This window comes from Phoca vitulina, unplaced genomic scaffold (assembly GCF_004348235.1).
Source record: "Phoca vitulina isolate PV1807 unplaced genomic scaffold, GSC_HSeal_1.0 scaffold8, whole genome shotgun sequence".
In the NCBI taxonomy this organism is placed as follows: Eukaryota; Metazoa; Chordata; class Mammalia; order Carnivora; family Phocidae; genus Phoca; species Phoca vitulina.
This window is the reverse complement of record NW_022589711.1, coordinates 72,124,997-72,197,085: the sequence shown is the minus strand read 5'-3', so window position 1 is coordinate 72,197,085 and position 72,089 is coordinate 72,124,997. Positions and strand designations below refer to the sequence as shown.

General features: G+C 38.4%; 1 protein-coding gene and 1 pseudogene across 3 annotated transcripts in view; one reads left to right on the top strand and one right to left on the bottom strand.

The window, feature by feature from the left end:
• Window positions 1-29,256: 29,256 nt before the first annotated feature.
• LOC116634129 lies at window positions 29,257-40,651 on the top strand (annotated as a pseudogene).
• Window positions 40,652-67,007: 26,356 nt separating this feature from the next.
• The window catches only part of MECOM (MDS1 and EVI1 complex locus), a 534,952-nt gene continuing 529,870 nt past the window's right edge, over window positions 67,008-72,089 (bottom strand). For all 3 annotated transcript variants that reach the window (XM_032407252.1, XM_032407251.1, XM_032407254.1), the window contains one exon: window positions 67,008-68,580. In XM_032407252.1, the coding sequence (XP_032263143.1) occupies window positions 68,446-68,580 (135 nt within the window). In that variant the 3' untranslated portion in view covers window positions 67,008-68,445. The remainder of the gene's footprint in view (window positions 68,581-72,089) is intronic.

Genomic DNA, 72,089 nt, shown 5'->3' with positions numbered 1-72,089 from the left:
TCTCTCCAACCTAGATCCCTCTTCCAATGGCTGTGTTGTTTCTCAAACCACCTCTTTCTAACAGCAGGAAATGAGAGCCAACAATAAGTCAGTGAAGGAATGACAGAGACTTTCTGTAAATCAGATTTAATACCTTACAAAGCACAGCTGTCTGGGGCCATTTAGTGTGCATATAAACAATCTCTCCTATTTCAAAAAGCTCTTGAATGTGTCACTGAATTATAAGAGTACACTAACTAAAGTTCATTTTAGTATACAAGCTCCACATCATCAAGAAAATATGGAGGTGTAGGGGCACCTGGGTGGCTCAGTCGGTTAAGTATATGACTCTTTTTTCCTTATTTTATTTTATTTTTTTTAAACTTTCCCTGTTTATTTTTATTTTTTTCATTAACATAAAATGTATTATTTGTTTCAGGGGTACAGGTCTGTGATTTATCAGTCTTACACAATTCACAGCACTCACCGTAGTACATAGCCTCCCCAATGTCTATCACCCTGCCACCCCATCCCTCCCACCCCCCACCACTCCAGCAACCCTCAGTTTGTTCCCTGAGATCAAGAGTCTCTTATGGTTTGTCTCCCTCTCTGGTTTCGTCTTGTTTCATTTTTCCCCTCCCTTCTCCTATGATCCTCGTCTTGTTTCTCAAATTCCTCATATCAGTGAGATCATATGATACTTGTCTTTCTCTGATTGACTTATTTCGCTTAGCATAATACCCTCTAGTTCCATCCACGTTGTTGCAAACGGCAAGATTTCATTTTTTTGATGGCTGCATAATATTCCATTGTATATATACCATATCTTCTTTATCCATTCATCTGTCAATGGACATCTGGGCTCTTTCCATAGTTTGGCTATTGTGGACATTGCTGCTATAAACATTGGGGTGCATGTGCCCCTTCAGATCACTACATTTATCTTTGGGGTAAATACCCAGTAGTGCAATTGCTGGGTCATTTGGTAGCACTATTTTCAACTTTTTGAAGAACCTCCATACTGTTTTCCAGAGTGGCTGCACCAGCTTGCATTCCCACCAACAGTGTAGGAGTGTTCCCCTTTCTCTGCATCCTTGCCAACATCTGTTGTTTCCTGACTTATTAATTTTAGCCATTCTGACTGGTGTGAGGTGGTATCTCATTGAGGTTTTGATTTGGATTTCCCTGATGCCGAGTGATGTTGAGCACTTTTTCATGTGTCTGTTGGCCATTTGGATGTCTTCTTTGGAAAAATATCTGTTCACGTCTTCTGCCCATTTCTTGATTGGATTATTTGTTCTTTGGGTGTTGAGTTTGATAAGTTCTTTATAGATTTTGGATACTAGCCCTTTATCTGATATGTTATTTGCAAATATCTTCTCCCATTCTGTCAGTTGTCTCTTGGCTTTGTTGACTGTTTCCTTTGCTGTGCAAAAGCTTTTTATCCTGATTAAGTCCCAATGGTTCATTTTTGCCCTTGCTTCCCTTGCCTTTGGGATTGTTTCTAGGAAGAAGTTGCTGCAGCTGAGGTCAAAGAGGTTGCTGCCTATGTTCTCCTCTAGGATTTTGAGGGACTCCTGTCTCACATTTAGGTCTTTCATCCATTTTGAGTCTATTTTTGTATGTAGGGTAAGGAAATGGTCCAGTTTCATTCTTCTGCATGTGGCTGTCCAATTTTCCCAGCACCATTTGTTGAAGAGACTGTCTTTTTTCCACTGGACATTCTTTCCTGTTTTGTCCAAGATTAGTGGACCATAGAGTTGAGGGTCCATTTCTGCGTTCTCTTTTCTGTTCCATTGATCTATATGTCTGTTTTTGTGCCAGTACTATACTGTCTTGATGATTACAGCTTTGTAATAGAGCTTGAGGTCCAGAATTGTGATGCCACCAGCTTTGCTTTTCTTTTTCAACATTCCTCTGGCTATTCGGGGTCTTTTCTGGTTCCATACAAATTTTAGGATTATTTGTTCCATTTCTTTGAAAAAAATTGATGTTATTTTTTTAGGGATTGCATTAAATGTGTAGATTGCTCTAGGTAACATAGACATTTTCACAATAGTTGTTCTTCCAATCCATGAGCATGGAACATTTTTCCATTTCTTTGTGTCTTCCTCAATTTCTTTCATGAGTATTCTATAGTTTTCTGAGAACAGATTCTTTGCCTCTTTGGTTAGATTTATTCCTAGGTAGCTTATGGTTTTGGGTGTAATTGTAAATGGGATTGACTCCTTAACTTCTCTTTCTTCTGTCTTGTTGTTGGTGTATAGAAATGCAACTGATTTTTGTGCATTGATTTTATATCCTGTCACTTTACTGAACTCCTGTATGAGTTCTAGGAGTTTTGGCGTGGGGCCTTTTGGGTTTTCCACATAAAGTATCATATCATCTGCAAGGAGTGAGAGTTTGACTTCTTCTTTGCCGATTCAGATGCCTTTTACTTCTTTTTGTTGTCTGATTGCTGAGGCTAGGACTTTTAGTACTATGCCGAATAGCAGTGGTGATAGTGGACATCCCTGCCGTGTTCTCGACCTTAGGGGAAAAGTTCTGTTTTTCCCCATTGAGAATGATACTCGCTGTGGGTTTTTCATAGATGGCTTTTATGATATTGAGGTATGTACCCTCTATCCCTACTCTCTGAAGAATTTTAATCAAGAAAGGAAAGCATATGACTCTTGATTTCAGTTCAGGTCATGATCTCAGGGTCTTGGGATAGAGCCCCGTGTGGGGCTCCACGATCACTGAGGAGTCTGCTTGAGATTCTCTCTCACCCGCTCCCACTGCCCCTCCCCCTCCCTGTGCACATGCTTTCTCTCAAATAAATAAATCTTTAAAAAAAAAAGAAAGAAAGAAAATATGGAGGTGTGTTCAGTATACTATGCCTAGGAAGATCAATGCCATTGCCATTGTTCAGGAAAAATTTCCTTTGTTCCCATTGCTTCAGAAAATTACATTGATTGAGGTTCGCATAAAAGTCCTTCAGTGTGTTCTGTGATGGAGTTCAGAGGTTTGCCTGAATCATCTGTGGACAATATAGATATGTGATAATGGCATCAGGACTGTTTGGTTTCAAGTGACAGAAATTCAAATGGAACCAGCTTAGACAATAAAGGAAACATCCAAGTCTGTTTTTCCAACCTCACGAAGGACAGAGGTATAGCTAAGCCTCAGACAAAAGTGGACAAAATGACTGGTCTTGCCCAGGAATCTTTCTTTCCATCTTCTTTTTACTGTGGCTTCTCTCAGCGTTATCTTCTCTTGCTGAAGACTGGCTTTCTCCATGTTGTGGATAACATGGCTGCCAGCAGTATTTTGGCATTACTTCTTGCAGCTACTACCATCACTCTAAATTACAGAGACTACACCTTGTCTTAGTCCTATTTGAAAATCATGCATAAGGACTCGAATTACTTAATTTACTTTAAGTGTTGAACAGTGAGCCAGTCAGTTTGCAAAGAATCAAAATGGTCTCCGAGGGACCAACCTGTACATTAAGGCCATGCCCAGATTTAGAAATTATAGGCCAGGGAGACACTACAATGAGCACCTATTACATTTGGCCTCCATTGAATTAGAAATTTTTAGGGAAAATTCTACCAAAACATGAACAAATTTTTAACATAAAAAATTAAGCCCACTTAATGGAATAAGCTTCAATGATCTAGAAGATATACTTATTTCAGACATTTCATTGTTTAATGATATGGGACAAAACATATATTATTTAGTCAAGGCCTTTTTCCAATAGTGTCTTAGCATTATTAGAGAATTAAATTGCTAAACTGGGAAAACAAAACTTAGAAAAAACAAAGTCTTTTCATGTTCATAGTGAAAAACTGAGTCCTTGATAAAACGAGTTTGTCTAAGAGATTTCTGTAAAATATTCCAAGATCTGTTTCATCTTCTTCTAGCTCAGTTGTTGTAAAGCATTACTATATGAGTTGAGGTGAAAGTGGGTAATATTATTCCCTTTTACTGAGGCACAAGCCAAAATTCAGTGAAAGCAATGCATGGAAATGTATGTTAATCATTAGAAGAGGCTTAAAAATGTATGTTCCAATGACATGGCTATATAGATATAGTTCTTAACTGGAATACTATTTATTCATGTGAAAATTCAAGTTGCTGCCACTGAAAGTTTATGCCGAAGGCAAATTGTCAAATATGAAATGTAAGGCCTAAAAGCTGGTCTTGGATAGATTAAAAAAACACACAGCAAATAGACTGCATTGTTGTAGGCTAAAGCTCATTTTCAGAAATACATTGCTCAGCACTAAAGTGGACAGTCTAATCAGGTCCTCTGCAGAAACAGCAAGATTTTTACAAATGAAAGAAAATCTACAGAGATGAAGCTGTGACTGGAAAATTTGATCCACATGGTTGTATTTTTAGATCTGTCAAAGATTGACCTCTGTTTGCAGTTTTCCTAGCAATAGTTTAATGTAAAATTAGCCTATATGTAGCATTTCTATATTTCATGGAATTGTGCTATAAATTATACCTTATCTATTATTTCTAGAAAGGTCAAATATTCTCTTTGTTAGTTGCAAATATTTCTTCTTTTTAAGCTATGCAAATGGTAGTTAGCCTATTCTGTATACATTTTGTGTAGGATTCTGGTTAATTAACCTAAAATCCTTATCTGTGATGAGAAAGCTTGGTGGAAATTTACAGAGGATAGAATGTACTATTTTGTTGCCTTCAGAATATCTAAAGGGTAAAGAGATGGTGAACATATGGGGAAATTCTCACCACTGGAATCCAAACAGGAAGATTTCTTATTTTTTCATCAGTATGTGGGAAAATCTTGGATGTGGAAAAATAGCGACTTCTCCATATTTAAAACAGACACAACCTGGTTGTTTTCACAGGCATATCATTATTATTTCATAGATAAGTGAGTATATAAGTGTGTCAACACATACATATGTGTGTGGGTACGTAACATGGTGACCAGGAGAAAAAAGCTCTAGAGTAAAACCATTATCCTATTTTAAAGTATGCTTTTACTAAACCTATTATTGGCAATTCAGTTGACAATCATATTACTGTGTGACATTCAAATGTCAAATGCATATCTCATTTTCAACTAAGACCATTACATCATTCCTTGTCAAATGCACTGAAATATGGCTAGGTCTAGCTCTGATTAGATAAGGGACCTCATGCTGGTGTTAGCAAATCCAACCCCAGGGATTGATTCCCAAGCTGAAGGAAATGGCAAAGTTATTATTGATGATGGTGCCAAAGCTAACAGGTTTCACATGTCCTTCATGAACATATGGCTACAACCCCAACAGCGACACCATTAAGAGCCATTTGTTCAAGTGTCCTAGAATCATTGCTGAAGAAAGGTGAAAAATTTATAAATTTTAAATACCCATCAGTACGGAAGTTTGTCCAACTCACTGTAGGTTGCCTGGTTCACTGCACTTACTGGAATCGTATGAAAAATAATCCTTCATGTTTGTGCAGGAGTTTGTCTCATTATAGAGACCATATAACAAGTACATTAGAATCCAAGTCTGGGGTTTGAGTCTGAGCTCTGTGCAGTCCTGGCTGCATGACTTTGGTAAAGTTCTTAATTTCTTTAAACATCAGTTCTTCTGCACAATTGTGATTATTATGAAAATAAAATGAAATCATGTATAACCAATAAATGGTAGTTCTTCCTATTATGTTATTTAGCCTTTTCGCAACTTCATGAAATATGTAAGGTACACAGTATAGTCTTGTTCTAGATCAAGAAACAAACCCAATGAGGGAAAGTGGCTTGTCCAAGGTCACCAGGCTAATAAGAGTGAAAGAGAATAGAGCCCAGGTCTCTTGTTTTGAAATCCAGTATTCTTAAAGTATCTGTGGAAGAACAGAAATCCTGTAAATTAGACTATAATTAAGGTACTACTACACTTACAGAGGCCAAGTGAAATAGTGAATTGGTTCAATTACCTCAATGATTCAAGCCCAAAAGTACCAAAACACTTTTATGTAATATGTCTGAATGTATCAGACCAAATATCTGAATAATTGCTCAATTACTCATATCATTTTGAATGTATGTATAAATCTGCTCTTTTTTGTGGGGGAGGGGATGAGGGTAGGCTCTGAATCATGTCTCCAATCTTTCTAACATAAATAGAGAGTATTATTTTTCATTTTCCCCTTCTAATTTGTTCAAAATCCAGTGGCTTTTTTTTATTATTAAATTGAAGTTTGTGGATAAATCGTAAAATCTTTACTGAAATATGGTACTTCCAACTGTAATTTTGGTTTGAATTAGACTGCTTACAAGGAACACAACTTCATACAAGAGTGACAAGCCATGACCTTCTTTGTAGGTGTGTGTTGGGGGTAGGGCATAGTTAGAAATTCTTTCAGCTTTTACTGTTAGTGCAGAATCAAATTCTGATCCTGGAGAAAATGTTTCAACCCTGTTAAAAGGGGTTATATTCAAATTAGCCCAAGACAATTCTCATATCAGGAATGAGCCAAAATTACAGTTATTTGAAACTAAAAGAAACCTACCCCCTCTTTTTTTTCCCTTCTGATCTTTACAAACCACATACCTATTTCAAGATAGAATTAAATTCTTCTGATTATATTTCCTTAGCTACAGCCCTGAATGGAACATAATATCAGCATTGAAATAGAAAGTAGTGACATTTGGAAAACAACCAACAAAAGTTTTTCAAACTATAGAAATACACATCAATTAAAACAAATCAGGCATAGTTAAAAATCTCATGTCTGTACTAAAAACACATCTGTCAGCCTACCATCATTTATGTTTTATAATAAATATAGTGCTTAGCAAGATATGGGAATAACATTACCCTGGATTGACAAGCCCATTATACTTTGAATAGGTACTACACAGAAAGTGGGGGAGCAAGTGCCTTCGTTCCCTGTGAAGTCTGTTTAGTAGAATGATCCCTAGAGATGAGGAAGGAAGAGGTTCAGACATAATTAGGGCCCATGTGAAAGGCTATGTTCAGTATAATGGTGTGGGTGTAAGTCTCTCCGCGAGAGTGTACCGATCCTCACTTAGGGTTGCTAATAAGTTCTCTGTCCCTCTCATCAAGTTCCTGGCCTTTGCTATAAAACCTGCCCAAACTGAAAGGTCCTTTCAAACTAGACAACAGCATTGTGCCCACAAAGCAGGTAAGCTGGCCACTCTCCTGGCTGTAACGAGTTCTATCTTCGGAATTTTCAACCTCTGTATTTAAGTCTCTGCGCTCTGCTTCGCCATGTATTTGCTTGGGGACGAACTGAGCCAGGGAGCAGCATCTTTGAAGAAGAGATTGGCGGGTGAAGCGCCTCACACGTAATAGAAACTTCATAGACCTTTACTGACCAGACATGAAAGGAAGCCTCAAAAGCAGAAAAGAGAAAATGATTAAATACAGGAAGTGGTTACAGTTTTGGGTTTTTTTTTTAAGGGGAAACCATGCCCATTTATAAACTTGCCTTGCACCAAGCACAATCCAAAACCGCTTTTTTCTTCACCTTCATCTAGAAAGGCCACATGATGAATCAAATAAGTTAGATGAAAAAGGCGGGGGGGGCGGGAAGCTTTTGCCAAATTATGATTGCTAAAATGCTGATAAAAAAAAAAGGTTTTGTTTAAACAGCTGTCCTTTCTATATATTTGGTCCCCAAATTCTGCCTCTAAGAATTTTTCCTAAGAAAATAAACACAAATGTGCTGTAAACTCTAAGTCTGTAAAAGAATTTTAACAAAAATTAAAATAGAGGACTGGTTGGAAATATCATGATATATGCATATATACAATGGAATAAAATGCAGCCATTAAAATGATGATATTAAACATTTTAATTTAGTCTCTGCATATTTGTTCAGTTCTTAACTGTGGGCCAGATCCTGGCCGGTCACTGGCAGCAGCAGTATCTGCATTCGGAAACCTCGCATATACCTGAGATAAGGGTGGACATATATTAACTGGAAAAAAAAAAAAAAAGATTACAGGACATTATGCTTTTGATTTTGTTAAATATGTTATTTAAATACACACACACACACACACACACATATATATATATATATATATACTCATACACATTTATATATGCTTATTGCACCTTTAGTTATTGCTGCATAACAAATCACCCAAAACAACAGTCATTAATTATCACTCATGCATTTGTGCATCACTGTAGGCTTGTGGATTGGCTGGGACAGTTCTGCTCCACATGTTTCTCATCCTCTTTAGAACAGCGGGCTAGCCCGAGCATGTTCTTTTTATGGTAGTGACAGAGGTACACGAGAGAGAATAGAAACAAAGACAACCTCTTTGGGTCCAGGCATAAGAATATACAACGAAAAATGTAGAAAAACCCCAAGATGCTTAGGCAGTAACATTAGTTATTTGAATAATAGGATTAGGTATGAATTTTAATTTCTTCTGTTTATTTTTTCTGAAGTTACAACAAAAACATACTTTTTATAATCAAATCCCAACAAACACTTAGTTTAACTATTTCATCAAACTGAATTTTCAGAGTTTCCTATTTTTTTGTCCCTTTTCATAATAATTCATTGAGAAAGGAGAACGACTGGAGAAAGAAGACCTAATATTTCATGATGTCCATCCATATGTCAATAGATCATAATTATAATTACCTAACCATTGCCTGGCCTGATTTTGAATGTGAACCCTGAACCACTGATAAACTTAGAGTGGTAGAGAATTGCGAATGTAGTATCATCCCCGTTTATTTATTTACTTTCTTCATTTAAGAAAAACCAAGCACTTGCATTTCAGTTGGCTTACAAAGAGAATAGTCTCCTTAGATTTACTATATTTGCATGTATACAACTGTTTTGATACGGAAGGAAACTAGATGGCACCTTGCATGCTGTTAACTGCCTCTCAAAGGATGTGTGGTCCTTGGCTTCACAGCCCTCCCGTGATGGCACACGGCAGGGATGCTTTAGGTCCCATCTGCCTTTTTTTGCTTTCTGTGCTCATTTAAGTGGGTGTTTTTTTCTTGTCCTATTGACTGGTTTAGAAAGCCTTTTTTTCCCTCCTTTTTTGGTGCCATGATTACATTGAATGCTTGATGTTTCTAGTGAATCATTCCACCAATTAGGCTAAAATATTAAAAGACAAGTAACTTGAGAAGGAAACTCGCATTTCTATAGCACTTTGCAGCAGATGTATCCTATTTACTGCTTTATTTTATTGCTTAATGACTGGATCTGAAGTAATTGCACCATTTGACAGATATTTATTTGTAAAATGTGATTCATTCAGTCAGACACTTTTAGAATGATTTTCATGCCAAGTGTTAAAATTGTGTAGGCTTGAGTAGCTCTTTCAAAAGATGCAAACACGCATGTAAATTCCATGCATCAAGCACATCTACTTTCGGCCCTTTTTATTATAGAAATATTCCAGTTGACAAAGAGTGCTAGTGAATAGACGGCAAGGACTTCTGGACTTTAATCAACCGCAATCACTGGCAGAGTTCAGAATTAATTTCCTAACCATGAATCACCTGCAGACAATGAATCACGTTCTAGAGAGTTTTGCCAAGCAAAACAAGCCATCATGCCCTATACAACTTTTGAGGACAGGGCCATGGAAACTCATTCGACTAGCATAGTTGAAACAATGAAAAGAAAAGAACATAGAGAATAGTGGAACAAGCTATCAGAGAGTTTCTGGTGACTTTCAGCTTCACAACAACAGGGGAATCGAGAGTTCAGCAGGAAAACACTCTCCAAAATGGTCTACTCACTGGTTGGATTCTGTTCTTAAATTCTCGCTACTGAGAATCAAGGTAAAGAATTCTCTGTTAATACTTTCTTGGCTCTGAAACATTCTACACATCACAGCACAAACGTTAGAACATTTCCACCCATTCTTCAACCAAAGTAATAGAAACTTTTTCTTTAACTTCTGGTTCATACACTGTCTCTCTGTGAAAGGAGAGGAATGGGGAGAATTAACTATACAGATAACTCAGGTGGAAAAAAAAAAACACTTTTGAATGAAATAGCCAAGTGATTTACATACCTAAATTATTGGTGTGATTGCCTCAATTTTCCATTTTCTCTTCCAGATAGGCAAGCAAAGGAACTTATGATCTTTATCAGTTTCTGGACATTATTTAAAAAAACTGAGATAAATTTGAGTTGCGAGACATGCAACAAAATATTTAGCATCTTACATAATATCATCAAAATAGAATTGATCATTTAAAAAGGAAATATTTTTATTGTCAAATTTAAACCAAGTTAATTTTAAACTACATCAAGTAAAAATATACAACAATAAAAAATAAAATGACCAACACAAGATATTTGACATGAATGCCACTGCAGAGAAATCATGCATGCCATTGCAAAGAAAATAAAGAATAAATAGAAAATTCCCATCTAGAAAGAATAGTGAATAAGATTTGTGAACACATTAGCCAAATATCAAAAACTCAAAGACTAGACAATATCCATGTTCATAAACTGGTTTGAAGTTTTTTTTTTTTTTAATTGATTGATAGGTCATTAGCATCAAATAAGTTTGCCTTTATAGATTCATCCAATTTTGGCATATGAGGGGAAAAAAAAGCAAGATTCATGTCATATGGCACAGAATGAAATAATTTTCCAGATGGGCAATCAATATTTCATTTTAGACCATGAAAACAGGTAAATCGAACTATAAAGTATCCATTGTCAGCCACTTTAGCCAGGTGAATGGAACACATTAACCATTATTATTATTAAGTGAAGCTAGCTGGAATTTTCATCTGTGACTTGTATACCATTCTGTTTTTTACAGTGCGTTGCCTTCAGACCTTCTAATCTTTCCCTCTCACTTACTGATTGCCTTGGCACCTGGGCTTGCAATTCTCTTCCCTTCCAAGGGTTCTGTTATCATTCTGAGGGCCTGGAAAGACGTGTGTTCAACCCAAAGAAAGCCTGAGCTCTCTGCATGTTGGCCTCACCTCCAGTTACTTACCTTCCCGTGCAGAGCCCTCTGGGGCCCACCACCAAGTTGTAAAGCTGGAACCTTGATCTTTACCTGAAGCTACTCTAGCTCTTACATTGTAAATTCGGACTATATAATTATTTGACCCAGAACTCTTATTTTCTGACTGTTGCTTAATTATTTCTGATACTTTAATCTTCAGTCTCATTGGTTAGCCACTTAACAAATAGTGATGAGAGGCCTCTTGGTACCTTATATTGTTCGAGACACTGGATTTGCTGGAGTAAAGCAAGAAGTCAAAGATGCCTGCTGTCATGAAGCTTACATTCAAAACCCTTAACCCTGCTTCATTCTCTTGATCAGCTCTCCCATATCCTTTCTTACACAGCTTAAGTCCCGTGACCCATCATTTCAACTACTCTGTTTTTAATATCTTAACTTCTTTGCTCATTGTTTTCCCATCATCTACTGGCAGAAGCCCAAGCCTAGAAGACTCTAGCCACCACCCTTCCCAGCATATTCACCTCAGTGGCTGATCATAAGGTGGAGGAAATCACATAACTCTGCAGATAAATGCCACAGTAAATTCATGGTCTCTCCAACAGCATGGAGGCCCTCACCGCTTCCAAGAACTCCCTTTTCTCTGTTTTTCTAGCTCCTTGGTACTTACTTCAAACAAACAAGCAAGCTTACTAATGTTGGCATCCAGGGGGGAGCGGTTTCAAATGAACCCCCAAACCAACTCTAAATTCGTGTTGTGATTCACAAATGATGGTGATTATTATCAATGCAGGACATCTGAAAACATCCTCTTTAACCAGCCAGCACTCAGAGACTGAGGCAAGTAGAAATGTTCTGGGCTTTCATTGAGGGGGAACAACTGATTTGTTTTGCCTTGATGTTAGCCATTTTGTTGGGCCTAATTTTAAAATTCAGCTTACCATCAGCAAGAATACTTAAGGCAGGAAGCATCCAAGTGTTAGGCACAGAAAAAAAGAAACATATAAGATTCCTGGGCTGCTTGACCAGCAGTTGTAGCAGAGGACGATGAAGGGTGCTCCAAAACTTAGTGGGGCCTCGGGCAGTTATTTGACATTTTTTGGCCTTGGTTTTCTGTAAATAGTAGACTGATTTAGTAAGGTAATTGTGAGAATTGAATGGGAAAGTATGTGTAAAGAGTGAGGATATTACCTGGCCCCCCCTAAGCGCTCAGAAAATATTAGCAATTAGCTGCTGATCCCATTTCCATCTCAAATTGTGGCTCCATCTCTCTCTTTCCTGCCACACCAACTTTCTTTAAAATCCTGCCAGAGTTTGTAGTATCCATTTCTTCATCTCTGTGCCATTTCTTCACACCACCACTCCTCTGAACCTATTCTCATTGAGGTCATCAGTAGCCTCCTTGACGCTAAGTCCCCAGAGTTCTACCCCCTGGTTTTTATGTTGTTGATCTGTTGGTATCACTTGACACCAGTGACTGCTCTCTTCTTCCTGAAACACTCTTTCCCAAGCTTTTATGATGTCCTTGATGTCCTCCTATATCTTAAGTTAAACTTGATCACCCTCCTTTTCAGGATTCTAGTCTGTCCACTTTTCAATGTTGGTGTTCTGTAAGGTTCGATCATAGAGTGTTTCTTTTCTTACTCTACATACTTTTCCCTGGTATATCTAATATACTCTCACAGAATTCCCATTTCTATTCTTTAGGGTGAAGGCTAAGCTACTGCGGGAAAAAAGGAGTAACCTAAAGAATGAGGTTTGTCTCTCTCTCACCGAAGAGCCAAGATGTGCATGGTCCAGGAGGGCAGCTTTGCTCTATGTGGTCACTTAGAGACCCAGCTTCTCTTATTCTGCTGCTCTGCATCCCTGCACCATCTGGACAGTCATTGCCTGCTGCTTGAAGCTAGGTTCCTACTAAGTTTAGGGTCTTCAGCTGGGGGAAAGGAAACAAGGAAGGTCAGGGGCAGGGACTACCTTTAAACAAATGGCCTGATGTTGCATACATTACATCTATTCATACTCCGCTGGTAAGAATGTGGTCAAATGACCACACAGCTCCATGGTGACAGCTGGAAAATGCGGACTTAAAGTGGGCATAATATCAGGGAAAACAGGGGGTGGGAGGATGGATTTTAGTAGACAACTAGAAGTCTCCACCACACTGTCTATAAGCCAATAAACTAGGAATTCTGTGTCTTCAGATGCCTTTCCTTAGCTTCAGACTCAAACATCTAACTGCTTCCTGGACAGTTCCACTTCAATTTCCCTCTTACACCTTAAATTCAGTAGGTTCCAAACAGAATTTATAATCTTCTACATCTCACAATCTCCAAACTCCATTTCAGTGAAAACCACTCCAACTCTTTTGTTTCCTATCATAGCTGTAGAAACCCCATGGTGTTTATCACCATAGTCATGACTGTGCATCATCCTTCATTCTGCCTCTGTCCCCTGGACCTCCCCCCCTACATCAAATCTATCCCAATGGCTTAGTAATGATTTTTAAATATCTCTCAGTTCCTCGAGTTACTACCCTTTTACTACCTTTATTATGTTTCCAGTCTCCATTATCGCCCCACTTAACTTTACAAATATTCTTTATTTTCTGAATAGATTTGATTCTTCAGTTTAGACAGCAAGAGGTCAGATAGAGAAAGACATTAGGTTATCTGAATCTGTCTGGTTTCAGTGATTAGCAAAAGTTTGGAGAGTGGAGATTTATCTAAAAATTTATCTGAGTCTCACACCCAAGAGCTCCACTCTTGAGAATGTGGAAGGTGAGGAATCCCTGCATTCTCCACGTGAAGTCCAACAGATCTTTCTAAAATATAAATCTAATCTTACCACATGTATAAGTTTTCACTTGCTTCCCATTGACATCAGGATAAAATCCAAATTCTTAGCATGGCTTAGAAGTCTTACATCTCGGATTGTTACTTAATCTTGCCACTCCCCGTGTTGAACTTTTGACTCCAGGCACACATCCTCTCTTCTGGTTCCTTGCACGTAACATCTCTCCCTTGTCTTGAGGCTTTGCATATGGCATTCCATTTGACTGGAACTCTCTATCTTACCCTCTGACCCTTTACTTGCTTAATTCCTAGTCATCTCTCAGATGGCAGCTTGGTTATCACATCTTCCAGGTAGTCATGGGACTCTCTCTTGCTGATAGGATTTGGTGCCTTCCGCTATTTGCCCCTTTTGCCTAATATTTACCCTCTATTACCCTTACAAAACTTTGTTATAATTGCTTTTTATATTATCTATTTCCCCATTAAAAAATGTAAACTCTGTGATGACAGAGACCAGTTCTCTTCACTGTTGCATCTGTAGAACTTGGGTACAGTTTAGAATGTACTAGATGCTCATAAATATTTATTAAATAGTCATTTAATATTTGGATATATGTATAGTTTGAAATGAGAGTAAAAATACTACAAAAGTATTTAGTGGCAATTCAGAGTTCTTGGCACAATTATAATTAGGATGAATAGATTAATGTTATTCACTAGAGCACATTTTTATTTAGGAAAATAATTTAATAACAGTTTGAGAGCAATGAGCTAAAATAAATGACCCCAGGCCAGGCATGGAAATGTCAGAGTCTGCCTGAATTCTTGTTTCCCTGCCTTGCCTGATTCTTCTTGTACAGCCCATACATATAGAGCTCTTGCTTTTGCCCCTCAGTCTGGCTCCTTGAGGCTTCCTAGGTGAGAATCACAAGGAGGTGGTGAGCACAGAGACACTAACCTATCAGCTGGTCTGACTTCTCATTCTGATTCAAACCTCCCTCTCCAGCACCTGTCTTAGGAAACTACTCAGCCACAGAGGCAAACAGTTATGAAGTGTGTCACCAGTGATTACTGATACTAAAATACCAATGCTTACTAGTGTTTTTGTTTCTTTGTTAATTAAAGCAGTTTCAATGCCTTCTGGATTATAAGATCACTCATGCTATTTTCTTACTATTTTTCATTCAGGTGATTTTTTTTTAATTATATTTTTTAAAGATTTTATTTATTCATTTGAAAGAGGGAGAGAGAGAGAGAGAGAGAACAAGCAGGAGGTAAGGGCAGAGGGAGAATCAGACTCCCCGCTGAGCTGGGAGCCCGATGAGGGGCTCAATCCCAGGACCTGGTGATCATGCCATGAGTCAAAGGCAGATACTTAACCATCTGGTGCCCCATTTTTTTTGTTTTTTTGAGAGGAAAAGAAATGACACAGTTTATGCCAGAGCTGACATTAACAGTTGGATATGCATGTGATCGATCATCTAGTTATCTGGTTTTAAAAATGGAAGTAGGGGTGGTTTTCTCTTTCCTGTAAAGAAGCGCACATTTATACGGAGAAAGTGGAATTATCAGGTGGGAGTTAAATAAGAGCAAACTAAATTTAATACTGCCAAGCTAGATGGGGGCAAACGGGAGACTGTAGCCAAAGAGAAAAATTCAGGACTGAGCAAAGCAAAGGGCGGTGTTGTTAGAAGAGGATGGAGCTGTCCTTCTGAAAGCTTGTGGGTCCTAAGGAGCTGGATTTAACAGCTCCAGTTAAGAAGAAGCAGCGATTCCACCAGTAACTTGCAGCACATGGAAGTCCCAGGTCAGTGTCTGTTACCTGCAAGAAGAGATATGGATGTTGCCTTTATGGGGCTCGCTGGGTATAGTCAAGGATTTTTTGCAAAGGCATTTAGGGGCTTGACTACCCACGTATCAGTAGCATACTTGTCCTTTAAGATTTTCTCTCTAAAACTCATCACAGTTATATTTCAAACAATATTTAGTCCTACATTCAACTGGTGCTATGTGACTATATCCAGCTCTTCATTTCAGGCCTCCAGACTTAAATTAATTTAGTGGACTACTTATGTGCTGTCCCATTGCAAAGTGGTATTTGCACATAGTGAGACACTGGGCTCCAAAAAGCAGTATCTCAAAGGCCCCTACCAACACAGCATGTGTGTATCTAAGAGAAGGGGGAAAAACAAACAGCTCTCCTTTATGTTACCTCTACCAGCAACTGCACAGAAGCCCCACGGTTTACTCTGACCTGTTCTAGAGCCTGATCCTAACAGGCATCCTTGTGGTTTCACACTTGGAGACATTGGAAACACGGTCAGGGAGATCTGGTCATGTTCTAGGGTGCAAAAGCATGTGCAATGATGACTCCTCTAAAGATCTAATGAGGAAAATTCTCAATAGTTATGCATGAACACAGTCAGGTCCTGAAGACCTAAACACAGACACAGACTCTTTCCTAATTGCATTTTTCTTCCCTTTGGTTCATTTGCTATGTTTGTTCTTGTTCTTGTTGCTCTTATTTGTTTGTTTTGTTCATTTGAGAAATTAATACTTTAAAAAATAGGTTAACGAGTTGTGTGCACTTGAAGAAAAACTTCAGAGGACCTTGCGTAATGTCTAAAGAGCTATGAGTCTCATTGTTTCTAAAAACTTAAACCTCAGACTTGCTCTTGATGAAGCATCTCTCGTCTGTGAAGACATCAATCAACTTTTTCTCATGTTCCTTCACCTTTTGCTCAAATTATGTATGAAACGATAGCATTGTAGAACTGGCTACTCCCCAGTGAATCCTAAGCTGTCCTAAAGATCATTTTCTACCACCCTGAAGGTTTAACTACAACTCCATTTAATTGGCACTGGTGGGCAATTCACTGAGGGGGTTGTGGCGTGACAGTTCAGGAAATGTCTGCCTGCCGTAATGCTGGCAAGCTTATTCCTATAAAATCTCACAAGATCTCTTGTCGAAACATTTTGTGCTGCAATGTTGATGATATGCCCAGTTCAATCAATCAATCAACAAATATTTATGTTAAATGCCTGTTCTATCACCACCGCTAGACTGACATTCCTCCCCCTCCCGCCCTGTTGGCCGTTGTGCCCATGTGAATGGTATTCAGGCAAAGGTCAGGGTGATCTCTCTCTGACCCCAGTGGATGCATGCTGTTGTTTCTAGCCCTCCCCAAATGGAAAAATCAGTTAATTCACCAAGTAGTTATTGACATCTACTGTGTGCCCACATTCTTTGTAGGCTTAGATTTCTTCTAGTATGGTGAAACTCTTAAACCAGGGTCACTCCTTTCTTTTCTCCTTCCTCACCTCTTTCAGTAACAGTTTATTATAGTAGCATCTAACATTTGTATAGAATTGTGTCATTAGCAAAGTATTTTTGTTCTTAACCTTACTGACTATACTGAGAGGAGGCTGTTTTTTCCTCTTTTACAACTGAAGAACCAAGAGATTTAGATTTGTCTAAAGTCATAGCCAATAGAGAACAAGGGAGCATTCCTTAACTCCAAAGTGACTTTCCCCAGACTTTCCCCATTTCTCTCTGTTACATATAAAGCACTGTAATAAGTGTGGGAGTTTGGGAATAGGAGTAATAATAAGATGAATAAAATAGTTTTTTTTAAAATTTTATTTATTTATTTATTCAAGAGAGCACGAGCAAGAGGGGCAGAGGGAGAGGGAGAGAGAATCTGAAGCAGACTCCACAGAGCATGGAGCCCATCATGAGGCTCGATCCCACAACCCTGAGATCGCAACCTGAGCTGAAACGAAGAGTCAGATGCTGAACCGACTGCGTCACCCAGGCATCCCGCAAAAAAATAGTTTTTAACCTCAGAAATGTAATATCAGAGGTAACCCAGTGATTTTTGTCTCACTCTAAAATAGAACTAAGAGACTGTGCATTTCAGAACACCTGTTTCATGCCTAGAAAGAGATGACCCCTAGTCTCTGGAGTCTTCCAACGTTGCTTGGCCTCACAAGCGTCCCACTCGCATGCTTCTATCTGGGGACTGATTCAAACTCTATTTCTCAGAGCCATGCTTCTCAACAGCTGCTTATCTAGCTGTATCTAAATGCAGCGTCCATTTCTTCACCTCTCCCCTGGCCCAGCTCTACAATCCACTGCAGTGTGACTGTTGGCCTGGACCTATCATTCCAGTCAAACATTTTGTGCTAAGGTCATGACTGACCTCCCCATCATTCAAGTTAAAGACACCTTTTCTCTATCTTTGATTTGTGGAGAGGCAGAATAGCATAATGGCAAACAAAGTAGGGAACCCTGAGGTCAGACTGCCCTGGATTGACTACTGACTCCTTTATTTACTAGTGTGGTCTCAAGCAAGGGACTTCGCCTCTCTGTGCTTCAAGTTCTTCATCCATAAAATGAGGATGATAATAGCATCTCTGTCATAGTACAGGTGTTAAGTATTCAAGGAGTTAATATATGTAAAACCCGGAGAAAATGTCTGACACATATTAAATGCTACAGATGTTAGCTGTTACTATTTATTGTTACCTAAGCTGCTTGATATGTTAACCATTTTTTTTTTGTTAGCCCTAATCTTCCATGTGGCACCCCCGTTCTCATTATTTTACTCTATCCTCTCCAATAATTTTTCTCACTCGCCTATGTAGACTCTCTCTCTCTCCTTTATTTTTTACTTAACAAATAGATGTTTAAGTTCTTCAAGTTTCACTTACCATTTCCATTCTTTTTATTAGTTTTCTATCCTCAGAAATCTCATCAAATTCACACATTAGAATACCAAGTTCACTCAAATATATATTTTCACGACAGATTCCCCACCCCTGGATTCTCCATTGGCATATCCACCTATCTTCCTGCCATCTCTACTTGTATATTTCACATACAACTTAAATTCAGTATTTCTCCCCTAATTGGTCACCTTCTGGTATTCTGATATTAATAAATATAACCAGAAGTCAATGTATTATTGAAGTTAGATGCCAAGGAATCATCCAGAAGACTTCTGTCACCCTCACCTCCAATAGCCAATCTATTACTAAGTCCTGAAGATTATACCTCCCATATCTTTTGATGTATTCCTTATAGCCCATCAATGCCACTGTTATCTCCCACCTGGACTATTGCAATAGCTTTCAAAGTGCTCTGTTCTGATCTTGTCTCTCCACTCTGGGCACATCAAGTAGAACAATCTATTCAAACACAAGGACATGCTAACATTATCTGCTTGGAGCTTCTTGATGTCTTTCTTACACTTTTGTAATAAAGACAAACTTACCCCTTCACTGAGCCCACCAAACAATACCTCAGCAGCTTTAAATCATCTTACCCTTCCTCTTGCTTTCTTACTGCCAAGTCACTGACTATTGTTTCATTTCATTAAGAGTTTCCTGATCCCCTCCCCCCACTGTAGGGCCTTTGCACACGCCGGTCCTTCTGCATTTTCTCTCTTCTTTGCCTCATTAGTTCCTATTCATCTCGACATCTTGGTTGTATCATCACATCCTCAAGAAAACCTCATCTAACTGTCCTGACCGGATAAACTCTTCATATTTCTTTGCTATGTAGAATTTATCGTGCTTGTAGCTTTACATTCCTTCATGGATTCTGTCTGTTTCATACAGTAGACTGTAAACTCTATGAGACTATGTCTTTGGGGAAGGTGATTACTGTTTGTATTCCTAGGACCTGTCATAGAGATGCTGCTCCAATATATTTTGGTTGAAGTCACATAACCCTGGACACTCTGAGTTCAGCTCTAAAACAATGGACATACCTTAATTTAAAAATACTTTATTGCTAAAAAATTCTAACTATCATCTACGCTTTCAGTGAGTCATAATCTTTTTTGCTGGTGGAGGGTCTTGCTTTGTTCTTTGGAGATGACTGGTCAGGGTGACGGTTGCTGAAGGCTGCTGGTGCCTGTGGCAATTTCTTAAGATAAAACAACAACAAAGTTTGCCACATCAATTGATTCTTCCTCTCATGAACAATTTTTCCGTAGCATGTGATGCTGTTTGATAGCACTTTACCCATAGTAGAACTTCCAAAATTAAAGTCAATCCTCTCAAACCCTGCCACTCCTTTATCAACTAAATTTGGACAATATTCTAAATAATTTGCTGTGCATTTCTACAATCTTCATAGCCTCTTCACCAGGAGTAACTTCTGTCTCAAGAAACCATTTTCTTTGCTCATCCATAAGAAACAATTCCTCATCCATTCAGGTTTTATCATGAGATTGCAGTAATTCAGTCCCATCTTCAGGCTCCACTTCTAACTCTACCTGGCTATTTTCAGCACATCTGCAGTTACTTCCTCCACAGAAGTCTTGAACCCCTCCAAGTCATCCATGAGGGTTAGAATCAACTTCTTCCATGGGTCGCCTGGGTGGCTCAGTTGGTTAAACGTCTGACTCTTGATTTTGGCTCAAGTCATAATCTCAGGGTCGTGAGCTTGAGCCCCACATTGGGCTCTGCTCTCAGTGGGGAGACTGCTTGAAGATTTTCTCCCTCTGCCCCTCCCCTGACTCATGCTCACATTCTCTCTCTCTCCAAAAAAATAAATAAATAAATAAATAAATCTTAAAAAAAAAAAAAAAAAGAATCAACTTCTCCCAAACTCCTGTTTGTGTTGATAATCTGACCTCTTTCCATAAAGCACAAAAGTTCTTAATAGCATCTAGAATGGTGAATCCCTTCTAGAAGGTCTTCAATTTACTTTGCCCAGATCCATCAGAGGCATCACTATCTATGACAGCTATAGCCTTATGAAATGTATTTCTTAAATAATAAGTGTTGGAAGTCAAAATGAATCCTTGATACTTGGGCTATAGAATGGATATTGTATTAGCAGTCATGAAAACAAGATTAATCTCATTGTACATCTCTATCAGAGCTCTCAGATGACCAGGCGCTTTATCAACGAGTGGTAATATTTTGAAAGGAACCTTTTTTTCTGTACAGTGGGCTTAAAGTATTCAGTAAATCATGTTGTGGGCTTAAAGTATTCAGTAAATCATGTTGTAAAGAGAAGTGCTGTCATCCAGGCTTTGAGGTTCCATTTATAGAACATAGGCAGAGAAGATTTAGCATGATTCTTAAGGGCCCTAGGATTTTCAGAATGGGAAAGGACCATTAGCTTCAGCAGCATTAGCCCTTAGCAAGAGAGTCAGCCTTTCCTTTGAAGCTTTGAAGCCAGGCACTGACTTCCCCTGACTAGCTATGAAAGTCCTAGATGGTATCTTCTTCCAGTATAAGGCTGTTTCATCTACACTGAAAGTCTGTTGTTTAGTGTGGCCACCTTCATGAATTATCTTAGCTAGATCTTCTGGATAATTTGCTGCAGCCTCTACATCAACACCTGCTGCTTCCCCTGCACTTTTATGTTATAGAGATGGCTTCTTTCCTCCAACCTCATGAACCAACCTCTGCTATCTTCTGCCTTTCCTTCTGAAGCTTCCTCACCTCTCTCAGCCTTCACAGAATTGAAGAGAGTTAAGGCCTTGCTCTGGATCAGGCTTTGACTTAAAGGAATGTTGTGGCTGGTTGGATCTTCTGTCCAGACCACTCAAACTTTCTCCATCTCAGCAATAAGGCTGTTTTGTTTTCTCATCTTTTGTGTGTCCACTGCACAATTTCCTTAAGGAACTTTTCCTTTGTCCTCACAACTTGGCTGTTTGATGCAAGGGCTTAGCTTTTAGGCTGTCTTGGCTTTCGACATGCCTTCCTCACTAGCTCAGTCATTTGTAGCTTTTGACTTAAAGTGAGAGACATGTGACTTTTCCTTTCACTTGAACACTTAGAGGCCATTGTGGGCTTATTAACTGATTTCAATATTGTTGTGTCTCAGGGAATAGTGAGGTCTGAGCAGAAGGAGATAGGGAAATGGCCAGTTGGTGGAGCAGTCGAAACACACACAGTATTTATGGATTAAGTTTGCTATTTTGTATGGGTGCAGTTCATGGCACCCCAAAACAATTCCAATAGTAACATTAAAGATCACTGATCACATATCACCATAACAAATATAATAATAATGGAAAAGTTGGAAACATTGGAAGATAACCAAAATGTGACAGACGCATGAAGTAAGCAAATGCTTTGGGGAAAAATGCCACCCAAAGACTGACTGGATGCAGGGTTGCCACAAACCTTCAATTTGTAAAAAACATGGTATCTGTGAAGCGCAATAAAATGAGGTATGCATATATATATATATATATGCTAATTATGGCAGAGTAGCAACTAATCTCACTTAGAACCTGCCATGTTTGAATAGATGTGGTCACAGGACTCGAAGACAAACGAAGTAGAGGTTTGTCAGGCAACATCGTAACTTGCTGACTGATGCTCCAGCCCGGACGAATAAAGCATTTCAATTCATCTTGTCTTCTTAAGATTGCTGACATGGCCATTCCTGGGTCCTGTCTACTCGTGGGCAGTATTACATGGCCAAAATGTAACAGAATAATTGTAGTGCTTAGCTATATCTTATTTGTGCCCTAATGTTTAGCCAACCGTGAGTTATTTGTTCCTAAAAAAAAAAGACTGTTTCGTATTATAATGGCTGAACCTAGACCCTCCTAATATTCCCAAGCCACGGGAAGGGAAGGAGCTGGGAATTGCATTATTTTACCTTCCGGTAAAATAACTATTTTAGTTATAGCCAGAACTATTTCAATTTTTAGTCTTTTGATGATTTCACAGATGAATCACAATGTGGTTGGTTTCACTAAAATAAAAAGAAGAAATTTTCAGGCCTTTCCTATTCTGCAACCCCATCCCAGTATTTAGTAATAAAATGAAGAATTATTTTGCGACCTTGATGTTCAAGTGTCAGAGACTCTAAATTTGTTACACAAACAAGCTTTGATGACTCTGTTGATAAAAATTTTTTTATTAGCATTATAGGATCTGTTAAGGAAAAAAAAAATCTGGACAGTTCATTTGAATGGCCACAAGAGAGCAGTAAGAAATTAAAGCTTAGGAAGATGACTCATAGTCATTCTTTATGTATTAGGAAGAAGTGGAACACAGAGCTACTTTTATGTGTTCTTAAGCTTGGAAATACAGCTTAGAATCTCTCATTTTTTAGGAGGGACAGTATACATAGTGTTAATAAATTAACTAAAAAGAACCTTGAATTAGGGCTTTTACAAATCTCAAGTTTATATCTGAAAATAAAAGAAAATAAGGACTTTGGGCAAAGGTACATCTTGAGCAGTCATCTGGCCCATCCTTTTACATTATGCAAGCCAGACAGAAAGGTATGAAACCCATTTGCAAAGTCCCACAGAAGAAGATCTTGGCATCCTGTTCTAGAATATGGCCAACACTTTAAACTGTTAACTATTAGGAAATATATTTTTATGTGTAACCTAACTCTCTCATGTTGTAATTTAGCTACTATTTCAAATAATATTTTGGATACCTTGGATTTTCCCGAAGGCCCATCCTATTTCTTTATGTGGCCCCACCCTTCTTTCCCCACACAAACTTGTGCCATTTTTTACTTGAAATTTCAGATGCCACGAATTTCTTAAATGAATTTAAAAATCATTAATTTACAAAATGACCACCAATAACCCCAATATGTAAGATGCTATTAAGAATCGGTCTGAGGGGTACCTGGGTGGCTCAGTCGTTAAGCATCTGCCTTCGGCTCAGGTCATGATCCCAGGGTCCTGGGATAGAGCCCCGCATTGGGCTCCCTGCTCAGCGGGAAGCCTGCTTCTCCCTCTCCCACTACTCCTGCTTGTATTCCCTCTCTCGCTGTCTCTCTCTCTGTTAAAAAAATAAATAAATAATCTTTAAAAAAAAAGAATCGGTCTGAAAAAGAAGATTAATGGCCAGTAGAAAAATAGGCAAAGGGCATGAATAGGCAATTCACAAAAGCAGAATCTCAGCCAATAAACATATGAAAAAATTATTCATGCTTAACAGTAAACAAAGAAATGAAAATTTAAATAGGGTACTTTTCTACTACTAGATAAGCACAGATTAAAAAGAATTATAACGTCCAGGGTTCATAAGAGGGAAAAGCTACTTGCAAACACGAGGAACAACTTTCAAGAAGCGGTTTGAAAATATATATCAAAAAATTTTCAAACATAAATTTCCTTTGACCAGGCAATTTCACTGTTAGGAATTAATCCTGCGGAAACAATCAGACAAATACAAGTATAGGTTTAGTAGTAAAAAAAAAAGGGGGGGGGGAATAAAAACCTAAGTTGTTTCAAAAGGAGAAGTGGTTAAATAAATTAGAATATAACCATACAAATGAACTATGATGTAAATCATTAAAAATAATACAAATAACTATTTATTGGTATTGAAAGACTATGGTTTATTTTAAGTTAAAATGAGATTGAAAACATCATAGCATGATTTCATTTTGGAACAAATTGGGAATGACTACACAATGTCTGGATGATATGCACCAAAGAACCATTATCTCTGAGTAATGAGCTCACAGATGATTTTTTTCTTTCTTCTGTAGAACTTCCTATAGTCTGCACATGTGTTAGTTTGCTTTCAATCAATGAACGCACATTACTTATAAAATCAGTTAAAAAACCTATTACTATACGTTTATTACTATATTGGAAAAAAATCCTTAGAAAAACTTAGACATTGGTTTGGTGAATTTGTAAGAAGTTTGAAACAGCAAGGTGCAGTGAAAACACAGCTTAAGAAAATATGATCTATGATTATCTCCATTATCTTAATAATAGGAAAGAAAAATACGTAACAATAAGCTACCAGAGTGCATGCAGGTGATGTCTCTATGCTGCTAATATAACTGGGTGAAAATTAAAAACATTTTTAAAAAAGCATTCAAATGATTGACTTCATAACATAAATACCCTTGCTTTTAGGAGAAAAAACAAATCTTTCTCACCCCTTTTTCCCATGAACAAGCCAATAAGCTGACAGCCAAATCATTTTTTTCTACATATTTTAAGTGATCATAGTCTCATTATTGATTTTTCAGTCCTATATTTAGCCTACAATTCATATAATGAGATATCTTTCTAAAGGGCTTTTTTGTGAATAGGGCTTCTGTGCAGCTGAAGGTCTCCGTGTGTAGTGAGAACTTTCCCATTACTGTGGACCTGGGAAAGAATACTGGGTTTCCTACTCTAAGCTGCGAGCCATTCTTTATTTCTGACCCTGTTCAAATTACATCCATGACTTTTAAAATTATCAGTATTGAATATCTCCCATGAACCTAGTACTAGATGAGACCTCAAAACAAACTGCAAAATAAATATTATCCTCAAAAGATGGCAAACGGGGTCCCAGAGGCTCAGCTCACTGGCCTGAACGGCAGAGGAACGAGCAGTAAACCCTGCACTCTCTAAACCCGACAGCGCTGCATCTTTATTTTTTTCCTTTTTCTTTTTTCTTTCCTTTTTTTTTTTTTTTTTTCTTAGCATGGAAGAAGCCCTTTTTCCCAATTGCTTGCTTTTTTTTTTTCGTCACAGCATTTCCTCAGCCACTTGAAGCCCATCTTCCTCTTACCACCGAAGCGGCCGTAAGATGCCTTTGAAAATTAACATTCCAATGTTTTGCCATTTTTCTCCCTGCCTATACTTGGAATTGAGAGTTAGGCTGTGGTGGTGGGTGCAAGGCAAAGCAGCTCAGTGGTCCAGTCAGAGCCCCTGCTCCGGCTTACCACCAATGGCCTGAATCGCTCTGAGGTAATTGCCCACTTGTTGTACTTTATGGTTTTCGTGGGTGAAATCGTAACAGGCGTGCCTGCCACCCTTGCTGGGTGGTTACAACTCCACCTTCCCTTAAGAATGCAAGTTATCCTTCTTAGAAAAAGAAAAAAAGCTGTGTCATGGAGATGTAAAAGCATTTTGAAAAGGAAATTAAGTGCCTCTGTTTTATCCATCACGTCTGAAAGTAAGTCTTTAGCAGCCAATCAAATTGTGTTTGATAGCCAGAGCTTTTAAATATCCTCAGTGGTGTGGCTCGGGAGATGGCTTAGAAGCAAGGCATTGGAATTCTGGTTGCAACCCAGAGAAAGCATTGCCATAAATGATGAGTATATGCACTGGTCATTTCCAGTCTTCTTTCTGGCTACTTTTGGGAAAATGAATGACCTCACCCTGTCCTGGCCTTGGCTCTCTTTGGTGAAGAAGTTTCTAGAAGTTCTGAGATTTCCAGATTCTTACTGCAATTTCTCCGGGTCCCCCCTCTTTCCTATTGCCCGAATACCACTCTCTTTCCATTCCCGGGGCTTTTGTTTGTGGATGCTTTGAAATAATATGTTGAAAACAAGAAAATAAATTTGAACTTTAAAAAAATCCAAAGGGAACCAAATAGCAAAAACATTCAAACGGCAAATGGGCAGGAAGGTAGAGAAGGGAGGGGCAGGGGGTGGGAGGGGGAGATTAGAAACACAGGTACTTCCTTTACCACTGGCTCACCAGGGCTCTGGGTGAGTCACCGAACATTAATCCTGTCTGAAAAAGGAGATGCAAGAACACTTCCTTGAAGAAATTCTATGTAAGCAGATACAGTAATATACAAAACCTCTTTGAAAGATGTTCGTATAAAAGCTCCAAGTATTATTTTTATCTTTCAGCTTGCTTAGCCTTCACATTTCAAGAATCATGGAGATGTATGGTGTTGACATTAAAACAAGGGGAATGTTGTTACTAATTTTACCCTCTTTATGTTTAGAAAATGGCTTTTTTAGTAGAGTTAAGAAGTTATATGGCAATATGAGCCTGCTCAACTTAATTAAAATGAAGTGTCAGATTCCAGTTCTACAAAGTACCTAGCGTGTGTTGGGTGCTCCTAGAAACTTAATGAGTATAGGGTAATGGAAACTAAATGAATGTAAGACCCTGGCAAGAATTAAGACAATTGTAGAAACAAAAGAATGAAAATTAATGGGCTCTAAGTTAGTTGTAGCAGATTAAGACACTGAAACCAGTTGTGAGTCCTTTCTGGTGAGTGGACTTAGTTAGATAAACTCAATGCTTGGTCTTTCATCTATCTGCCCAACAACAAGGGTATCGAGGGGCTATGCCACACGAGGGCAACGGCCCACTGAGAATAAGATGAAGTCCCTTTTCTCTCGAAGCACAGATTCCAGTAGAGGAAGACAAAAAATAAACTAGTAAGTCAATGAAGCAACTAGATAATATTAAAGAGTAGTGAGTGCTGTGCAGGAAATAAAACGGATGGTTGAAGGAGAATCACTCCAAGAATTCTGTAGATCAGGAGGCCCAGGAAGAGTTGTCTGAGTTAAGTGACATGATGGGTCAGCTGAGACCTAAAGGCTGAATGAGAGAGAGTCAGGAGTGTGATAAGGCAGGAAACCAGTCTTTCAAGAAGAGGGAACAGCCCATTCAGAGGCTTCAAGGCAGAATTAGGAAGAAAACTATTGCACAATAGGATGCAGTGTACAAAGAGAAGGACAGTGGTAACAGTTGAGGTCAGGCAAGTGGGACAGCCCGGATCATGTCAGGCTTTTGACGTCACAGAAGGGAGTGTGAAAGTTGATCAGAGTGCAGTGGGAAGTCCCTGGAGGATCCTAGCAAGAGAGAGAAACAATCTTATTTACATTCATTTTTTGAAAGAAAATCCAGGCTCCTCTGTGAGGAAGTGAAGGTAAGGGAGTGAGAATGAAAGGCAAGAGATGAGTTAGGAAGCTGTCTACGTCAGCGTACAAGCTTAGACAAGTTTATGTCAGGAGCTGTGTGAGTCAGGTGAGCAAAGAAAGTGCCATGGACGAGATTCGCCATGCGATATTGGGTAGGACCGGAGCCTTGTGTGGTCTTTGAAAGTGTTCCTTTGAAAAACAATCATGTTGTCTCACCAACTGAACTTGGCGGTGACAGTCAGAATTAAAGCACAAAACAGAGGAGCCCGGCTCTATGCTGGAAAAAACCACTTTTGCTTTGAATTCCTTCCGGTTCTCTTCTCCAGCTTAGGAACATTGTACCAGAACTTGGAATGTGTGTAACACTCTGCCTTCAGTTTCCTCACTATGACCCCTTGGATTCTCAGTCTCCCCGACCATTGCAGGCAAAGAAGAGGAAGGTAGGGTCGATAAGTTTCTCGTGTTAACAAGGAAAATGAGAGGTAGGACTGCTTACAGAACACAGGTACGTCGTCTGGGTTTCAAGGCTGTAATCGGAACCACATTGCCTTGTAACAGGAAATCTGCGCTTCTAAGAACTGCAAAGTGGAGACTTACCAACTGACCTAATCATGCAAAGAAAATGTCAAACTGCAGTAACAGATTTTTGTACTCTGGTCTGCCTACAGAGCAGAGGTTGGGGCCCCTGCCCAACATAGATCACGAAGCACACAAATATCCAGGCTCCATGTTTCGGTAAAGAGTTTTGCTTAAATGTGCCAGATATTGTTAAAAATACAAAGAACCCTGTTCATAAACACCCAGCTTTCGACTGATCCAAAAGCACATGTTTATTTGTGTGGTCAGTGGCCTACATATTTTACGAATCATGTAAATAATAAAGTCAAACTACTTTATTTGGTAAGAGTGAAATTGATGGCCCAATAATCAGACACATTTGTGGGGCCACTGTAACAGGACATATGCTATTGATGAGAAATAGTGACTGCATACATGTGAGAGAATTTACAAAAACATACTTCAAAATTTACAACTTGCCTTTGGGGAAAGAAGGGCCTTTCCTTTCTTTGCTTCAGGAACACAATTAGAAAATAGAAATTAGAAAAAAATATATAATGGCTATTCATTAGCCATATCTCCAAGTAAAAAGATACACAACGATTTAAAACCTGGAGTAGAAAAGAATTTTTCTAAGCATTAAATATAATCAGAATAATTGAATGATTTCTTAGGTCTCCGGGAAAGAAAGTAGGTAAATCTGCTTCCGAGAATGTGGAAGTAGCTATCCCTCCCCCTACTTGAACCCTAACCTGAAAGAAAATCAGAGTTGAAAACGTCTTCAGTCTCACTGAATAAAGGGCCCAATCATAATTAGTTTTCTGAATATGTAAATGTTTCCTTGAAATGCTTTCACATTTGTTTTAGACCAATAGGTGATTCTTTTTGAAACCAAATGTTTGACCAAATAACCATTTTTTTGTGTGTCCCAGCTCTTCTGTCTGTAGAAACCGGTAACCTCAGAACACTGCTCGCCTCAGAGAGTGGAGTCCAATCTACAGTTATCAGCCATTGTCAGGCAATTTTTAAAAAGTGCTAATAGAAAAATTTAACATTCATTTTTTTATTTATATATTTATATATATATATATATGCATGTATAGTCTGTTTTTACATATTTACTTTTCTCAGATCCAGCCTGAGATACATTGAAATTAGCATCTAAATAGCTCAAACTCATTTTCCGATTTCTGGCAGAGCCTAGCTGGTCATTTGCCGATCTCCGCGCCTGTCTGAAAGGCAGACTCCCCACTTTCGTGCTCCCGAGTTGACATCTCCTTTGATCAGAGCACACTTTCTCTCCGATCCTGCATGATAGCTCACTGCAGAGCTCACCAGACCTCTGCTGTAGAGAGATGAAAGCTGGTCGAGGAGACGAAACCTCCTGGATCTTCCTGGCCCGTGTGCAAAATGGAAGTGAGTTTTTCATGTGATAGTAAACGCACAGGGCAGCTTCTGTAGATCTCACTCGCAGCACACTCTCTCCATAAACTGCCGGAGACGGAGCTGACAGAGAACCCCCAGGACTGAGAAATACCGAAGGTCAGAAAGCCTGGACATGGTAAAAAAGAAAAAAAGAAGTCCGGGTCGTTCCTTGGTGCCGTGCACATATTATCTAAATAAGCTAGTTAATGCAGAGCCAGTCAATAACAAGATGGTCACACGAGAAATGCGACGGGCTCAGTGATGGCGGCGTCAAACCCGCATCCGCCAACTGGCCATGCTTCTACTGCCAAGTCAGGTGTGACATTATGGCTTTTGTCTGTGAACTGCAACTTGGAGGAGGGCAGTTGGCATTGTTTTAAATTGTAATTTTATGGGACAGCTGATTAATGGAAGTCACAGACCGGATGAAATGTTTGGCTTTTGATTTGAATCAACTGCACAGAGATTCTTTGGGGGTATCAGAACTAATAACAAGTAAAAGCAGGAAACAATACCTGTGATAATTAAAAAGAAAAAAAGAAAAAGAAAATTGCAACTTCAGGTGTTCAGGTGTGTATTTACAGAGTTCTAACTCTGCTTATTTGCAATCATGTGAGTGAACATAGCTCAGCATAAAACGAAGCCAATATTCGAGCTTTAGCTAGCAAAGTGAATTAAGAAATCTAGCTAAATCCTGATTAGAAATAAAAAAATCTTGATTAGAAATAATCACTACTTAAAATACTATAATTCATTTCAGCATTCAACGATATAAATTATTCTAATCTGTTCAATATCTTTTAAAAGCCTCAAAGTATACTGTTTATAACCTCATGATTTCAATAGGGTCAAACATATACTCTGGTAGGAAGAGAGATTAACGTACAAATCTGAAATTTATCATTGAGTTATATGAGAAAAGAAGCTAGTTCTTTCCTGAAAGTTAAAGATGAACAATGTTTGTTTGTTTTTCTCCAGTTAATTATAGGGTCAGCATTATCTTCACTTAATGAAAATATTTAACATAAATAATCCTAAAATATTAACACAAAACTTACTTTCACATATGTATTGTTTAATCTATGATATTACAAAGTTATTTCCATAAAGCATTTAGCTCACTATGATCCATTATTTTATTTGAGATATTTGGGTGATTTAGATTCATTTATCCCTAGATCCAGTAGATATGTTTATAAATATTATCTTTATGTGAGTTGAGGAAGCTAGAATATGAGTTCTTGCCATGAAAAGGGGGCTGGAGTAAAACCAATCTCAATAAATTGAGGATGAATGGTTCTACTTACATAGTTATCAGTTGTCTTCTTTCCAAATGAGATCTAAAGGAATAGCCTGTTTTACTTCAATGTTTATCCTCAAACAGTTTTGATTACTTTCCTTTTTCCATTGCTACATTCACACTTCTAATTTAGGTATTAAGAAAAATAAATGATTTGCTTCGACATCATTGTTCAATCTTAGAACTGTGAATGACCCGCCTGGATAATGAGTGGTTTTTCCATTATTGCCAAGCATCGCCAACGACCCTTACCCTAAACCTATGTCAAGATAAGGGGCATTTGTGAAATAAACAATAAACAGGAACAATAACTTGTCTTATTTTTACATTTATTTTGTGAAAGGGGAACTTACTTGCCTAAAAGATGTGGCCAAGGTTTGGATTTACTTTTGAAAATATAAAATCATGTTTTAGACTAGATTTTGCAAGCAGAATGGTGTTTCTTACTACTGAGTCATACTGTCTGGGAGAACTAGAAAGGATTCTTTATATTTGCTGTTTGTGTGTTCGAGTTTTCTAAATTTTCTTTCCCAAACCAATGGAAACATACAAATGTTGCATTGTAAATGCACACAATGGTGTGAGCTAACCTGAAATAATATGACTGTTGTTGACTGTGACTTAAAAAAAAAAAAAATTTCCCCCAGCAGCTGCTTCTGACTTGAGTTTTGAAACATTATTTCCATACACATCCATGAATTATTTAGAATTCCTTAGTTTGTAATTCTCCTCTTCTCCTGCTAGCCGTACTGCTGATTTTGAACCATTGTCCTGAGAAAGATAAAGCACATACAAGCCTGAACTTCACATAAACCTCTTATTTATATAGAGTTCTCTATTGCTTTTACTTTTCAGATTAACTTAGTTGTTCAGTAAGGCGAATACATAGTTCATTCAAGTTTTAATGTAAACCAATAATGTAAAATGAGAGTTTAGGTAGGTATAGTATCTATAAATATAAATAAAGAGTAAAGAATAATTTTGCATTGTAAGAATTGTACGTGGAAACAAAAAAGTCTCTAGCTTTTACATAATTAAGAGTCATTAAGGATGATCCAACTTTCTAAAGTTTCCTCACCCATATTTTTCAGGTTAATAAAAGTTTTACTCTAGTATCTTTTTAAAAATATACAAACACCTAATTTAGAAAAACATTTTTTATTGATATGTGACAGTCTTGATTTCTTCAGCAAAAAGCATTAAAATATTGCTTTCTATCTATAGAAAAAATAACAAACTGAAAAACTGACCAACTGTCAAATATTTCCAACAGGGTGATCACATAGAGTCTATATATGTTGTAGACGAGCTACTTGGAAGGGGAAGGCAACGCCATTTGCATGGAACGACATGAAGAAGCATGTCACAGAATCTGTCTTTCCAGATCAAACCTAGCTCTCTTTGCTTTCTCTTTTTACTCTTGCCCTTTCTGCTCTCCTCTCTTTTCTTGGTCTTTTCTTTCCATAAATTTCTTCATGTCCCAGTGAAGTTCCGGTCTCCTCACTGTTCAACTCAAACAGAGCATCTAGGACAAAGCCGGCTTTCCATTTGACTTGAATTTTCATTCAGATGATTTGCATCCTATAGACACAACACAATTTTTCAAAATAAGATCTGGCAACATTCAACGGTGGGGTTCAACTGCAGATGCCAAAAATGCGAGGTGCTGTGATGGAGTTTTATAGTGTCTAGTGGAAAAACTTGTAAGTGGAATTCTTTCTCCATCAACTTTCTTACATTAAACGGATCAATTTTTAAAAATAAACTCAGGTTTATGGAAGAATCATCAAACACCAAGGCTTGGTTCCTTAGGGCAAAGCGTCTCAGTTAAGACACATTTTTACAATTTGCTTCTATTCCAAACGTTTGATCATTTTACTATGTTTGAGGGAGTTAAAACTTCTCTTCTGATGCTTCTTGCATTCTCCAATAAATGTTGTTTATAAAAACTGTAAACAAATCTGACTGAATACATAAAATTACCATCTAGGAATATAGCCGAAAATAATCATTTTCAAGAGTATTTAAATAAAATGTAAGGTATTACAGATTCTTAGTAGAAAACATGTTTTAGAAATCTGTCCTGATAGTCCAGTTATGAAAAAATATTCTAGATATATTTTAATAACACACCAGATTTCTCAATGACAGAAGTTAATAATATATAATAACATAAAATATATTAAAACATTATTAAAAATATGCAGATTTTATTTTAAAATTTTATTAAATTTTAATTTGCATTATATTTTTTAAGTCAGCAAATTTTAAGGAGTTCCACGATATTTTGATAATGTCCTTAGCAGCAATGTCTGCAATAGCCAAACTGTGGAAAGAGCCGAGATGCCCTTCAACAGATGAATGGATAAAGAAGATGTGGTCCATATATACAATGGAATATTACTCAGCCATCAGAAAAGATGAATACCCAACTTTTACATCAACATGGATGGGACTGGAGGAGATTATGCTAAGCGAAATAAGTCAAGCAGAGAAAGTCAATTATCATATGGTTTCACTTATTTGTGGAACATAAGGAATACCATGGAGGACATTAGGAGAAGGAAGGGAAAAATGGGCGGGGGGAATTGGAGGGAGAGATGAACCATGAGAGACTATGGACCTGAGAAACAAACAGGGTTTTAGAGGGGAGGGGGGAGGGGGGATTGGTTAGCCCGGTGATGGGTATTAAGGAGGGCACGTACTGCATGGAGCACTGGGTGTTATACGAAAACAATGGATCGTGGATCACTACATCAAAAACCAATGATGTATTGTATGGTGACTAACATAATATAATAAAATTAAAAACTACAAAAAAAAAAAAAGAAAATGAGTATTGACATTAACATAAATATGAATTATTTAAAAGGACATGGGCTTCCCTGATGGTTTTAAAAAGCATTTTAAGAACGTTCCTAACTTAATAGTTTAGTGTTATCAATAGTATTAAAATAATTTAAATTGAAACTTAAACTAAAACATTAACATTGTTAGCTATTTTAGTAATTTAATTTAATTTAGTAACAATTTTAATTTGCTAAGTCAAAAATATTCATTTGTAAAAAAAATGGTTAGTTCTTTCCATTGTGGAATGAAATAATATGATATTTTTAGGGAAATAATATTAGTGTTTTTTCTTAATAACATAGACTGGTGTGTATCCCCTCCTCATTCCATGGTGTGAGCACAAACAGGAAGCATAAAATATATTTTTCTAAACCAGTTTGAAATCTTTTTTCAAAAGCTGGAGCATATTTTGCATGTATGACTCTCAACTGTTTGTTTGTTTTGTTTTTTGTTTTTGGACAGGATATAGTACTAACTTCCTACAATTTTAACTCATTTGAAAAATATACTTATTCCAAAAACCTCAATGGCAAAAGATAAAACCAAGAATTATTGACACATTTAAGAAGGAAATTTGAAAATTGTAAATGCTTTTTGCAAGGAAGTTTTGCTTTTTCCCCAAATGCCTTTGCAAATAACGTAGAGCTCATGATAAACAAAATATGTCTCCCAATAAAGATCACATATTAAATAGGTAAAATAACCCAATGTGCAATATTCTCCATCTTTTCTAAATTATTTGGAAATACTTTCCAATGTCAAGTAATAGCTCATTCATTTATAACTTTATAATGTTTAGAAAATGATAATGCACTTTTAGCCAAGAAATTCCTTAAGTAAAATTATATGACTTGTGACTAACACTTGTGCTTTTGTGTTTAAAGGAAAAAATACAGTTACGTACATTGTTGGGATGTATTTATAGAGCATTTTTATTGTTAAGTTATGCTTTTAGAGCTTTAGGAACATTTGAGAACAATAATCAGTAGTGTGTAATGGTATTGTTAGTGGAGTCCTTTCTATTGAATTTTCAAGATGTTGTAAAATGAGATTATGTGAGTAGCACCTCTGGACACTTTTTCCCATCATTGTGTTGGTATCAATCGCTGACTTCCACCATTTCTCCGGGTATTAAATAGAAGCACTGTTTCCCACTGCCTTGATTGGAGGGTTTATAATACATGACAGAACTGATAACCCTACTGAGATTAAGCATTGTAACATTATGAAAGCTACATGAAACCTACAGCTCCAGAGAGTGTCTCTAAGAGACGTGAGAAGGTTTAAGACAGACCCGACAAGGTGTACTTTCATTTCTTATTTTAACAAAGAACTTCTCCCCCGAAGCCAATCTGACCCAGAAAGATAGTGAGCAAGCCTGCATTTCCTTTAGCTTCAGCCACCCCGTCCAGCAGCCATTCTACTGGAAGAGGCAACCTTTGCCAGATGCGGATGCTAATGCCTCTCTATAGAAAGCATGGCACACGATCACTTACTGCATGCAGACAGATTGCCAGCACACACCGGATCAGTTTGCAATTGGCAGGACTCAGCATGGCTGGAAATTGAACTATGTATGAAAAAGGGTGTCTATTTCTGGCTCTGCCCCTGCAGTCATCTATAACTATGGAAAAAAGCTTCTCACATTTGCTTCTTAGTTTCACACACACACAAAAAGAAAATGAAATTTAACAATCAATCATTGACTCTCCTTTATAAGGAGCTGTGGAGATCAGATATTAAAGGATCATAGTCTGATAGAACTGAGGGTGGCATATCAGTTCGTGAGGCCTGGCTGCAGGGACCAATAGAGCTACACCCAATGGCTGGAATTTTAAGGATTTTTAAGAATCTTTAATCAACGGCAGTCACTCATGACCAGAAGTACAGAAACGGCATTCCCTCTCCTCTCCACTCCTTGGACTAATCTTAAGAAGGCAGCTGGCTATCTCAAAGTAACCCTGGAGAGGGTCTGGTCAGCAGTGAACTGCTACCCTTAACTGAATTGTTTTTTTATATCTTTCCACCTCTCATTTACTGTCCTTCCTCATATTTTCCCTCTTCCAAATTCAGCCAGTCCACCCGGTGTTTGCACAGACTGAGCAGTTTAGTCCCCCTCCAGCTTCCATGAATGGCTGCATGGATTCTGGCTCAGGAATCCTCTTTCCTCTCTCAAAACATGTAACATTTCATTTTGATAGGGAGGTATCAGCAGACCCACTGGAAAGACAAAAGCTAAGGACTGAGTAGCTGGTGACAACTAAATGTCATTACCTGCCATATGACATACAAGGGTACTTTTATTTTACCAATCAACAGTGTCTTAATCCAAAGGAATTATTTTCTCCTGGTATTTTTTCTAGAGACTTACTTTGGCTAAAACACAACAAAACAAAAAAACAAAACTCAAATCCAGAAATTTTCCAAAAAGGGATTTAGTTAACTGCAACGTTACAATGGCTAGTGATAGCCTTATGTTACTCTGAGCTTGTCGAATCATACATGAAGTGTTCTGTTGAATTCTGGGCCCTTCATTCTAAAAGGATTGGCAAATCATAAGGTATTCAGATGAGTATGAAAGAATAGAGGAGAGGTCTGAAAATCAAATTGTGTTGGAACAATTAGAGTAACTGTGGACGTTTTGTGACAAGAAGACTTGGAGAGGATGCACCCTCTAAAACCCAATGAAGTCTTCATGTGATGCTCTGAACAGGGAAAGTTTAGAGTGAGGGTTGACAGTTCACATTTAGCGTGTTGTTTGACAACTTTTCACAAGCCGACCCTGACTTTCAGGAAATTAAGTGAAACTGGCAGATTACCAATCTGAAGATCCACAAGCTAAAAAAGAAACTCTTGAGGGATGCCATCTCGATAGTGACACTGTAAAGTCCAGAAGGCCTCATATACTGGAAGCCATTTTGGGGGGCCAGGGTCCCAACAGGTCTTGGGTTTAAGGGAGGAATTAGACTCGCTCAGCATGGCTCCCAGGGACCATAGAAGTTGCAGGAAGAAAGATACAGTTCCATGTATAGAAAAAAATTATTTCCACTGGATCTGTTAAAAATGAGAACATTCTTCTTTATGAGAGTATTGGAGACAGGCATCAAATGATTGCAATGAACAAAATTCTACTCTAGCATATTTGTTAAAAAGTAGATTCTTGAAAGAAAAAAGAATAAGGAGTCACTGATAGAACTCAACTGCAGACAATGCAGTTAGTCTTCCTGGAAAACAAAATAACGTCAGATATCTCCTCTCTCGGCCTCTTTCTTTCCAGAACCACGCAGTCTCTTCCCTCTCTTTCTTTCTTTAAATTCCCTACATTCTTCTCTGTGCAGAATGGATTGATCCTTGACATTTCTGGTTTCTGTGACTCCATCATTTCAACTTGCTTGCAGCCCTAGCTTGCCACAGCAACTGCTCTATGAACATCCCAGTGTTTCCTTAGCATTCCGGAATCCAACAGCATCTCTGTCATTTTGGGGTCTTATACTTCAAATTCTTCTAACAAGATTTTGTTGGAGCCTTGGGGCACTTGGGTGGCTCAGTCAGTTAAGTATCTGCCTTCAGCTCAGGTCATGATCCCAGGGTCCTGGGATGGAGCCCCGTGTGGGGTTCCCTGCTCAGCGGGAAGCCTGCTTCTCCCTCTCTCTACCCCTCCCCGCTGCCTGTGTGCTCACGCTCTCACGCTCCCACTCTCTCACTCTCTCTCTCTCAAATAAATAAATAATCTTTAAAAAAAAAAAAAAAAGATTTTGTTGGAGCCTCTTGAGTCCAGTTTCTCAAACCTAATCCAATTTGTTGTGCCAAGTGCATTGGTTCTACCAGTTACCAGTATAGTCGAGGCTTTTAGCCAAGTGCTGGGACAGGCAGAGAATTCTTTCAGAAGGGAGTATAGATGATCAGCAGTATTTCTAGGGCATGATAGTGAGCTTCCTCCTGCTAGAAGTGGAACAGAGACTGAATAATCATCCCCCGGCACTTCTGTAGGAATATGTACATTGGGAAGATTACCTAAAAAATCCTTCCAACTTTTAAGTTTTCCTCTTATAAACTTCGACATAAGTAGCAGATTTGGGAGGGAAATTTGTGTGCATTCTTGGATCACAGCGATTAGATGACTGACCGCTCTCCCCTTTATCCGGCTTCGTATTCTCATCTTACTATGTATGCCCACCATTTAGCCATTCAGCCATTTGTGATGACACTTTTTCTTTCAACTCCCAAATCTAATCCATCAACAGGTCCCAGCAATTCTATCTCCCAAATAACCCATTGTTCCAGAGACTATTCATGCCACCCTAGTCCAAGTCACCATTATCTCTCACCTGAAATATTTCAAATGTCTCCTAACTTGTCTCCCAAGGTCATATTAACCCCATTTTCCACCCTGCAGCTGAAGCAACTCTTCCAACCAATTCTGATCATGTCATCTCATGTTTAAAGCAAGACTTTTCAGGCTCCAAGTTCAAAATCAAATAGCCTTCAAGAATCTACATAGTCTGAGTCTTATTAATCTCTCTGGCCTCATCATATACTACTTTGCTACTTGTTCTCAGAGCTCCAGTCATATAGTTTACTTTTAGAAAGTGGGAATATACCAAGTTTTCTATCGCCTCAAGACTTTTGAATTTGCTACTTCCCATACCAGGAACACTTTGTTCTACCACCCTTAGGCTAGATAACTTCAACTCCAGCCTTCACATTTGAAATTAAATATTATGTCTTCAGGGTGGTCACCCTAAATGCTGAATGGCACACCGTTACTGCTCTCTTGTAACATTCGACTCGTGCAATGTCTGGCTTTCCCTCAGAGTATAAGGGACACCAACTAATACTGTCCCGGCAATGCTTGACATTCACTATAACTCAATAAACACTTATGGAGGGTATGAATTAATGGTAAGCTTAGATCTCATGCCAGGCATCCTGAAGATGTGAAATTCTCATTGTCTTACATTTTCAGAGATGAAAACTTCACACTTCTTAAAATCTATGACCGTGATTAGGGAAAGCAAGACACTTGGTGAAAACTTCTAAAATCAAGAGCATGTTTTTAAAAGTGTTAGATTGGGCACCTGGGTGGCTCAGTTGGTTAAGTGACTGCCTTCGGCTCAGGTCATGATCCTGGAGTCCCGGGATCGAGTCCCGCATCGGGCTCCCTGCTCGGCAGGGAGTCTGCTTCTCCCTCTGACCCTCCTCCCTCTCATGCTCTCTGTCTCTCATTCTCTCTCTCAAATAAATAAATAAAATCTTTAAAAAATAAAATAAAATAAAATAAAATAAAAGTGTTAGATTATTTCTTCACTGAAGGGAAAAACAGTAAAAATTTTATGTGGGTTATGTTCATGGCGTTTACATTCTAGTAATATAAATACACAAAAATAGACAAAGAATGAAAACACTGAAGTGTTTACCCAAACTTGGCCAAATTTTGTAAGATTTCAAAACTTCAGAAGTTGGAGCAGTGTGAAGAAGAAGAGACAAGGATGACCCCCAGACTGACCAAAGCCCAGCGTCCAGTGCCTCCATCCTGCCAACTGCAGCCACCATACCCAAGAGAAAGGCTGAGGTGAAGGACGCCACAGGTGAAGCCAAGGTGAAGGATGAGCCGCAGAGAAGATCTGCAAGGTTATCTGCTAAACCTGCTCCTCCAAAGCCAGAGCCCAAGCCTAAAAAGGCCCTTGCAAAGAAGGGAGAGAAGGTACCCAAAGGGGAAAAGGGGAAAGCTGATGCTGGCAAGGATGGGAAGAACCCTGTAGAAAACAGAGATGCCAAAACAGACCAGGCATAGAAAGCTGAAGGGGCTGGAGATGCCAAGAGAAGTCTGCGCATTTTTGATAACTGTGTATTTCTGGTGACTGTACAGTTTGAAATATTATTTTTTTATCAAGTTTTATAAAAATGCAGAATTGTATTTTACTTTTTTTAAGCTATGTTGTTAGCACACAGAACAGTTCATTGTTGTTTTGGGGGAAGGACAGATGTCACTAATAGAATATTCCAGAAGCTAGTGGGGGAAAAACACCTTTCCCTTCTAATTTTGAGAAACTTCCTCTTAGTTCTCAGAAAGAGGGATTCGTGGATGTTGACACATTAGCCACAATGGCACAAATGCTTTGTAGTGTGGAAAAACTAAAATTTCTTTTTTATTTCCCCTTCTCCTTCTCTGCCTTCAGCATAGACTTGACTCCCTTAAACCCAGAGACCTGTTGGGACCCTGACCCCCCAAAATGACTTCCAGTATGTCAGGCAATCTGGACTTTACAATGTCACCATGGAGATGGCATCCCTCAAGAGTTTCTTTTTTAGCTTGTGGATCTTCAGATTGGTAATTCTGTCAGTTTCATTTAATTTCCTGAAAGTCAGGGATGGCTTGTGAAAAGTTGTTAAACAACATGCTGTGAACTGTCAACCCTCACTCTAAACTTTCCCTGTTCAGAGCATCACATGGAGACTTCATTGGGTTTTAAAGTGGCTTTCTGACTTTGGTAGTCCATTGAAGAAGGTAGTTTGAAAGTTGTTGTATACTGTTAATGATTGTCTGCCCATGTCCTGCCTGAAATACTGTGATTATTTATGAAAAATATCTTTAGTAAAGCTGGATACAGTTTGGCTTGGAAAAACATTTTTTCTGAAGTTGACCTATAAAATAATAGTGTTTTCTCTCCTAGCCACTAATCACCTACAGAAAATCCTAGATGTTGCATAAGTCACAAGAATAAGACTTTGGATAAAGGCTGAAGCACAAGTTGATATAACTTGTTTGTAAATTTGCCATTACAGACGTTTATGTCTAAATAGGTAAATATTATTTGAACTGGGATAACTTAAACATTTCAAAGCAATGGGAAGTCTAAGATTCTCATGTATCACACACCGAATAATTCTACCAAAGTTGTTTACAAGGAATAAGTTAATTTTGGTGACGTTGCCTCTCTTCATTTCCTCGAATGACCAGGGTTTAAGCCAAGGAACAACAACAAAGCTGGGTGGCAGGGAGATCATGGAGAGAACAAGGTGCCTGACAGTCCCCCACATCAGATTGGTCAGGGGAATACGTGAGAATCTAGATGCCAAGAGTTGAAAAGAAACCATGGAAAATGGGGTGATATGATATCCCTTTTAATCTCTTTTGTTTTTATTCCAAGGGATTCTATGTTGGTGCAAGCTGAACAATAGACTCTGCAAGAGCAAAGTTCACAGCACAATAAGTGCTCCAAAATTGATGTTAATGCAAAAGGAAATCAGGCCACTTAGAAAACAGAATGTTGCCTTTTGTCTTAAAATTCAAGCCAAATTTAACTCAGAGAAGACAATTCTGAGCAGAACAGAGTCATATGGCTTCTCACATTGGTTCAATGAGAACCCTCAAATATGTCTAACAAAGGTCATCAATGTAGTATCTGATAACACTAAGATGTTGTCGGTCGACAGATCTTCTGACAATTCATTCATTTATTTGAAAAATATGTTTTGGGTGCCCACTGTACACCAGGCACAGTTTGGGGCACTGAGGATAAGAATAGAATAAAACAAACCCTAACTTTAATCTCATATGGAAGATGAACGAATTTATTAGACAAAGGCATGTCTAATAAATGTCAGATGGACACGATGCTATAAAAGAAAATACAGAGGAGAAAATCTATTTCCTCTTACAATAAGGAGATAAAGAGTGCTGGAAGGTGGTATTTATGATGAGATAGAAAGATATGGCTTGTCTGTTAAGGTGACATTTATGCTAGACAGGAGTGGGTCAGGAGAAGCATGATCAGAGAGGAGCATGGAAAGGTAGCTGGAATTCAGATCAGGAGGCTACTATGGACTATGTTAGGATAGTGTGGTAGCTTTGACAAGAGTAAAAGGGGTGGTGAAAGTAGTCAAATTCTGGAGGAAGAGAGAGAAAGAGAGAGAGACATGATAGGCAGACATTATCTATTTATCATCTATCCAGATTCAAAAATGGAATTTTGGTGCTAGATCACTGCTGTCCAATTGTCCTTGAAGACCTCATCAAGGATGATAAGGAGAACATCAATGATCCCGGACTTGCAGTAGTCATGCAATTGTTAAAATATCCACACTTTTTTTTTTTTTTTTAGATTTTATTTATTTATTAATGAGGGACAGAGAGAAAGAGAGGCAGAGGTAGAGGGAGAAGCAGGCTCCATGTGGAGCAGGGAGCCCGATGCCAGACTCAATCCTGGAACCCTGGGGTCATGACCTAAGCTGAAGACAGACACTTAACTGACTGAGTCACCCAGGCATCCAAAATAATCACTCTTAATAAACTTAAATAAGGTGTTGTTGTGATAGGCAGCCTCTAGGATGGTCCCCAATGATCCTCACCTCCTGATATCCAGGCCCTTATGCAATTCCCTCTCACATTGAATCATGGTGACCCCTATGCCTAAAAGAACACTTCTGTAGTGATGGTGTGTGACTTCTGAGGCCAGGTTATTAATACATTGAAGTTTCCACCTTGTATCTCAAACCCACTCTTCCTGAGGGAAGTCAGCTGCCATGTCTGAGGATACCCAAGCAGTTCTATAGAGAGACCCTTCAGCCTAACCCCACAGCCAGCAATAATTTTCCAGCCATGTGGAAGTGAATATTATAGCTCCAGTCAAACTTTCACTTGAGTACAGACCTGATTGACATGCAATTGAACCTCATGACGACTCTAAGCCAGAGACCACCCAGCCAAGCCATTCCTGATTTCAAGACCCAAAGAAACTGTGGGAGATAATAAATGTTTGTTGCTGTTGTAAGCCACGAAAAGTCGGTAGTAATTTGTTATGCTTGATAATTTGTTATAATAGATAACTTATACAGATACCGATAGAAAGCAATATAATAAAAAGGTGTTTGAGAAGTACTGAGAAAAAAGTAATTATAAAGACTATCGAATGGTATGGTTATTGATATGAGCAAGAGATGTGAAAAAGAAAAGAAAAGATTCACCAGGTTCATTCACCACTTAAAAACTCAGTGTGGAAATAAATGAGTCTTCCTAGCAACATATAAAGAGATTGTCAGCTGCTGCAGCCAGAAGATGGAAAAGGTGAGGATCAGGCCTAGAACTTAATTATAAGAGTAACAAAGCTCCAAAAAAGATTCAATTTTCAAACATGGATTGTCTGCAATGCCAAGATCAGGATCCTGTTGGGAAGCAGTGGGATGCTAAGACTTGGGATAGAGATTATTAAAGCACCTTAAATCCCAACATCATCTTTAACGCCCACCTGCCATGTTTAAGTCTAATACTTCTCCCTTGCCTGAAAATGATGCAAAGGTTTCTACCTTGTAGGACAACCCATTCCCTCTCAGGATCTACCTCCTGCTATGCCAACAACTAAAGTTGAGCCTCAGTATTATCCAACCAGGGAAGAGCTGGGGCATGCTAAGGGAGGAAAGAGTCTATTTTAAAGGCATGGCAGGACCTAATCAACATGTACCCATAGGTACAAGACGGGATCCTGAGGATGCTGGATTAAGGAAGGTGGAATACAAAATTGGATAAGCCAAAGTATATTAATATGGGAATATTCTACCATTACACAGGACTTAACACCCTGGCACACAACCTTGGGAAATGGAAGTAATATGCTGTGAAGATGGCTATTGGAAATTTGTCGATAGGGCCCATGCTAAGTGAGGTACATTTACCCCCAGGCTATTATGGCAGACAAGGAAGAAGGAATTAAAATGGCCAGGAGAAATGGGCATGTTATTTTGTGGGAAGGCCAGAGGACACTATTTCCCAAGATGATAAGGAATGCACAGGTCAGAGGGGAAACCAGCACTGCTGAGCTCAGTGGTGGCTGTCCTCTCTAGGTCATGCTGATGATAAGAGATACTTCTATAGAACTGTGCTCCCTAATAACAATGGGGATGATAGGAGGCAAAATTATAACAGAAGCAAAGTGGGATTAATTATTATAATGAGCACCAAGGTTATGAGGCAGCTGAGAGTGTATTTAACAGTTATTGAAATGTTTGTTTTTCACCTTTTTCCAAGTGAATGGTGTAGGCTCAGGTTCAGAAACTGGGCAAAGCATGTATCCTAGAGGATGACAATGGACATTAGAAACTCAACTAAGTAGTAGCCCCACTTGTAGTCACTATGCCATATATGGTATTTTTGCTAGAGCAGATTAGTAAAGCCTTAGGTATATTGAATATGACCATTGATCAAGTAAATGCATTCTCTTTTAATTGTATCAGAAAGGAAGATCAGGAACAGTCCACATTCACTTGAGACAGACAATAGTATATATGTATAGTCTTGTCCTCCTCAGGGCTATGTTAACTCCCCCGCTCTCATCAGAGGATTGCCCAAAGGACCTGAGCCATATAAATACTCTGCAGAAAATCACATTAGTCCAACATACTGATGATGTCATGTTAATTAGACAGAACGATCAAGAAGAGGTAAATATGTTGGACATCTTGATGAGCCACATGCATTCCAGGTTGGAGATAAACCTAATGAAGATTCAGAGATCTGCTATATATATTAGTGAAGATTTTGAAGGGTGCCTGGGTGTCTCAGATGTTTAAGTATCCAACTCTTGATTTTGGCTCAGGTTGTGTTAAGGTGGTGAGATCGAGCCCTACATTTGGCTCCACGCTGGGCAAGGAGTCTGCTTGCGATTCTCTCTCCCTCCTCTCTCCTTCTCTCTCTCTCTCTCAGATAAATAAATAAATCTTAAAAAAAGAAAAAAAAAAGATTTTGAGATGCAGTTATCTGGGACATGTCAGAACTTCCCACCCAATGTAAAGGGACAAATTACTGCATCTAACACCTCTCACCACTAAGAAGGAAACAAAATGCATGGTAGGCCTCTTTGAGTTATGGAGGTAGAATATTCTACATTTGGGAATACTGCTCTGATTCAAATACCAGGATACACAAAAGTTTGACCTCTTTGAATAAATCCGGAGCAGGAAATGGTTCCATAGAAGGTACAAGTTATGATGCAAGTGGCCCTGCTTTTTGGGCCACATGATGCTACAGACCCTATGGTATGAGAGGTATCTGTGGAAGGTAGAGATGCTATATGAATTTTATGGCAAACCCCAATGGGAATATCACAATGTAGATCCTTGGGGTTCTGGTGCAAAGCAATGCCATTTGCAAATGAGAATTATGTACCTCTAGGATACTAGCTCCTGGAATGCTATTAGGCCATAGTAGATACCTGGTCATGGTATATAAATTGACCAGGTGATCAGAACCGCCTACCACAAACTGGCTCTTCTAGACTCACCAAATCATAAGTTTGGATGGCTCTAGCAGCAGTTTATTATAAGATGGAACTGGTACACCTAGGGTTGTGATGACAAAACAGAAGGGCACCAAAAAACTACATAAGCATGTGGCCTGACCCCCCCATAGTACCCAACACTTGTACAAGCATCTCTTCCTTAGCTCATATCTATGATCACATGGTGATAGGAGGGAAGTCCTTTACAACCCAATGAGGGAGGAGAGAAATTGCTGAAGTAGGTTCATGGAGGGATTGGCTCAAATTGTTTCTACATGCCAAAAATGAATTACAACTATGCTACTGCTTCACTAATGGGAAGTACTGAAAAAGAGTGGTAACAGGAAATTCTCCTATTGAGAGAAGCTCTGAGCAGTGAACTTGGTCACTTTGGTCACCAGATTACCCACTTTGTATGAAAACTTAAGTAGTCCTGATTGGAAAGTATACAGCCTTGTAACTGAATTGATTGGTTATTTTGGAACCTGACAGAGAGAGTTCAGCAAGTCAGGAACAGGGAGGTGTAGGAAAAAGGAACAGGGATGGATGAACATGAGCAGTCATGAAGTATGAAGATCTTTGTATCACATAACATCACTCAGAAGACATTTGCCACAGTAAGGCTCCTAAACAACAAAGTAGAACTATTCAGTCAGTGGACATCACCCCTCCTATCATTGGCAGCCCCAGTTCTTGCACAATAGATTTATGAATGGAATAGCTGATGGGAAGAATGGAGGTTCTGCATGGGACCAAAAGCAGGAGCTCTCCTTCACTGAAGCTGACCTAGCTACTGCCACTCCAAATATCCAAACTGCCATCAGTGGAGACCAATACCAAGTCCTCTCTATGGTACCATGTTTCAAGGAGAACAATTTTGGTGGGAAGTTGATAATACTGTATCTTTTCTACATTTCTACATTGAAGGGGGCAACAATTAATCTTGAGCAGAATCAACAAATATTCTAAGTATGGATTTGCCTTTTTGGCTTGAAGGACTCCACCAGCACCATTAGCTGAGGGTATACAGAGTTTCATCACCAACACGGGATCCCATACATCACATTGGACTAAGGGACACTCTACAGCAAAGCAAGTATGGCACCGGCCACATGACCATGGGATCCACTGGTCATATCACATACTGTACCACCTAGCTGGCCTGATAGAATGATGAAAGAGTATGTGAAGGGGTGAGTTTGGAGATCTGCACTGTGAGGGTGGAACACCATCTTCATTCATGCAGTATATAGCCTAAATGTATGATCATTATATGGTGCTCTGTCTTCAATACATAGAATACCTGAGTCCAAGATGCAAGGAGTAGAAATAGGACTGGCCCCACTACCATGACTACAAGTGACTTGGGAAATTTGTGCTTTCCATATCTGTAAGTTTAGAGGCCCTGATTCCCACAGGGAAGTGCTTTCACTAGGGAACTGCTGGTACCTCGTCACTTTGGGCTCGTCATGCCGAGAGACCAGCAGGAAGATAAGAGATGACTTTGCTAGCAGGGATAATTAACCCTGACTATCAGGAAGAGAGAGAGTTGCCATCACACAAAAAGGGCAAAGAAGAATATGTTTGGTACTCATGTGATCCACCTGGGTGTGTCTTGATAACCCTTGCCAACTTTGTTGGTAAGAGAAGTTAAACAGCAGAGACTGAGAAAGGTATGGTGACCAGGAGATCAGAACTCTGAGATGAGGCCTAAGAGATGAGAGTCCGGGTCATTCCCACAAGATAAGTCACCCAGAGCAGCATATGTCCTAGCCGAGGGAATTTAAAGGGGTGATAGAGGTGGGAGATGATGACTTTCAGTGCAGCCTCAATACCAGCTGTGGCAGGAGCAGCTGCAGCTCATTGTGCTAACATTCTTCTTTTCAGTTTCTCCAGGAAAACATGTCCATCAGAATCAGGAAGGAGCTACTCCCAGATCTGGGCAATACTATGTAAGGGTGGTCTCTATGGATGCTGGGATGTGCTATACATATTTTCCGACTTCAGTACTAATTATTTAGTCCTTCTTGTATTGGGAATTGCTCTCAGCTGAATGGAGCCATCTTACCCAAGACCATGTTTCCTTCCTATGACCAGCCCTCATCCAGTGACTGGCTGATGCCAGATATAAAGGACCAGCCCCCCTTGCCCCAATTTGGGACAACTCTCACGGCCATGGGCTGAAATCCTTGTCATAACTGCATCACAGCTCAACATTTCCCACCCCCTAGTCCTACCTCCTTCACTCCCAAATATACTGATTCCTAGAACACTTCCTAATATACTTCACTTTCCAATAAACTTCTTGCATACAAATCTTTATTTCAAGTCTCTTTCTCAGGGATTCCCAACCTACACCACAAGATTTGGTATTATTATTTTTATTATTATTAGTCACTTAGTATAAAATAATTTAATCCCCTATACACACAAAAAAACTGTAAGGTTAATATTAAAGTAATCCTAGTACAGTTAAGGAAAGCGAGACTTAGATAAGTTAAATACCTTACCCAATATCACACAGTCATATAACTGATGGAGTCAGGGTTTGAAGCAGGACAACAAATTTCTAAACCTATGAGTTCTGTGAAGGCCTGAGTATTGCTGTCAGAAGCAATAGCATGAACAAAGATGATAGATAAATAAAGATAGATGATAGATATAGATAGATGATGATAGATAGATAGATAGATAAGGACTTGCATGTATAATATTCCATGAAGGGTAGTAGTAAATAATGGCTGGAGCTTGGGGACTAGAGGAGAGGTAGGAGAAGATAAGTCTGAAAAAGAAGAGTTCAAACTGGGATAAGCCAAGAATGTCACAGCAGACATGGACCTACCCCAAATTTGAACCAGTTCTGTAGAATTCCCAAGATACTCTTCTCTCCCAGAAGAAAATACAATATGGCTTCTTGACCAGGCGAAAGCTCATGGAAAATTTCCATTTACATTCTGTTATCTTTGCCAGGTATGGGAAAAAGCAAGGAGTGGAGGGAGAAGTATATGGCTAGAGCATAGAAAGAAATCCAAAACCCCCTTCTCCGGGGTTCATGGGGTGAAGGTGCCAGTCGTGGAATGTTGCACTCCTACCCTCCTTTGTTTATTCAGCCCTGGGGCTGAGGTTTGCCTTGGAGTTGTAACCTTTATAAGGGGTTTGCTTAATGACAGAATTATTCAGCTGCATACCTCACCCCAATTAGAGAAAGGCTGTTTGGATTCTAATTGGCCTTGACACAAGTCTGCTTAAAGAGATTCCCCAAGAATTATAGAGCTACTTTCAGAGTTTGACTTGGCCAGGAATATGAAATGTAACATGGTTTTTCAAATTTTCTGCACTTACCATGAAATGACCAAGCCACAGGTATCAAACATGCTTTGTTTTTGTGTTATAATCACATTACAAATTGAACATTTCCACATGTGCAAGTTGGCAAATCTAAAATGAATGATTATGAAGATTGTGATTACATATATCAGGTATATATGGCCTACATATTTTCACTCACACAGAAGTGTATTTTCTCAAGTCCCTAGACATCCATGTATAGTGTGTTTATAGGATATAAAACCATCATCCTATATATAAGCCAAAAATGTATATTTTTAAACAGTTATCACCAGGTCAGGTGATAAGTCGACATAATATTTGGAAGGTGCAAATACCAGGAAAGGATAGAGATCCTTAAGTTAACCATGAGGAAATGACTAACAATAATAGGTTGAAATTAAGAAGAATATAATTTGGACTAAATATCAGGAAGAGAAAAAATAAGCTTCCTGGCTACAATAACTGTTAGGCTATGAAATAATTCCTAAGGGAAGTGGAGATCTCTCCCTCACCCTGGACTTTGGAAATGAGGCATGCATTCTTGGAGTCCCTTACATCAAGTCATCTTGCTAGGGGAGAGGAAGGAGATCCTTTCCGTTTCCATTTTCTGTGACTTGATATTAAGGAGAAATCTCAAAAATAATCATGTAAGTACCCACTAAATTTTCACAAAACCACCTTTGAGCAAGATCCTGCATTTACCTTGTAGTGAACATTATGTGTCCTGTTCCTTCACAGCCAAGAAAATCCCCACAGTCATGCAATTTGTAGCAACATGGAATCCTTTTATTCCAAATTCCTCTTGGTCCTGCTGGCCACTTGCTGGTCTTTTGCTCATCTCTGAGCACCTTTCCCTGCTCTTGAAATGAAGAATTTTCTAGAAAAGCAACGGTATTCATCAGGGTTCCTCTCCTCATCCGTCTTCAATCCCAACCACTGTTTCCTAGTTCACAGAGAAAATGAAAACATAAAGTGTGAGCATGATCAAACTCCCTCTCACCTATAAATAAACCTGTATCCATAATTTCCCTCCCTTCCTGGGGAGGCCAAAGCTTCTTCCTTTTCCTGCTGTGAGCTACATCCTGACCCCTATTATCTCCTACAGGGACATGATCTGTCAGTCACTCACACTCTTTTCAAGCTCTTAACTGCTTTCCCAAGGTTAGTTTCTTTCCCCAGGCATGTAAATATGCTTTTGCTCACCTGTTTTTTTATGTTTTTTTTTTTTTTTTTTTTGTGGTGTGGGGGTGCTTCTGCAGTCAGCGCTCTAAAGAGCAGCCCACACTACTGGTGGGCACACCCCAAGGGCCAAGGGTTAGTCATAGAGTGAATGTTGGCAGGGAAAGAGGTATGGATGGAATTTGGGCTTACATACTGTGTGACCACACATATGTATATATGTAGGTTTCCTCACAGTATGGAGGTTATAGGAATGGAAGGAAAAAAGAGGGGGCTCCTGTAGGCTGGGTTGACCTCTCCAAGCTACTACATTCCAGGGCAGAGCTCTGAAGAATTCAAGTGTTCAAAATTCAAGTCTCGTCTTCTAATACGTGGCCATATAGGTCTTTTTATCAAGTTAGAAGGGTAGAATATATTTAACAGTTTGTTCTGTTAGTTCACAGCTTTTGGATATTAGACATCTGGTGTGTTTGCCTCCATTGATACTCTTGCCCAGCCTGGTAATGTGACCCACGCAAGCTGCTGTAAACTGGTCTCCTATAATTATTATTCTCTTGCAACACTTATTATTAGTCATCAATGATCCTTTTCCAGTTCTTTCCATTTGACACTATTGGCCAATCCCTCCTCCAGATTCTCCTTCCTCAGCGTCCCACAACTTTCTCCATGTGTTCCCCCTTTGTCTCTACCCTTCCTTAGTTGTCTTTCTTGGGTGTGTAGTCTGTTATCAGTCAACTAAATGGTAATATTTCCCAGAGTTCTATCCTAGAACTTATTTTCTTCTCATTCTACATTTTCCCCTATCGTTTATAGATTTGTATTTCCAAATCTGTAAGTTACATCAATGGGTCTCAGCCTAGACCCAGTTTCTTATATCCAGACGATTCTTTCCATTGGCAATATCATCTGAATGTCTCACATGCACCCCAGACTCAAAATGGCCAAAATTGAACTCATTATTCACTTTTCATCCCCCTACATACATGTTTCTCCTATCACATTCATTACTTCTACAAATGGCACTACCATCTACCTCGTTTTTCAAACAAATATCTGAAATTATTCTTGAGTATTCTTTTTTTATGTGTCATTTCTAATCCTTTACCAATTACTATTGACACTACTTTTTAAATCCCACTTGACTGCCAGTCCCTTTTCTCCATTCTTCCAGTTCTTAGGATATGTTTAGTTTCTGACACATATTCGCTTTTTCCCACATAGATTATTATAATAATACATTATATATAAGTTATATGTTATATATATATAAGTTCAGTATCATGCTCTAGAATGAGATTTATTTGTGGTTATCAAATCATTGTAGTGGATCATGCTGTTTATTGAAACTTTTGATTCATTTATACTTATGTATATACACTTTCATAGGTACAGATACATAGATTATATGTATTACCTAGTATAAATTTTTACATTAATTCCACTGTGTGTGTTTTGGGGTGGAGGAAGTTTTCCCACACATCCAAGCAATTTTCTAACACCATCTGGCTGTCCTACAATTCAGCTCAATTCTGACACTACCTACCCTCACATAGCATTAAAGTCTATAGGTTAAGGGCTCAGTCCTACAAGACTGCCCCTATCCCCACTTCAGATGCAAATCACAAGTCCAAGTTGTTACCTGTGTTTCTGACAAAGTGGCTATAGATCATAGGTTTCAGGGACCCCCCTGCCTTGACTTTGATTAATTTGCTACATTGGCATACAGAATTCAGAGAAACATTTTACTTTTTAGATCACTGGTTTATTATAAAGGGATATAACTCAGGAACAGCCAGGTGAAAACAATGCACAGAACAAAGTATGGGGAAAGGACTCAGAGCTTCCATGCCCTCTTCAAGCTCACTACTCTCTCTGAATATCCACATGTTCACCAACCCAGAAGCTGTCTGAATCTTGTCCTCTTGGATTTTTATGAAGACTTCATTACATAGGCATGAATGAATAAATCATTGGCCATTGGCGATTGCTCAACCTCCAGCCCTTCTTCCCTCTCCAGAGGTCAAGGGGTGGAACTGAAAATTCCAACCCTCTAATCACAGAATTGGCTCCATTGTCAACCAGCCCCCATCCTTAGGTGCTTCCTAAAGTCATCTCATTAACATAACAAAGAGACTTTCTCATTCTCATCACTGAGGAAATTCCAAGGGTTTTAGGGGCTCTGTGCCAGAAATGGAGATGGAGACCTAATATATATTTTCTTACTATGACTCACTTGAGTTACAATTTAAGTTGTTTGTTTGTTTCTGTTTGTTTTGATGTTTTTTGCTTTCTTTTTGTTTTTGTTTTTTGTTTGTTACTATGCACAGCGGTTGCAAAAGCTGGAGAACCATTGAACTAATTGTGTTACGAGTTTCTAGTCTTGACCACTGCAGTCTTTTCTCCTAGGGAGAGTTTTCTGGATTCTAAATCTGATTACATTCTGGCACTGCTAAACTCTTTAGTGGCTCCTCATGATTACCTACAGGATAAATCCAAAGTCTTCACAAAACTTTAGGGATTTGGGTCATCTGGCTTCTCTAGCTTCATCTGCTACCTCCTCCCCAGCTGCATCCAGCTCCCTATCCAAACAGTTCTTCACATTTCCCTGAACCCAGAATTCTTCCTCATGGCTCTGGGCCCTTATACTGCTGTCTCTTTTGTCCAGAATGTGTTTCCCTCCATTGTCTGCCTCACTGAACTACACACCATGTAGGCTTCATGTTGGTGTCTGGAATCACCTTGAGACTTCCTGGGGTAGAATTTTGTGTCTATGCCCTTGGATAGTTTCATGGTAGTCAGCATTTTTCCTCAATGCAGGGTAGGGGGACCTACAAATCCCTCCAGGCCCCACATACACAATTAACATTTTGATGTATTTTCTTCCAATGTGCTGCTAAGTTTTATAAAATTTTCATGACAACTTACATATACAGTCCTGTTTTTGACATTTTACTTTAACATGATATCACAAGAATTTCCCCATGCTATCTCATTGTTTTTTTAGCATAACATTATAAATGTCTTTAAAATATATGATCAGATCAGACATGTGATTTGAAAAAATGAACTTGCTGATGAAGGGCTGATGGGAGTATGGACAGACTGGAACCAGGGAAATAAGACAGAAGTCTACTTGGTCATCCAGGTAAGTGACCAGAGACAAAGAGGACTAGAATAACATAGAGTCAGAATGAAAAAAGGAGCAAGAAGGCACTGGAGCAGATACAAGAGAACTTAGTGAGGAGGAACTGACAGGCCTTAGGTTCCATGTGGCAGCTCAGGTAGATGCAGGGGTCTCTATTAGTTGATTCAATAAACCAAAGCACAGAGGAAACATCATGGAAGGAAGTTTTATGGAGAACGAGTTGAGTTTGTATACTAATATAACTATTTGAGGATTCTTCAATATAATGATAATAGTTAAATGATTCAGAGTTTAATAAATATGAAAAATAACTTTAGAGGAAATGTATAAAATGTGTACATTAAATTAGAAAAAAGTTCAGTAGTAAGAACTCTCAGAATGGGTTTTAAAAATTTAGAGAGAATTGAGAGATTTTAGAGTAAGCATTAACTCCAGGAAAATAAGAGTTAATAAAAAATAAAATGTAATGCATGGGTCAGCTATGGATAATATTTATATAAGTATACATAAAGTATACTCATTATCATAATTTTAAGCCCTTAGTTTTGAGCTACCTAGTAATTGTTATATACCTATGTTGGGAAGATAGGAGGAAAAAGTATGGAGAGATTATGCAGGGCAGCTAGATTCTTATTTTCCATAGCAGGAATCTGAGGATAGTATCTAAAATGTAAACCAATTAATAAATAGCAATATAAAACATTATTTATAAATGAGTATTTAAACACCTAAAAGGCTTGAAATTATGTGCATATGAAAGCAGGAAAAGGGAGTCAGACAGGAGGCCAATGGATTTTTTAAAATATTTATTACAAGGTATATAAGGTAATTTGACTTTTTAAAATTATAATAAATAATAAGCAAATTAAGGTAAAAGCCTATAGCTATATGTGTATATATATATATATATATATATATGAATACATATATATGTATTTTAATGCACAATTAGAAAAGGGCATATATCATAAGTGTCACCTCAGTGAATCATCATACAATGAGCACACCCATGTAAGTATCACCCAGGTTAAGAAATAGAGCATACTAGCACCCAGAAGTTCCTTTTTTCACTTTCCACATTATGAACCCTTCCCTCCTGAGCAAAAGTGACAACTAGCCTCACTACTACTATCAGTAAAGAGTAGTGCCTTTTTTTTTAATTTGTATAAATCAGATAATACAGTATGTATTCTCTTGCATCCAGTTTTTTTTTAAGATTTGTGTATTTATTCAAAAAAGAGAGAGAGAAAAGGTGAGTGCTTGCACAGAGGGAGGGGCAGAGGGAGAGGAAGGCAAACAGACTCCCCGCTGAGCAGGGAGCCCAGTGTGGGGCTCCATTCCAGGACCTCAAGATAATGACCTGAGCCAAAATCAAGAGTCTAATGTTTCACAGACTGAACCACCCAGGTGCCCTGCATCCAGCTTCTTTTTCTTAAAGTTATATTTTGTGAAATTCACCCATGTCATCCCGTGTAGCAGCAGTCATTAATTTTGAACACTAAATAGTATTTACCTGTCCTCAAATACCACAATCACTGGTATATTTATCTATTCTACTGCTAATAGATACTTGGATTGTTTACAGTTTGGAGCTATTATGAATAATGCTGCTGTGTACACCTTTGTACATGAATTAGCATATATGTACATTTGTCTGTTGAGTAGCTGGCTCACGTGGCATAGCATATACAGGTTTCCCCCACCGTCTGAAAGTAGAGCATTCTTATAAAACCTTTTGTAAGTTGAAATGGAGTACAACAAAGAAGCAATTACCATTAATTATATTGAAAATTTTTTTTAGCATTCACAGTCTCAAAAAAGGCTTTTAGGCTTTTCTGATACCTTAGGACAGACACATCTTGTTAACAAATGCACAAAATAAATCAAGATAAAGTACAGAGGCTCACAGACACAGTTCAAAACTATGGCAGCTTGACGCCGTGATGCTGAGTGTAGTTCCCTGGGAAGGAGCTTGGTGGCTCCACTCTCACCTCTCAGGTGTGTGCTGCCTCTATAAGGGCTCACTGCAAAACAAACACTGAATGTTATAAAATTTTCACCTCTTTTCGTAAAACTGAAAAATCTTCTTTGGATTCCTTTTAGTTAGCAGAAACAGGTACTAATGTAGGTCTTTTGAAAAAGCAAAGTGGCCTAACATGAACTTTCAAAAAGCAAGTAATACCTGCATTCAATTTTCATAGATGTTTAAACAATTTTCTAAGATGGTTGTACCAACTTGCGCTCCCACCAGCAATGCGTGAAACTTGCCATTGCTCCAGGTTTTATCAACCCTCGGTATTGTTAGTTTTTTTAATTTTAGTTACTCTGGTGTGTGTGAAGGGATATCTTATTAAAGCTTTAATTGGTATTCCTTGATTTTCGAGGACATTGAATATTCAGATACCATCTTTTGTGAAGTGTCTAATTAAGCTTCTTGCCTATTTTTCTATTGAGGTTGTCCATCTTTTTTCTTATTGATTGAGAAACACAAAATATTCTAACCAATTATCCTTTTAGTTAGAACTCTGCATCCCATTTAAGAAATTTCTTTACATTAAAGTCATGAAGATATCCCAACCATATGTTAATCAAGTTTTGTTGTTTAGCCCTTACTTCTGGATATGCAATTCACCTAGAATTGATTTTAATATGTGATATGGTGTAAGATAGGTGTCAATTCTCTGTAAATTAATTTGTGTATTGAATGAGTCCCAGTTAATAAAAAAATAGGTCAATAAGATTTTTTGAAATTGTATAAGCTGATTCTAAAATTCCTTTAAAAAGTAAGCAATCAGTAATGGTTGGGAAATTCTGAAAAAGTTAAACATTAGTTGTGTTGGCTATGCACTGAACAATTCCTGGGGGTAAAAGGGAAGGTACCATCACTAACCTTATAGTTTATGTAAAAAATGATTCTGAAAATGAGCCATGTACAACTCACATGATTGTACAGAATAACTTTGACCCTACCATAAAACTTATTAAAAAGCCATATTGATTAAAATTGCATGTTAAAGGCTTCTTGATTGATTAGTGGAAAGAGTGAAAGCCCCCAGAATAAACCATGGTCATATAGAAATCTATATGAAAAGACAGCATTTGAAGCCAGTTATAAAAAAGGTCAATTATTGTCAAAAGGTGGTGGGGAAACTAAAGAGAATCCCTGATACTCCTTATAACAAAATGAATTTAGATGGATCAAAACAAAATTTAAAAATAATTAGAATGGGAATTTCTGTCTATGTATGAGCAAAAAAAAAAAAAAAAAAGATCAATGAACTTCACTGCAAAAATAATCTCTACAAGGTGAAACAGAAGATCACAAAAGATGTTAAAAGTATGATTTATATCACAAATAAAAGGCTGTTTAAGTAGACAGCTCCTTAGAAAACAAAACCAATAACTCAATAAAAATCTCAACAAAAGGGAGGAACAGATAACTAAACACACTTTACATAAAAAGAAAAATTAATAGTTTTTAAACATACAAAAATTTCACACAACCTCACTCATAGTAAGATCCAGTATATTTTATCATCTTAGATTGGCAAAGATCAAAATATTGTATTATTTGTTGTGTTGGTATGGGGAAACAATGATGAAAATATAAACTGATGACAACCCTTTAGAGATTAATCTAATGCCCACACTTTTTGACCTTGTAATTTTATGACTTTTTACCAGGATATTCATTTAAGTTCCCAACAGTGAAATATTTGAAACACCCCTAAGGGTTTATTAGTAGGGAACTGGTCAATCAAATTATGGTACAATGGAATATTATATATGGAAAAAGGAGAAGAAGACAAAGAGGAAGGGGAGAGGGAGAAAAAGAAGAAGAGAACTTTATTTGAATTTATATGCAATTATCTCCAAAATAAAGTAAATTTAAAACATCCAAGAGTATGTAACATGTTACCATTTCTGGGAGAAATAAAAGGAGCGATATGCATGTTTTCTGAAAAGATATCTAAGAATATTACAACTGGATTTGTTTGTGAAGGAGAACCAGGTCGCTGGGATACAAGAGAAGAAAGAAAATTTATTTTTTATTATAATCTCTTTTATAACTTTTGATTTTTTACCATGAGCAGATACAGTCTATGCAAAAAAGATGAATGAAATAATGAAAATTGAAAAGAAAAAAACAAAAAATAGGAGAGATTGTAGTGAAACTCAATACAGACCATTTATTGTTAGTATTACTTGAACATGGATTATGCACCAAACTCTTCATATGCATCAAATGTTTGCTATCCTTTCCCCTACTATGTGGTAGTTATTACCATACCCCCCTCCATAGTAACTCATTACCTAATAACAGAGCTGTAATCCTTATCTCTATATGTCTGGTTCAAACCATGGGCATTTTGCACTGTGTTTCCTCTTGCTACAACACACTTTACTGCAATTGTCTTTAAAACCAACTTTGATGGTGCCACATGGCACTAGTGAGCTTCTAATCCATCTATTTTTTCACTTGCCCCTCTTCATTCCCTCTCCCCCTCATGCTCGCACAAACCCATGTACACACAGAAATGACTTTGTTTGGAAAGCAACCACCTACCATGAAGTGACCCAGAACCTTGCACTGTTCCATGGATAATTGTAGGAAACCAACAAATAGTTTTCATGCTCTAGACATATGTGAGTAATTGTTCAAAGTTAAGTGGCATCCATCCTACTCTGCATAGCTGGGCTGTTCATGCAACCCTCAACCCTTGCATTCCTCTGCAAAGTATTCTGTTTACACAGGCAAAATCCTAAGCACATGGATATCTTAGGCTGTCTTCATGATCAAATTCCAAATATTCAAAACACAAAGAACAGGATACAGTTGATATAGAAAAAATGTAATTGCTGGTTATTCAGTGGAAGAGTAAAATAGCATCCCTTGTCATCAGAATGGAAGAGTGATAGAGTTCACAGCCTTTGGGGTCAGATACACCTGGGTGGGTTCCCAGCTCTTTTATGAACATAATGTGTAGTCTGGGGTAAGTTTCTTAACCTCTTTAGCTTCAGTTTCCCAGATGATAAGGTGGGAATGATAACACTGTCTATCTCATGTGCAGGATTGTTGTGATGGTTAAAAGAAATAAAAGCATTATCCTTAGTGCTAAATACGTACTAAAGATTCAACAAATGATAATTATTATTTTAGGTACTATTCGAATACTCCATAGGTCAAACCATCAGTAAGTCTTACTGACTCTCCCTCTAAAACATGATCCACCTGAGACACTTCTTTACCTCTTCTACAACTCATTCCCTGGTTTATCTGGTATCCTTTTGCTGCTCCTATCAGGGTGTCTGAGGATTCTTACACACTGCTCCTTCTAAACTGCTACACAGTTCACCCAGATCATTCATGGAGGACTTTTCTCCAACATTCAGGTCTCTACATGAATGTCACCAGCTCAGAGAGGCTTGTCCCAACCAAGATATGTTCTGTTTCCTATGTCCCCCAGAGCCTAGAACAGTGCAGAATAAATACGTGCAGTTCAAAATATCCATGTGCTACATTGTATAATGTCATGTAACTTTAAAATAAAACCCACCATAATTTTTATTGTGTGCTAACTGCCATCTTTACATGTTTTTTCTAATCAACACAGAGCCAATTATTTTCCATTATTTACCTGATTAGGGAACCATGGATCAATGAGTTTGCACATTTTGCCCAGTGTATTTCAAGGCATAGGGATAGATTTGAAGTACATGAAAGAAAATCATTCCCATTTTAATTATTCTCAGATTTTTGATTATACTCAAGAAGAAAGTCTCAAATTAGAGATAATATTTCTCTAACATCTCTCATAGTTCTAAATATCCCCGATTTTGAATAAAGAGCAAGTAGACAAAGAGACCACAGTCTTAGGCAGGCCACAGTGTTGTCGTAATCAAAATAGGTGAAGTTTTGTGGTGGGCAAAAAAGACACCCAAAGTCTGTGTCTGAGCTAATCAAAAGTATATTTCTTATTCAAAGTTTATATCTTAATGGATATAATAGTGTTCAGAATGGAAGCAGGTCTGTGCCATTATTTCTTAGGAGCCAGGGCGGAGGGTCTACCATCTTAGAGCTACAGCAGGTAGAATCTACAGCTTTCTTCTTTGCCACATCAGAGGAAGAAAGCAGAGAGTACTGTTGTTAACTTATTTGGCCCAGAAGTGCTATGTCTACCTCCTCACAGTCCATTAGATGGAACGAGTCACGTGGGCATCTCTAACAGGAATGTGTGCTTCTCAATATGCCCAGGAAGTAGTCCATCAGCCACAAGTATCTTGCTAGAATCTAATAATAATATAGTTCTTCATTGTGCTTATTTTTATGATTAAGTGTATTTATGGAAAGTGGCTTTCTATTGACATGTTTTTTTAAAAGAAAATTATCAGGTGTAAAAAATGAATCAAGATGAAAAATGTTAAGTAAATAATACTGATGGTATACAGATATAGGGAAAAAGTAGTGATATATAAATGGTTAAAATTTGGGAATCGCTGTTCTTCTATGAGATCACATAGCTAGTTTGTGGCAAAAATGTTAAGATTCCAGGTCTCTTTGACTCTACCTTTGTATGTTCTCCATATTGTTGTTGCCTTTGCAAGAAGTGTGGTAGCCAATTAAGCCTAGGAGATAGTCCTGAATCTTTTCTGAATGATTAAGACATTAATGAAAAGGAAATCCCACTTTCTCTAATTATTCTTTACTTTTTTATGTCTTTGGATGGCATTTTAGGAAAAAATAAAAGGAGCTAGAAACTGCTTTTTAGTTAATTCTACAAAATGTATTGGACTTACAGGAAGAATACAAAGAGGAAAAGTATTGATTTTAAGTACATGAAAGAACAGTAAGGAAAATGTCACCCATTTAAATAACAGTGGGTACTAAATTGGTAATGCCAACAGGGGGATGCTTTTCCAAAAAGACCATGTTGAAGAAATTCAGAGCTAAACAATGCAAGTCTTTATCCTTTCTTTTTTAAAAGATTTTATTTACTTATTTATGTATTTATTTGACAGAAAGAGAGAGAGAGTACTAGAAAGCATGAGCAGGGGGAGTAGTAGAGGGAGAGGGAGAAACAAACTCCCTGCTGAGCTGGGAGCCCAATGTGGGACTCGATCCCAGGACACTGAGATCATGACCTGAGCTGAAGGTGGATGTTTAACCGAATGAGCCACCGAGTCGCCCCATAAGTCTTTATCCTTTGGTCCATATTTTTTGTTGTCATTGTTCAAAAGCAGTTTATAAAGCCAGAGAGCTAATTGAATATTTCCGCTATCACAATAAATTTATTTCTCAAAAATTCTTCATTGAGTTTCCCAATTTATTCTTCCATTACTTTCTTTCGAATCTGTCAAATGGAAGACATTAGTCCACACTCTTCTTTTTAGGAAGTGAATTTTGATGAAAGAATTGGTCCTTGACAAAAACAAAGCAAAGCAAATCAAAACAAAAAGCCCACACTCTCCTCTTGCCCTTCTGTCACCTTCTCCCCTCCCAGGTAAACAGAATGCTCAGATTGCTGCCACCCTCCCTGCTTCAGCCGTCCCAGTCCTTCCATTCAGAGAGGGCCTCCAATCTGTCCCTTCACGTTCTGTTTTCACCCTACTCTCATCTCTTCAGAAAATATCCCCTCCCCTTGCTACCACACAGAAAAGGATCGATTGACTAATTCACAATAAAACTGACGGAAATCATTTAATATGTCCCTGCTTCTAGAAATTTCCATGATTATCCTACATGAAAAGAATGTGACTGTTCCAGACCAAGATGACTTCAATGGTGGTGGTGAGGAGATATTTTTTGACAAGGTCACGACACTAGCTGGCGGCCTCCTGCTAGCCTTGTTAACTTTGCTTCTTTGGGGGAATCTCTGATTCTTTGTTCTTCTGATGTATTTATCCTGATTTAAAGATGCTGCTGCCTATAAGAGATGATTGGAAGAAGCCAAAATTTTATCCTGCAGAGCAATAATGTAGAGAAAATATTAAAAGTCAATTTCGCCTTCTGAGATCTCAGATTGGAGCAGGGTTTTGACACAAGATGTTTTTGACCACTTCTTTTTTGCCTATATGAGCTCGACGTCATTCAGTTAGTTAAAGGAGCCCGATTTCTGATGAGTAGTTAGAGCCCCAAATTGAAATGTAATAAACATAAATCAATATATGGGAAAAAGGTACTATAATTCTAAGTTTACTATGTATATTAACTTTATTACCTTAAAGACATTTTTTAAATTATTAATAACACATAAAAACAAGTTCAAATAAGGTCCAGAACCTAGGGCATGGTGTCGATTTGGGCATATTTGGAGGTAATCTAACACATGAGCTCATTATAAAAACCCTTGACCTAAGCTCCCTTGTTGGACACCAGGATTTTACCCCACTGTGCTCATACCCTACTCCTTACTGAGACAATGGTTCACACTTTAGTGTTCCAGAAAGCAGTGGGTTTGGGCTTGAAACCAGCTGTGTGACCTTGGATCTTGGACAAAACCATCATCCCTCTTTGTAGATCTCACTGTTGTCACTTGCACAGTCAACAGGTTGGCCTCAACCAACTCACAACCTGACCATCTGAAAACACCTCCGTAACGCTCTTGGATAAGACCTTTTTTTTTGTTCTCTTTGTACTTTTTACTTAATTTGGAAGAAAATTTTTTGCTTGTCTTCATAATAATGTTTCCCTTATTTAAAAAGTAACACATGTTTACTTTTAGATAATGTAAAAATGGAAATAAGCAAAAAAAAAAGACAAATAAAATTTACGCATAATTCTGCTAACTAGCAAAATGTTACAGGCTATAGCTTCCAGCCAATTGTCACTTGATTGTTCATTTAATATGTTAGGACTTTCTGTCCATGTACTTAACCATGGGCGTGAAGACACAGCATAGTTTACTTCAGCAAGTCTCTTTTGTTTGACCTCTACGCTGATAATCATTTTTGATTATTAATGTTTTAATGAATATCCATGTATACAAATATGGGTGTGTAATGCTAACTAGCTTCTTAGGATGAATTCTTAAAATTGAGAGTCTCTTAATCAGGAGGTATATTAAAAAAATGTGTGTTTTTAAACATAAAATAATTCATTCTTGTTGAAAGCATTAAAATAAAACTATATACCTTAAAAAGTTATTTTTTACCACTTCAATTTTAGAGGTAACCACTGATACTGGTTTGATATACATCCTTTTGGTTAACTTGTTTATTTGTTCATTAATTTAGTAAAATGTATAGGGTAGTCACAATGTGCCATACTCCGTACGAGTCACTGGGGATATAGCATTGATCAAAGTAGGCATAGTACATTCACGGATCTTGAGAATTTAGGAACAGAGATCTTAAATTATTCATGGATATATATATATAGTTACAAACTGTAACAGGTACACAAAATGTGTAGTAAATGCTTTGACTACAACAGGACTGTTCATTTACGTTCATAGGTGGGGGGGAGTAGAAAGTATCAGGAAAAGTTTCTCTGAAGAAGGAAGAGATAAGTTAAAATCTGAAGAGTAAATCAGTTTAATCAACTAAGAATGGGGGGGTTGGTGGTGGTTCTGGATGGAGAGAGAGACAAGAGGGAGTGTTCCAAGTTCACAGACTGCTGTGTGTGAAGTCCTAGAAAGTGAAGTTGAACTTGGTGACTGAGAGTCATTTGGCATGTTTGAGGCAGGCAAGTGGGGCCAGACTAGAGAGATAGGCACAGTCTAGGTCATGGAGGGCCCTGGAGGCCATGTTGATATGTTGATATCCATTCTAAAACCAACAGGAAGCTATCAGAGGATTTCTCCACTAATCTAGTATATCTGTTCAGTTTAGCTGGTGCTACATCAGATATGATCTGTTGGTATTCAGCCCCAGTCCCACTGTTTCTCTGTATTACTGGGGCCTGGATGCTGGAAAACTCATTGCCCAGCTGGCTTCTAGTGAGGTGTGGTGGAAGGCACTGGTGGGAGGTGAGAGGGCAGCAGGAAGGGCGCCTTCCCAAGTAGCAGCACCAGGGTTTCAGCACCGACAGTGAAGGTGAATTATGAGCTGGTGTGGCAGCAGCCATGCTTCCCTGACTCTGTGGGGAGGTGGGAGGGGCAGGCCACTTCCTGGTCTCCAGTTTGCATTCTATTCTTCCTTTTGCTCTCCCAGAGCTTCCAATGCTTTTATATGTAACCATTTGCATTAAATCCTTCTCTGCTTTAAATATTTAGAGTGGTTTCTGGTTTCCTTTCTAGACATTAATTGACTGAATGCTTTTGATTCAAACACTTCAGGTTTTTACTGACCATGATTATTGTATGCATCCCATAGAAATTTGCAGATCCTCTTATGAATCAGTCTGCTTAAATTCTGGTTAACCCATGGCTACTTGGCTACAATTTTTTGCCAGCCTTGGTAGAATTGTCAGTAAGAGTCATGATTGAAGCATTACACACACACACACACACACACACACACACAATAACAACCATCTTTACGTCGAGAATTTTCTGGAATAATTATTCCTGTGAGGATTGTAGGTCCTTCAATTTCTGGAGCAGTCCTAATTTTGTACATGCTTATCAGTTTATCTGATGACCCTTAAAATTACCAAATCCTGTGTCCTTCCCTGAAAGTATTATTCCTTACATATTTGTTAGTTTTCCTATCATCAAGTGGTATGTGTTGTCGTTGACATCCATCGTTCATTCCCACTTATATGTGAGGAGCTTCTCAATTTAGTTATATGGGAACTGGCCTTTTGTGCCCCATACCTTTAGATGCATTCAATGGTGCTCTTGATCAAGTAGGGTTTCAAGTAGCACCAATTTAATGGTCTACCCCTAGAATTTTAATCTGGACACAAGTGACAGGAAAGACTGAACATAGTGGTAATTGATTCATCTTGATGATAACAGCCTAAGTGGTGGCGCATGCGTTCCGCTATTGCCTGCTCACTGGTTCTGGATTATGTCCTAGGCCTGATACCTTACCTTTCTCTCTAATTGTTATGAGCTCTCCCATATCCCCCTGGTAATTTGCTTCTCTGCTTGAGTTAAACAGAATTAGATTCTTTCAGCTTAAAGAACCATGTGGATAGAACAGGATTTTATTTTTATTTTTAATTATAGTAATATATACTTAACATAAAATTTATTCTAACCCTTTTAAAGGTACAATTCAGCAGTGGCAAGGGCATTCACACTGTTATGCAACCAATCTCCAGAACTCTTTTCATCTTGCAGAACTGAAACTCTCCCTCAATTAAACAACTCCCCATTTCTTCCTGCTCCCAGCTGCTGGTGATCACCATCCTACTCTCTACCTCTATTTGACGATTCTAGGTGCTTCATATGAGTGGAATTATACAGTATTTGTCTTTTTGTGACTAGCTTATTTTACCTAGCATCATCTCCTCAAGGTTTGTCCATGCTATAGCATATGTCAGCATTTCCTTCTTGTTTGAGACTGAATAATAGTCCACCGTATAGCAGACACAGTATTTTGTTTATATCAACAGACACCTGGGGCTGCTTGCACTCTTCAGCTCCTGTGAACGCTGATGCTGTGAACATGAGTGTACAAATATCTCTTTGAGACCCTGCTTTGAACTTCTTTTGGGTATCTACCCAGAAGTGGGATTACTGGATCATAGGGTAGTTCTATTTTTAATTGTCTGGAAGCCCTTCCAGAGTGCCCAAACCGATCCACATGCTCACTAGCAGTGTATAAAGCATCCAATTTCTCCACCCTCTCACCAGCCTTTGTTAGTTTCTGGATTTTTTTTTTTATATATATTAGCCATCCTACATCCTTTTTCTAAATAAATGTTGCACCAAGGACAGCCTCTTATATTCAGAAATGGGTTCTGTGAAATACAATAGACAATTAAACCCCAGCCTAAATCTCTGGGGGAAGAGCTGCCTGGCTCTCCAAACTTCTTTTTTTGTTGTTGGCTGTCCAAACTTCTTAACTGCCCTTGCTTCTACATTTGCTTTCTCTCATGATGAGTCTGCTAACCATTTTAGAAAGGGCTTAATTCATTCCATGTTAATAATTTCAAAATGTAGGTTTGGGGTAAATCATTTTTTTTTTTCCAAAAGGTAAGGAGGAAACTCAAGCCACCTGCTATGAATTTGCAAACAAGATTACTGAGGCTCTTCTCTCATTAAGGAAGCATTTAGGATCATTCAAAAAAGCACTGGTATTGCTGGTTCTGACTTGAGATAACCTGAATAGAAAAAGCTTGGAACCCAGTGCTTGGCACTCACCTTTCAAACTCTTTACAGCCAAGACTCAGACGCCTAAGTGTCTCCCGGGCACATTCGCATCCCTGACAGCTTCACTCTGTGGGCATATTTCTTTGATTTGGAACATTCCTTTTTGGATTTTCGTTAGCTGTGCCTAAATCAGGAGGTCTGAGACTCTTGGCTAAGAGTGGGCTAAGGAGCCAGACACCCCTGGAAGGTCAGCCAGCCAGTTCCCAGCTCGTTCCCTTTGAGCGAGGTCCTTAAACTCTCCGAGCTCCTGTTTCCTCATCTGTGAAACAGGAGAAATGCTGCCTATTTCAGGCCCACCGTAATAACTAACTGAGGTCATGGACGTGCCCATTCCCAGCAGGACACTGACAGAAGAGGCAGTTAAAAAATGGAGAACTCATTTATTCTGTACAGAAATAAGATTGGTTGATGGACATTATCTGAAAATAAAAATATGAAGGTGCTTACTCTTTGAAGATGCTTTCTTGACTGTCCTTAAATTTTTTGAGAGCTCTCAACAATTATACTGAAAACTTATGTTTTCAAAGGGCTGAGCTTTCTTTTTCAAAGATACATATTTGTTCAAGAAATATCTCTTAACATTGTTTTCTAGAAAACATCCACATCTACTTCTGTATAGTCTAAAGTAGATTTCTGTCACATCCTAAAATTTTTCTCTTAGCATGGTGTCTGTAGATACACATATGTACACACATATGGTAGATACATGCAGATATTATGTCTCCTTAATTACTACCATGAAAATTCTAAAATGCTTTGCCTGGGCAGAACTCTTACCAAATATTTCCAAAAACGTATTTTGATTTTTGGACATTCACAGAAACCCAATGCAGTAGCAGCAGAAGCAAGTATTATGACCCCGGTTTCATAGATGAGATCTTGAGAGGTATGTGACTTGCCCGAGACCTCAAAGCCAGTGAAGCGGCGGAGCCAAAACTCAAACCCAGGCCTTGGGTTTCCAAATCCAATATTGTCTCCGCCGTATCTCACCAGTCCCCATAGGGGCACGCGGTGGAGGACTGCTGGCGAAATGAATGGAAAAAAACAGCAGAACTGTAGGGCTTGAAAAAGCCTTTTTGGAATTCGGAGGGACTAAGTATTAGCAAACAACTGAAATGTCATGCTCAAAGCCTAACAAGAATTTAGTAGCATTGAGAGTATTCAAACGGCTGCCGAATTTATAGGTATATTCTTTAAAAGAAAGAAAAATGTACAGCATGTTCCAGATCCCCACTTTTCTTATGTCCCCAATACTAGATTCTTCTTCTCCTTCTTTATAGATCAGATTTATAGCTTACGTAGATTTCCTGAATGCTTTTCCTTGTACACACTTTCTATTTAAAAAAATCAATATTTATACCCTATATATTTAATTCCTATACTACTGACATTTAGGAAGAATGGGGGGGGCGGGATTCTCTTTGTATCTGGCCATGTGGCTAAGAATGAGTAAATGAATGAAGAAATTAGTTTGGACCTATTTCTAGGTATCATACTTATTTATTCTTCAGGCCTTGTTAAAACCTCTATAGTTAGCCAAAATTGAAATTCCCATATTCTAAAACAATCGACATTATATTTAAGGAGCAAAAAGTATTCATAATTGCTCCCCAACCAGAGAATTTATCATATGGAAATGCCACTCTTCACATTTCACCACTGCATGTACATACATGAACACACAGAATCAATTTTGTGCATGAAAATTAAAATTCCACTGCTTGCATTAGTGAATATCAGAAAGCTTCAATCTTCAACAAAATTGAAACAGTTGAAGAAATTATAGCATATCAAACCTGAAGGAATATGGGCAACTGCTAAATTATTAATTTGAAGAATTTGTAACAACATGCCTTGACGTTCTTCTGTCACAGTAAAGAAAGAAAACACATTATGTCTCCACTCAGATTTTTTTTTTTTGTCTTATGAATCAGTTAAGAGTATTTGTGTAATTAAAGACAAAAATTGAAATCAATCCTAAATTGAACTTTTAGGATGCACTATGTAAAGCTGAGTAGAAAAACAGTAGGTCGCTGTCTGTCCTAACTAGAATGGGCGCCGTGGACGTGGAGTAAGACCCAGGACCCTGCAGCGTGGCACACGAGCCCTGACTTTGCCCTGCACAGGGAAAGTTCGGAAGAATGAGTCAGAGTCCCAATTCCCTGTGGGTCAAGATCTATCCCTATGCCATCTCAAAACAATACACACATGTTTGACATTCCATGTATCTCTCAGGGCATCAAGGTCCCAGGCATCATATCTTTAAATCATTGGATCCCTACGAGAAACTAAAATTGCACAAGAAGGAAAAATATCACACAGTGGGAAAAATAACCAGTTTTGTAAGTCTTTATTTTTTAGTTGCTCCTCCCATAGTAATGCACTGAAAGGCATAACAGTTTATATTGTACAAAGCATTTGAAGAAAGTACCTCAACTTGCCGATTATTTCAAAATGAGATTACAAACAAACAAACAAACAAAAAAAAAGAAAACAAATCTGGTTCTTCAATAAAGGGCAAAATAACTGAATACAGTCTGTTATTTACTTCTCTCTTTTAACATAAGGTCTGGAACACTTCATTTTACAAATAGGATTAACATGAACATAACATCGCACAAGCTTGCAGACGACCAGCATAAAATATGGGGTACAGTTTTTAATCAGAAGAATCATGCTTTCATGAAAGAAATTATAATCGTTTATACAATTGAATCGATTTCAGTATTACAAAAACTAAGTTGCATCTATTCGTATTTAGCTCATTAAGAAGGAAAACAAAACAACAACAAAAAAGGAATGTTAAGAAAAGCCAAACACCATTTGGCACTCCCATACACAGGTCGAGTCACCTTGGTCCTTGCATTTCAGAAAGGGGCGTGCCTCAGACGTCAGAAAGTAGTGGCCGACTGGAACAGTGCTATTGTAATCAACAAACGATAGTTTGCCAACAAATAAATACATGATACACGCAACACACACAAAAATTAAACATTAAAAAACAGTGACATGATTGTCTAAAATTAAGATGTTATTACAAGGATTTGGCAAACGTTTTATTAGTGTAGTGGTACAGCGGGACTGGTGATGAACAGGTTACTTCACTGACTTAAACTCTTTGAGCGCTGGAACATCCATAGTTTACAATATACACATACCCTTTTTCCCTAGTTTTACACAATGTACTTAAGAAGGCAAAAGTTAATGGGGAACGAGGACTCCCTGTTATCGGTTTCTATAATAATCGAGTGTGCATTTCATCCAACTACTTCCATCTTCAAAGGGTTAAATTACATAAAACTTTAACAAAGGAAAAAAAATCAAATCTGTAATTAAAAAAAGCAACTGTTCCCAATCATGTGGCAGGTGATCTTGTACAAAAAAGAATTCAGTTTCTATGGAGTGTTCATTCGTGTCAATGCCGCCATCCCCACCGCCCTCGCGCCCGCCCACAGCCCAGGGCAGGGCGGACGAAGACGCCTCCTGCCCCCAAGTTGCTCATTCTCACCGAATCACGTTAATAACGTTGCATTGACCTTCCAGAAGTCAGCAGCTGCCTTTGCTGTGCAAAACAAAATATCGAGAATAAATAGTTTCTTTTTTTCTTTCTTTCTTTTCCTTTCTTTTTTTTTTAAGCATTCAGTTTAAGGTCACCAGACTTTAAATGAGTGACCCTTCAGGTTTCTAAGGCATTCTGCTCAGCAGTCTTTTAAATAGTCCTAGATGAAAGAGCCATGCTACTGTTGGACTTGGTCCCACTCTGGTCGACCTTGGTAATGTCATACGTGGCTTATGGACTGGATGGCACTGGATTCCGCTGCAGCCCTTGCCATACTGTGCCACACGTTGGAAGAACTGTGGGATGTGGAATGGAGGGACTCCTTGTCGGACAATGACAACATCATAGCGTATGCCTGGGGTAAAAAGGAGAGACTCGGTAAGTGGCGCGGGAAAACATCACTTTTAATTTGAAGAACGCTGCTGGTGCATGTTAGGGGGGGACAGGACTCTGAGTAGGAGCATCCCTCATGGGTGTGTTTAGAAAAGCTTGGAGCCGGGCGCCTGGGTGGCTCAGTTGGCTAAGCGACTGCCTTCGGCTCAGGTCATGATCCTGGAGTTCCGGGATCGAGTCCCGCATCGGGCTCCCTGCTCGGCAGGGAGTCTGCTTCTCCCTCTGACCCTCCCCCCTCTCATGCTCTCTCTCTATCTCATTCTCTCTCAAATGAATAAATAAAATCTTTAAAAAAAAAAAAAAAAGAAAAGCTTGGAGCCCCTTTTTGTCATCGTAATGACATGACTTTACTGCTGGCCTTCAGTGCCTAGGGGCCACAAAAGTACATGTCCTACAGGACAAAAAAAAAAAAAAAAATGAATTGTCCTACCGAAAATGTCAAAAGCGTCTCCACTGAGAAACACGAGTCACCCCCTGCCTAAGCATAAATACGTCATCCATCCACTGTTCGTGCACCTGCTCAAGTCACCAAAAATATTATTGTGTGCTTATGACTGAAACTGCAAATATGAATGGGACATAGACCTGCCTTGATGGCACTGGGGTCCTAGCAGAGGACACAGTCCCACTGACTCCTGCACTTTATAACGGAGAGAGCTGAAGGTGACACGACTGGCCCCAAGTCACTCAACTAGACAGTGGAGGAGGCAGAAGCACAACTGATTTCTGCCCTACTTTGAATCCAGTGTCCTTTCTCTGGTTTCCCTCCGTGTTTGAAATATTCAAAGCTGACACCCAAAGACCTTGTGAGCTCAGGTAGATCAAGTCAGCTCTACCAAAAAGTAAAACACAACGCAAGACCCAACAACGTTCTAACCAACTTGTACTCCAGTGTCTGCCAAGCAGAAGGTACATGGTGGTGCTCTGTGAAGAAGTGATCTTTCTTCCCTATTATCATGTCAATTCTAAATAACTGTTCAGAGAATCTCCCATTTGCTGCCAAGTAAAATAGTCAAATGAAATGTTTGGTCTTGACTTGTGAGTGAACTTTTCACTGTTGATTTGCTATTGTTGGTCTCATCCACTGCTAAACTTGCTTGTCAAAATGCTGCTGCAGTGGAATCATTAAAGTCCTGCCAAAGACATTCCACTGTCTGTAAACAAAGACAAAATGCCTCTGTTGTTAAGCAGAATTTCATCTCTGAGAGTCATGCTGAGACATGTGGCCAATCTGTGGTTTCTTCCGTAATCATGGCATTCGGTTAGAAAATCTGCTCTTGTAGGCTGCTTGTGATTTGCTGGGTCATTGCTCTCAATGTACACATTTGACTTTTATGTATGCAATTTGCCTTCTACAAAATCTCAACAGACATATAACAAATATCTCTTAAGCATCTACTCTCTGCCAGGCACTGTGCTAGGTCCTAGGGAATCAATGATAAGGTAATATACAGTCCTTGTCCTTTGAAGAGTTTAAAATATGAGTGAGGTGAGCACTGAACTTTATTTTTATCAGGTACCCACTTTCAGAGATCAAGATAAAGAGTATTCTGAAATGGTTTTAACAAAACCTATTCCAATATTTGGAAAAATGAAAGGAAACCTAGAGAAAATTTTGGACTCCTGGCTTCTAACCGGCCTCTCTTCAACTAGCTGTGTGACCTTGGGCAAGTTCCTTAACCTTTCAAGGTCACTTTCCTCCTACCAAATGGGGATCATAATAACAAAAACTTGCCTCCAAGGGCTGTGAGGGAATTACAAGCGCTAACTAACATAGAGTGCCGGACATAAATAGTACCCATTATCATGCAATTAATTTTTGGGATGGGAACTTTCAAAGAGGATTCTATGCCGAATGCAGCCACTGTTGTATTGTTCAACTATCTTGGATTCAGTCACTATAAAAATCACACAGTAAATATATGAATGTTTGAGTAAGTCATCTATCTCTACTCAGATTCTAGAAAATGGTAAATATAGAATATTTGCCTTTTGGTAATCAAACAAAATAAACATTTTCACGCACAAAGATCACCTCCCTGCACATCACTGACAGTGAATAACAACTGAATGAATGAATAAAAAGTCTCATGAAATAAAGTTAGTTTGCATAAAGGCCTGACCATATTTAAACTGATATATATGACATGATCAAGTAGCACGAAAAATACGAGAAATACGCTAGTATTTCTTGTGATGGTAATTGTTAGTCCAGCTGGGCAGGGATTTTATGTCAAAATGCTGGAACTGAAATAGATCACATCTGTTATCTCTGGGTTCTCTGACCCTTCTGCTTTCAATCATTCCTGACAGCTTCAGGAATTTTTAGGTACTGTGTCTTATAAGCATTTTGGTGGAATAATTAAAAGAAATTAAAAAAAAAAAAAAAAGGAAGGAAAGCCTGAATCCCCCAGTAACTCTCTGATCAATTAGGAAGGAAGAATGGGATAACAAGGGTTTTAAAAAAATACTCGCTACCTCTAATAACCGGTTATGTCCAGGTAAAAATGAGATGTCTACTCTGGCTAATTTACTTTTAATGTTAGAAACTGAAAAATTAATTTTGATCCCCATTGAATCATACAGCAGGAAGAGATCTTAGATATGGCCTCCAGTCACCCCACTTTACAAAGAAGTGGTACCCGCAGTCATGAAGTGATGTTCTTAAAGTTCATGCAGCTAGCGACTCCGGTGCTGGGGCGGCTTCTTTTACTTCAACGCAAAAAGAACATTCATCTTGCCTATTACCATCCATGATACCTTAGATTTTTACCGAATTGACTGAGAGTTAAGAATTGATACTATCCCACTAGCACAATGTTTTTCCCACCTTAGTTGAGATATGACCACATTTGCTGCTAAGAGCAAATGGCTAAGGCCAAAACATCTCAGCCAAACAGGAAAGCATTTCTAAATGTACAAGCCAATGCACTCACGTGGTCTGCTATGTCAGGCCACCTACAAAATGGGCTCACGATCAATTAGACCAAAGTGACCAACAAATATGGTAATAACAAGAAGTTTTCTTTTCTTCTTTTTTTTTTTTTTTTGGATTGACCTGAGTGAAATGAACAACATGGTTGAGTAGGGATGTCACCAGAAAATACTGACCTCCTTTATTTTGTGATAAAACAAGTGAGGCTCTTTTAATTGGTATTTACAGATCCTTAAATGGATTTATTTTTGTTTTCACAGTGCTGACAGAATGCCGTAGAGCCCAATGAACGTGGGGTACTGTTCATTCATTCATTCAGTTAAAGCTTAATCAGTTTTATTTCCAGATCTGCCAGTAAGTTGCTGCAGACTTTGGGCAACCCATTTCATCTCTGATCCTCAGTTTACTCCTAAAAGCTATAATTAGATGACTTGTTAATTAACTACATTTAATAAGGGACCAAAAAAAATGGAAGGCAGGATTCACATTCCAGAAGTCCGGAAATACAATTAGGTTGACAAGAATTACAGAGGCAA